Genomic DNA, 53,529 nt, shown 5'->3' on the forward strand with positions numbered 1-53,529 from the left:
GAGTTGGAAAAAAGTAAACAAAAAATGACAACATTTAAAATACCGGAAGTAGAAGCAGTGTTAATGTTTCATTTAGATGTATGTAGCTATGAATTTTGATGATCTATATCTATTCTCCCTTACAGCGTTCGCTTGATTCCGTTTAAGATAACCAGGTAGTTTGGTAACATTCTGTTAAAGGAGTAAATTCATAGGTCTCTCTGGTTCTTGCATTACAAGCTATACCCGAAATTGCTGAATTTAGGTATTGCAATAACTAAGCTAACTAGATAATTTACCAATGATTGTGATACTCAACACATCGTTTTGTAAAGGCCGGGGGACATTGTCCGTACTCGCTAGTGTAATTTGCCATTTTCACTAGCGCATCAGGCGGCGGCTGACCGAACCTTTTTTTGGTCGTCGAGGGAATGGTCGTGCCGGATCTCAAATTTAAGTTGTTTTTTAAACCTTTTTTATGCGAAAATGGCTGAAATACTTGCACAACATATGTATCTGTCAATTGCATAGCTTTCCCAGTCCAGTTTAAGTAAAAAACATAAAAAAATAACATATTTTCTGAATCGGCAACGAATTGTTTGGCAAAATGCTTCAGTCAGCCGCCGCCATATGCGCTAGTGAAAATCGAAAGAACACTACGGAGTACGGACAATGTCCTCCGACCTTTACAACATGGTACTAAAACAACACATAAATCCCAGTTATTTAGGCTACAGTGGATGTAACCATCTTTTAATGAATAAGTAAAGTCTGAACGTTAGTAACAAAGAATTGATCTTCTCCTGTTGTTGGCACGAAAACGACCTCGTGCATTTGGGCAGGTTGTATACGATAGCAGTCTAATAGTTGTAACTAAAAACACCAGATGGCGCCACCTGTTAGATAAGGACAGAACGATATCTCCAAATGCGAGAGAGGGATTATTAAAATTAGGACCAAGGAGGGCGTACTTTTGCTACGATCACCAACAAGGACAAACAGGGTCAAGGAGATCAGCTGATCGAGTAGAGGGTGTCATCAAAAAGAATTAAATCAGTATCAGCAGAAAGCACAGACTAGTTTTTTAACTGTACAGCAAATATTAAATACACACGAAAGTCAGTTCTAAAAACGGCTATCAAAGCTACTCAACTACAATGTTTTACCAGGCGTAGCTGCGTTAAAGGGAGAACATTGGACGTACTTTCTGCTGCCTATCCTGACAGTCCGAACGAATCTGACCTGCAATGATCGGAATTGGTTTTATTTATACTCAAAATAATTCAAAGTTCCTGCTTATGTTGTACGTTTCAGTTGGTTCTGTTAAATGCGTCACAATTGTTTTTATATGAACGGTGTGGCCTGAATTCTTCTGGTTGCGTTGCTATGGTATGATCTGATTTTTCTTTACAATGTGACTATAGCTGATAGTGTGTATTATAATAAGTTATGTATAGCAGATATGCTACACAGCCATCGAGTTCGCTGTGCTCCCCTGCGCCTTATGCCCTACTGGGGATCGCTGTTCGAACACCTTCTTGGTGGGGCATGAGTCCGGCAATCTCATGACATGCCCCAGCCATCGTATCCTACCTTATCCAGAGACCTTAATAGCATAAAGATGTAAGCGAGAAGGTATGATCAGTAAGATGATCTTCCACAGTTTGTTTAGCTTTGAGGCTAAGATCGGGATTCTTGAAAGGGATCGTTTATATTGCATGATCCAAAACCCACTTAGTCACATTGCATGTAATACTACGAGTGATCTTAATTGTAGCATCTTTTTAAAAGATAAAATCAGCAGACCAACTCCTGTAAGAAATAAAATTACTTCATTACCTTCAATTACTTCACACTTCCTCCTATCGGTCTGTTTGATCTGTGATGGTGTGCTACACCATTATTTTATACCCTTTCTTTTCCCTCGCTTCTTTATCCTCCTCTAAATCATTGCAGCTTTTATTTTACAGCGAAATAAAAATTCGCAACAGCTGTAACTGCTTTTACAACCGCTACCGATTTCCGAAGCGCTACCACATTGACCGTTATCGATCCTTGTCTTTCAGCGTGTACGAAGGAAGATACGTAACTTCAGGAAAGGAAGACAGTGAGCAGAAGCCCCACTAATGGACCGTTTTATTGGTGCATTTTTTTTTTGGTCATCGTACCTCTATCGGAAGATGACATAAATGGCTGGATAGTACCCTCGCGCGTGAAACAAATAAACTAGTTTCAGGGAGCGGAAACAAAGCGGGAAGAGAGAGAGAAAGAGTGCTTTATGTTAAGGTGATGTTCCCAGTTATGTCAACGGCAAGAGCCAACGCATCGCTCACTGTCACGATTGGGAATAATTGGTTCATAAAAGCTATCATAACCAGCAGCAGCAGCAGCAGCAGCCCGTTGCCTTACGGATCGATCATGCAAACGAGATGCAAGGAAATAGCGGTGTGTGGCAGGGGAAGGCAAGATCGCGCATATAAAAACACCAAGCAGGGAAGTAAATGATAGAAAATTGGGATTGCATAACAACGGAACTGAACGAACGGTGGTTTGAGGCTGTATGTGTGTTTTTATGAATAAATGGCGTAACAATTCCAGCGCCAATTAATAAGGGCGGCAACACAATATGCACCGATTAAGGTACATTGATGTTTGAGGTGTGATCATCACCATCATCATCATCATCATCATCATCGTGAGCTGTGATCGGTTTACAAGTGATCAATTTCATTGGAGACTGTTGGAATGATCGACTGCGGGAGAAAAACGCAATGACAAAACTGATCGCAATCCCTATATTATGAAATGACCATCGATGGGATCAAGGGCAAATGATGATTAGTACAACAACTTCAACTACAAACAGTGCACTCGATCGCGCGATCGTATGGCTGCGCGTTCCTAGTGACGCAGAAATTAGCATCACAAGCGAAGCGGGAATGGTTGAGCAGCTGTTTCCGTGGATGGTGTGATTTAATACGGGCATATCGAAACACGTCAAACGGCAGTTCTGTGGGTTTATTAAAACATGCGACAGCACTCGTTCCCGGATCAAGCGCTCAATTAAATTCTAATCGAATGCAACGATCCCAACAAAATAGGGCACCACCGGTGTGAACCCTTGCCAGTTGGGACACCTGAAGCAGCCCAGCAGATGTTAAGGGAACAGGTGTAGTGTGCCTTGTAGCTGTTGTGTGCAACTTAATGGATAGGGGATTAGTTGAAGTGGAATTCTTCAGCTAATTGCGGCGGCTTGCGGAATAGTAGTCGTTAAGCGCGTGCGGTTCGGTTCGAAACCCGTCCAGAACGTTCTATTCCAATTCCCATCATTCACCGACCCTACCGATGGTTGGATTAGTTGGCGCCTACTGTAGCCGCCGTACAGCGTTTTCAATGTCGCCCGAATGGTGGCAAGGTGTGGGTAGGTTTTATTGTTTTGTTTGCTGTGAGTGTGTGTGTTTTTTTTGTTGATTTCTTCTCTTCTTTCCCGCCGCGAATGCAGCATGGTGCAGCATGGAATGGGGTTGCATTTGTGTCGACTGCAAGAAATTGTACTTGTGGAATGGGCGAGGGGGTGCGGATCCATTAGTTGAGCGTTTAATTCAATACGCACGCTTCCATGATGTGTGTGGTGTGGTCGCGGAGTGTTTGTGTTGAATTAAAATTCTTTAAAGGTGTTGGAGGCAATTTTGTGCTTTTTCCGCATTATTTGTTTGATTTGGATGTGTTAATTTGTTTATGAGCTGTAGATATTATGCTAGAAATCAAAATTATGAAATAGTTTGTTTTTATACATCCAAAGTAACAACTCAACTCTAATCTTGATCTTAATCTTGAAATCTAATAATACTTTGGTGGCATAATTTGGTTTAATATTGTATGCAATATTGATTGATAATGGAAGATACTGCTTTGGATGTTAACTTAGAAACTCGTTAAATGCTCTAATGCTCTCAAAATTTCAACCAACCGTAAATTACGAAAAAAAAACCTGTATCTACAATGTTAGTATATCCATTAACTGTAGCTAAAACAAGCCTCTTGTATTTAATATGCTATTGAAAGTTCGTATTGCACTGCCCCAAAGTTAGAAAGCTCTTAAGGCAGTGCTCTTCAACCTTTGTAGTACCTTGAATTTCATCACCAATCTAGTTTGCGACCAATCATTTGGCAACGAAGAACTTGCGACGAAACATTTTGTGACCGAGAACTTTGCCAGATCCAGATTTTTGCAACCAAGAGTTTTGCACCCAAGAAGTTTACGAGCAAAGATTTTGCGAACAAGAACTTTGTGACCCAGAATTCTGTGACCAAGCATTTGCGACCAAGAACTTTGTGAACAAGGATGCTAAGACCAACAACTTTGTGACCAAGGATTTTGCACCCAAGAACTTATTACCCAAGAACTTTGTGACCAAGGATCTTACGACCGATCATTTGGCACCAATAGTTACTTTACCTTACCTGTACTTCATCTACTGAAAATGTATATTTGTCCACTAGATTTGTACAGTAAATAGGTGTTTGGTTGAGTGCAAATGTTTATTTTTTTATTAAATAACATAAAGCATCACGGTACATTGTAACATCAGCACAAAGTAAATAACAAAGACTATCACAGCAATATACACAGGTTAACATAGGGAAAATAGTCCAGTCAAAAGAGTCATAGTGTGCATTAAATCTGATAGCCATCGCAGTCATAGGTTCATGATCGCTACATGCACATCTAGTTTGGACAACTCTTAGTATCTTATAGTTTCGTAAATTACGAGCAGGTACGGGGAAATTAACTCTAAAAGGGCTAAAAGGTCCGGTGAATCTATTACACCTAGGATGATTTTTTTCATAAACATGATTTGCGCCGTTTCGCGACGAGTAGCGAGAGACTCGAGTCTAAAAATTAAACACTGGGTGTGGTAACTAGGTCTCACTACCACGTTACGCCAGGGTGTGAACCGTAAGACCAAACGGGTGATTTTTTTCTGCACTGACTCAATCTTATTCGACCACAACGATGACGATGGGCATCAAACTAGGAGGATTTGTGTGATTTGTAGAGTGCGACAAGACAATGTGGGTCGGAGAATTCTCTCGACTGCCTGCGTATAAATCCTAGCATCATTGTTCGCTCTATAAATAATTTCGTTATGGTGCACATGAAAGTCAAGTTTACGGTCAAGAGTATCTCCTGAGTATCTCCTAAGTCTTTTACTGCCTAAGTCTTTTACTGTGTCGTTGTAATAGTGTACCGGAGATGCAGCAATTAAACGCTATTGGAAAATTAGAACGGTGAAACGACATGGACGAACATTTATCAACATAAATTTGTAGGTTGTTGTTCAGGCACCAGTCGGAAAAAGAGTCGATCGATGCGTGCAGGACAAGATAATCACCAAAACCCCTCACTGGAAGAAAAAGTCTAAGATCGTCCGCATACAATAAACATTCAGATTCCCTTACTACAGTAGTAACGTCATTGAAAAATAGAGAAATAAGATAAACGAATAAATCCAATTGGAATGTGCTTGGAAGTGGTCCTTCGAACCGGATTTTTCGGAGCACAAATGCAACAAAGCGAACGCAAAATCGAACTTTCTTCACGTTAAACACCAAACGAGAGTTGTTGGCTTTGTTTATTAAAATTAGCGAAGCATTTACAATGCACTGTCCTTTGAAGCAGTCGGTTAGTGTTGTTGGTCATACGCGTACGGACCTAACTTTACTGTTTTCTTCCCATGCCATTGGCCCTTTCGCTGTAACTTTAGCTAACCCGTTCCCATCATCACCGTAAGCAGTCAATTAGTTGTCCAAGCGGGCAAGACAAACTTCCCAATTAACGCGACACTTGCACGTCGAAACGCCTACCGCAGTTGCGCAATCGACACAATTGACCGTTAAATCTGTCCCTTTTCTGTGTGGGAATTCGTGGGCCCCGAGACGTTCGCCGTTCGTGTCGATGCACTTTCTCATCCATCTTCTGGAACACACCTGTGGTGCACGAGCTTCCGTCAGCTTTGCGTCGATCGGTTTGTTTACTACCCTGTCTTTCACAGCTCACAGCGGCGATTACGCCCCAGGAAAGTGCATTCGGAAATGTAGGTGGATGCTATTAATACTCCCGCACACGTGTGTGTTCACTTTCAATTAATCGACAACGGGGCAAACGGTCGGCCGAGGATTATAGCGGGCGCGGGTGAAATCTTGCCTCTCTTTAATTAGTGAAGCGATGTGTGCCGCGTGTGTATTCGTGTTTTTTCTCACTTTAACTCGTTTTTTTCGCTCTTTCTCTCTCGCTGTGAGCATTAGTGTTTCTTTTTTCATCAAACAAAATTCAATTGATTTTTTTGTGTGTGTGTGCCTACATTCACGCGTTTGCAATTAAAACGAAAATTACAACTCTCTACCGGCACCTTCGTCTTTGTCTTCTCCAGCTTTTCCCACTTCCGGTGCTGCGCTTGTTTTTTCCCGTGTGTGTCTCCTCCTTAATAACCCGCATTTTTTTGTTTGTGATGCTCTCTTTAACGTTAACTCGAGAGCTGAGAGTTCTTTTGCATCTTATGACGCCCCGGCGCTCGATGGGTTTAGGCCCGCAGGCTGCCATCCTTCAATGCTCACTTTTACTACCAGCTACTTCGATTGCAACGAGACCGACTGTCACTTTCCGTGCTGCCGAAGAAAGTGGCTGTCAATTGTAACACTTTGACCACAGCCCATCCCAGGCAGCAGCGCCATCTATCTGCCACCGCAAAGCGAAACCATTTTTAAAGGAACTGAAACTGATCTCCTGTGACTGGCTGCGCGTAACTAAAGGTACGATAATAGCAAATAAATAACACTACAATAATTACTAAAAAAACAACAAACAATTCTCTACCCCCTACCCACTTCAGGTGTAAAACACGAGCACCTTCTTGCGCGTCACCGTGGGCCTCCGCGGTTTGCGCATCTTCACCGGCGAACGTTTCGCCTTGCCCACGTCGAGCCGGTTGCGCTCCAGTGGCGCAATGCGCTGCTTCAGGATGCTTTGCGCGACCGGCGGTTCCAGGGCGAGGGCCGCATACGGTGGGCCGGATTTGTTGAACGTCGGCTCCGGTGGTCCACTGGCGTCCTGCTCCACCACACTGTACGGCTTGATCGGGGGCAGTGGGGCCGGCGGTTGGTTCGGCTTTGTCAGCACGTCGTCAAACGCATCGGCAATGTCGTCCCGCACCGTACCGGTCGGGGTGTGCTGTGTCGTCAGCAGGATCTTCTCCACGCCTTCCTCCACCTCAACCGCCCCTTCGGCTAGCTGTTCCGCCGTGCGGACCAGCGTTTGCAGCCTCACCTTGGGACTGCTCAGCCGTGGCACCGGTGTCGTTGTTGGCACAGTAACCGCGGGCAGCAAATCCTCACCGTACAGATCGTCGTTCGGGCGCATCATAAACCGTGGCACAAACTTGCTAATGTCAAAGATCGGCACGCTGATGTGGTTCGAGAGGGGCAGTGGGTTCGCTTGCGGGAACACCAGCCGTGCCTCACGCTTCAGATGCACCCCGGACGATGCCGGTTGGGCATCGTTGCGGTCGAGTCGGAGGACGCGCGGCACCGCTATCATTAGCGTGTCCTGCTCCGTGTCGGATTTGGAGTTTTTGCGCCGCTGCTGGCTCGCCAGATGCTTCTTGATGTGCCGGATGACATCGTTGTAGACGGCGACGGCTGGGTTCGGTTGCGTTTGCTGCTGCTGCTGAGGTACGGCCGGCGTAGTGCCTTTGGGGACGTACATCTTCCGCGGCACACCGACAAACTCCTCCCGAAACAGTGGATTATCGAGCGGCTCGCTGCCAAAGTGTTTCCGCTTCAGGCAATCGATCTTATCGCCCAGTCCCTTCAGTCGCCGGATCGGTTTGAAACCTTCCGCGCCTTCTTCGATCGGTTCCGGTTCTTCCTCCAGCTCCACATCCACCTCGTTACACTCAATCCCTTCCGATGTTTTCGATCCATAAAGCCCGTTGCTAAAGCTGGTGAGGTTTTCCGCGTACCGCAATGCCGAATCCACATCGATCTCGCTTGCCGGGCGGGTGTAGTACGGGAACTTGACCACGTTGCTCGGGGGCGACACGATGCTGATGACGTGCGTCCGCTCGTCCGACCGCTTGTCGGGCAGGTACTGGGTCGTGTTTTGGATCGCTTCGTCCAGAAAGCGGATCAATTCTTCGCCGTGCAGTTCGCGCGGATCGGTTAGTGCTTCGGCGTGCGGTGAGAGAGTGTCATTGCCGAGGATCATCATCGCCAGCACGTCTACCAGTGAGGTCCTATTGGATTCTTGGTGGTCTGGGAGCATCTCAGGCTCCTCCCGATCGTCCAGAGATCTTTTTATACGGTTGCGACGCTTTGGCTTTGCCTTCTCGTTCTCTTCAAACTCACCGAACGACTCCTCGGAACCATGATCGAACTTGTGATCCTGGCGTCCCTTCTCGGAGTACACGATGTTCTTGCGCTGGAGGTTAATGCGCTCCCGGATTGGACGTCGCTCGGTGTGACGTTCCTGGTGATCTTCATCCTCCTCTTCCTCATCATCTTCATCATCTGATTGCTTGGGATCTTCCTGCTCATCTTGATCTTCTTGATCCTCATCCTGATCCTCCTCTTCATCCTCCTTTTCAGGTTCTTTCGACCGTGGGACATGTCGTACGACCTCCCGATGTCGCACCTGCGTGTACACCTTCTTCGGCTCAAAGGCTGCCACTCGGTCCGCCTCGTCCCGCGAATCTTCAAAATCATCGTCCCGGTACTGCTTGCCCTCCGAGTCGTAAAAGTCCTCCTCACCGTCCTCCTCTTCCTCTTCCTCTTTCACTTCGTGCGCCTTCCCCCGCCGATCGTACTTCCGATCGTTCTGCCCAAAGTCATGCTCGGACAGTGTGTTCCGCTCGCTGTCCCGATCCGGATCACCATTGTGCACCGACGACCCACCGCCATGCTCGCCGTAGTACGCCAGCTCCTCGGGTGCCACCGAACCACCTCCCGCCAGCCCAAACTCACGGCCCTGCCCCTCGAAGAACGCCGCCTGCTTCTGCTTCAGATAGCGCACGTGGTTGCGCACCGTGTCGAAGGAGGGCGACTCCAGCGGCAGTATGCTGATCGGCTCGAACGCAATCTCCGGCGGGGCCGGCTCGACCGGCAGTGGATTAACGGGGCTAGGTTTCATGACCGGCACGAAGGGTGTATCGTACGGGCCCGGGTTGGCGAGAAACTCGTTCGGCAGGATCGGTTTCGCCTTGAACGGGGCTTCCCGGAACGGGCCTCCAAAAGGAGGAGCAGGCCCTGGATGGTGAAGTTGCTGCTGCAACGGAGCGAAATGGTGATGAGGTGGTCCACCACCGGAGGACGCAAACCGCTGGTTGCGGGGTGGTAGCACCCAGGGCTGGAACTTTTTCGGCCGCTGCTTGGGCCGATCCACGTAGTACGGCACCTGGATGTGGACGACTTTGGAGGTGTCGGGCTGCAGATCGGCACTGATCTTGTGCAGCATCCGCGGGTTGACCGAACCGATCATCTGCAGCGTACGCGGTGGCTCTCGGCGACCCAGGAACGGGGGACGTCCTGCACTCTGCACCCCCGGGGACACGATCGCAAGCACCAGCAATAGCAACATCGCACAGCAAACACTCTCACAGGCCATTCTTGTTTATTGCATAATATCCTTTCTCCACGGCAATTTGCAAAAAGCGCACCACGTTTCACTGCCCTTCAATGACTCTTCAGACACTCTCCACTCTCTGGGGATGACTTGTACACTTTTCTTTTGCACGACGGGCACGACGGGACGTTCGATCGCGTACGCGCCACAAACCACACTACACTACGGATCGTTTCACTTTCGCCTCGCAAGGCCAACGGGAAAAGTGTGCTGCATTTCGCCGAAACCGGGCGAGTTTTATAGATTTTCTCCGCGTGCGCCCGGAGAAGTTTCGTTTCGTGTGTCCCCTTCTTCGCCGGCGCCGGCCCGACCGACCCGGGGTGGGAAAACTCGCTCTGCTCCAGTTGACTCTCTTTCGCTGCAGCAGCAGCAGCAACACTCGTCGGTCTCATCCGGTCGGTTTCGGGCTGGATCTTTCGGCCTCACGCTGGCAGAGGAGGTGGAAGGCAATTTTTCTCTCGCTTGATTTACCAGTTACAAGCCCGCTCAAGCGGGGGGCTCAGAAAGGAGTTCAGGGTAGTACATTTTGCTAGTTTTGTTTGTCCTACACCCATGTCGTACAACTGGCGCGCCAGCGGATTTAATCTACGTAAAACCGCCACCCGAAAAACGTCACCAAGCAACACACACACACACACACACACACAAACATGCGATCTTCCGATCATGGCACCGTATGAAAGCGGATGCAGCGAACAGTGTTGCTGCGGACACTTTCGTTTTCGTTCCTCCAGCCCGGGATCGATCCTCCCGATGGGTTGTGTTGAACGTGTTGAGATGGTTGGGACGAGCGGAGGGGGCGGGCGGGTTGCCATGAGTGATGGTGACAAGTGTTGAGTGTTGTTGTTTTGCTGTACCCAACTCGGTTGATTGTCTTTTGTTGTTTGTTGGGAGGTTGTTTTTTGCTGTTGTTGTTGCATTTCTTCCGTTGCGTCTATTTTGCATACCGCTGAGGGCGCCTGGCTGTGCCAGTTTATGCAATCGGAGGCGGGAATATGGTGCGAGATTTGCGTTTTTTTCTCTGCTGTTGTTGCCAAAATGGATTAGATTCCGTACTGGATTAGTGTGATTGCAATAGGGACCGGTTGTTGGGAGGGTTAGGATTGTCTTGGCGCACGAGATTGAATAAGTTAGATTAGCTAATGTATTTCTGCCAGAAAGTAGTGTGGAGGAGTGCTGAATGTTTCTAGCAGATCATTTCACGATCGTTTATAGGAAGAGAGAATTCATACCATTGTGTTTTTTTCCTGACATGACAACTTAATATCATTCAAAGAGCTCACAGTAGACAGTAGTGATCTAGTGAAAGTGAACGTAAATTTTTGCTTTTTTGATGATATCTCATACATTTCGATGACAGGATATTCGAATTTCACAGGTATTGATTCTAGTTATGTTACTTAATGTTCAACAATATATTGACTTGACTTGGCTTTTTTGTAATGAATTCAAGATTTTATCGAACTTCTATTTTAAGTAATTCAGTGTAAATAATTATCCTTTCATTAGTTATAATACGATACATTACGATAATGTTATACTATAATACGAAACTTCCGATACGAAATATTATGATAAAAATTCTAAAAATATATCTCCTGTTTCTTTCAATGAATAGAGTGTTAAAGAGTGATATTAATTGACATTTCCCTCGAAATCATCAAAACAAGTTTTAACTTATATCTTCTTACCTCGGATTTCCAAATAATTTTTGTGCATGTTTGAGCACTTTGACCAAAAAGCTCCTCTCTTGGAGCTTCGTATTGTATTTTACTGACAGAGCTTGAACTTGATATATGCAGGTTGATTAGATAGAAGAATGTTAAGTCACTCAATATAATTCCGTTTACTATCACCAAATTGCTTTGAATAAGGCTGTATCTGGGCTTCTGTTCTGATCAATTATAAAAACAAGGATCATTACTTCAAACTATAACAGGAGATGGTAAGATACGAATGCAGTGGCGGATCTAACGGTAGGCGGACTAGGCGGTCGCCTGGGGCCCCGTCGATGTAGGGGCCCTGTAGATCGCCATTCTATAGTATGTCGTATGGACAGAGTACTAGCGACAAGGGTCCCCGGAAGGATGGCCGTTGGGGCCCCAATGCTGGCGAATAATTTGCACCCCCCCCCCCCCCCCCGGTCAGCAAAAATTGTAGAGCCTGTGACTGATGATCGAAGGGGCCCCCGACTGTTCAATCTCGCAACAGCAAGTTTAGCGCCGCTACCCCCCCCCCCCTCCCCGCCACAACAACATTTATCATTTACAGGGGGCCTCAACTCGTCTTTCCGCCTAGGGCCCCCGATACCCTTAATCCGCCACTGTACGAATGCCGTCCTAATGGCTCAAAGACTCCTTGATAAACTAACAAAAAAAAAACGATGTCTCGCCAATATCAAACAGAGATCCTCGCATTGTATTGGCAGAAACTACAATTATTTATTTGCTTGGATGAACGCCGGACATAACTTCCGTCTGAATCATAAAGAACCAGAGCATTGGAAGAGTTCAGCTGCATAGTGCAGGATGCATGACACAAAAAGGCATCTTCTTGGTGAAGTTTTGGTATTAGTCGTTAAAGCTTCAGCTGGAGTTGGAGTGGCGCGTATTTTGGCATCGAAGCTCCGAGCTTCTATACGATATTGCTAAAGATTATAAAATAATATTTTTGAATGCTCCCAGAGATTGTAAAGATTCGATTTGGAAGTAATTTTTGGTGCAATTGAAACAAACACGTGAACTTGAATTAAAGGAGTAAATGAGTGAAGAAGTCCTTTTTAATGATTTTAAAATAGTCTTTATCGAATCATTTCGAATTAAACGTTACAATGTAAGAGCCAGTTCAGTAAACCCTAAGAGACCCAGAGAACCTTCTTCATGCAATAAAATCCATCTACGATACAGGGAACCGGAATCATTCCACACACCTAACCGTTGCACATTTCGACCGTAACGTCCCAAAGCACTGAACTCTCAACCGGAAATCATCGTGCGCCCCCGCCTTTCTCTCGATCATTCTTACACCTTCGACATACGACAGGGGGGGGGGGGGGGGGGATAGGGGAGGGAAAACAAACAAACCACTCTTCACCCGCGAGTGCTTAATCATCATCTACCACCCTAACCGGACAGACTGTTGCCGGTCAGCCCTTGCCAAAGCAGGTTCGTGATTCGAGAGAGAGAGCGAGAGGCCCACGGGCCAGGAAAAAGGAAACTCATCGCCCAATGAGCCGTGGATCGTGTATGCGCGGCAGCCAGCCGCGTTAGTCCGTCTCCTAAGCCCGATGTAATACACATATATTCCCGAGCTCGTTTGCTTGCTCTGGGACGATTAAACGATCCACACGGCACCCTTTCCTGTCGCGGAGCGTAACGCCGAGCCACAGCTTGACCACCGTGCCGGACCGCTCGCTAACGATCAATCCGAACGGCTAGTGAAATGATCATTTGAATGAAGCGATTCGACGGATCATTGGTGAAATTAATGCACAAACTGTTCCGTTCCGTGCGGTGGATTGGTTTTGCGCCAAACAAGAAATGACGCGATCGTCAGTGTGTTTGTGACTGTTTTTTCGTCGTTTTTTTTGTACCACGGGCATGAAGCTTTATGTCACACATAATAAATTGGCAAGCACAGGTTGCTTCCGATTTCGGGTCTTTCTTTTTGGAGCCCGTTTGGGGCCCAGCCCGTATGGTCAATAAGCATTATAAAGCTTATCCTTTCGATTGATGGTTATTGTGATGTGTTATGTGTGATGAAGTGGTTAGGGGTGGTTTGCTTTTGGGAAGGTATTGGGAGCCGTATTTTTTATGGTTGTTATCGGACCGTGGTCACAATTGGCAATGGTTCGAAAGCCTGTCTTTGTGCTAAGACTACTTTCGGAAGTGTTTGGCGTGTAAGTCTGCAATGTGAACAAACTACGATCGTAACAGTCTAGTTAGATGGATTTAAACCCCAAAAAAAGGAAAGATCTAATAGATAACATTGAAAAATAGTGAAATCCTGTTATTGGAGGCAACAAGGGATTAATTTTTAAACAAGGGACATGAAAATAAGTAAATCTTTCATACCAATCACTTACCTAGGAGGACAGTAAGATGTCATTTTGTAAAAAAAATGTATCAACATAGATGACTTCAAGGTACAATTTAAGTTACTTTTTATAACCAAAATAAAATCAAGAAACAGCTTTTCTTATATGAAAATTTGTAAACTAGAAAAATAACTGCCAAATGTTTTGAATAAATTGAATTTACCCCGACACAAAGGGAAGAAGGTTACGATCATTCGCTTTCTTTCCAGCTGCACAGAAAATGCACCGCGATGGCGCGATAAATTGTCAAAAAATATTAATAATTCTTTTGTCTAACAAACGAATCTTAAATTTTACAAATTTTATGCACCAAAAAAATAAATAAAAAGAACAACGCGAAGAGAAATGTAACACGCCTCCCTCGAAAACGTCTTCATCTTTCCCCTATCTTTCTAAACAACTCTCACGGCGGTCGGTGACTCCGGGCTTATTAATGACTAATTTCAAATCAGTGATGAAGCAAATTTAGGCAAAAAACAAAACCCCGTTCAACCCCCGTTTTAACCAACCAAGCCCCGCGATGACGAAACGAAAACCGAAACGACGGAGGAAACAAGATCGCGGGTCGCAGATAGATAATAGTTCATTATGCATTTTCACAGCGTCCGACCAGCTGGGTCCGCTGGGAAAACAGCATAGGGGAGCGATACGATAACAAACGGCCAGATAAACTGGACCGCAGCGCTTCGCATCGCTTCGTTTTCACTATCGGCTCACAATCGGTCAGCCGGTCGGTCAGCTGGCTTTCGTTTTTCCGGCTCACTGCAGCATAATGCGTGCGCAAAGAAAGGGAAGATAAAATGCATCAAACGAAAAGGAAAACATGTGGAGGGAGGGGGCGAAAGGTTTGTTTTCTCACCCGCTTCCCGGTGCTGCAGTAGCTCAGATGATCCCTTTTTCCTCCGCCACAGGCCACTGCTGATCCCCCAGGCAGGCATGGCAAATTGAAGTGACGTGTGATTGATAGTTGTGAAATGGTTTGATAATATAATTAATTATTAGACTGTTTGTATGGGACGGTGAGGGAGAAATAGAGTTAGCAAATGTCATCTTGAGGTAACTGTGCTGGGCATCGGGAAAGACCACACGTGAATCCGTTAGTCGGAGCAAGAATTGACTATCCGGTTCAGGAGGTAAAAGCATCGTCTCAACTAACCTGTACATTACTGCTTGGCCGATACTACGGCTGCACGGAACCAGTTTCTTACCAGAAGGGAATGGAGCGGATAACGCTAGTTCGTTGAACCTACTTTCATTGCCAAGTTTGCCAATCGCTGCTGTTTGATACGATTTGTAGGATTGTATTATGATTATTCAATATTGTGAATTCGATTGTAAAACTTTTGGATTTTCAGTTTTTTTCATACGTAAATTACTATCGGATGTTTTGTAATATTTTTCAGATTTATCTTTTTTTGTCTAATTTGCTATTTGTTCATTTCTACTTTTACTTTATTCCTTTACTTTTCCTATTATTGTATTTGGCTGTCCCTCTTCTTAATGTTTAAGGTGTGTTACGACGTTGGCAACAGGACGTTTTCTTTCGCCCAAAGCTACTGAAAATTAAACTATTGCAAGTGTTTTTTAAGCAGTCGGTTTTATTATTTATTGTGCTAAAAAATCCGTCGCTTGTCGTGGGATATTGTTGAAAGAGTGACCTTTTATTTTTCACCTAGCCTCGATCGGGATCCTTCGGGACTGCTCGTCCCCATCAGTGGTAGACGCTGACCACACTAAACCTTCTCTGTGTCGCCCTCTTTTGGGAAGTACAGGAACTTAACGCGATGCCAGCGAGTCGACCGTTAATGATTATTAACAAGGTGTGTTGTGATAAATATGATGGAAAAGCATGGCAAAGCATTGAATTCAGGTTAGTCCTCTTGGCAAAATAAATAAACCTTTCAAAAGACAATATGTCATAGTAGTTGAAAGACGGGCAACTGGAGACTCGCGAAAGACTCATTTTTTGAAACAGAATAATATTGACAATACTTTCTGTTTGCTTCATTGATTCTATATAAATTAATGCTAATTAAATCATTGCCTTCTTCTATAATTTAAGTCCGAAAGCTGAAAGTTTTGTCCGTAAGTGGAATAATATTCTTCATCCCGGTTGTATCCATTTTACAGTGACGTTCAGTCATATTGGATTTCACCATTTGTGTACAGGTAGAAACACATTTTCTAATCGCTTTATTTAATTTTGTTTTGTATTTGAAATGGGTTAAAGTATTTAAAGTAAATTTAAAAGTATCGAATCAAATGATTTTTAGTATTTCTTGAAAAGATATTTATGCTTCCGCAAAAAAAAAATCAAGCATTTATGAGCTAAACTGATTCTACCTACAACGAATCAGCATATTTTTGCTGGCTGAATTAATCTAGCCTGAAAATCTGAGGCTTATTTTGCGTCTGGTTTTGCATGGAGTTTGGACATGATTTAAGCCACCAAGCGTTAAACTCCATACTAAAAGCTGGCTCGAATTGTAAAAACCCCCAGAGTTAGTTTTTTTACTATTTTACATTTAATTTAGAAATATTTGATTTATTTCAACATAAGTTTTAATCATAATTGTCAGTTTTTATATAAAATAGAGTTTAATAGAGTTAATTTCGACAATGTATGCATTTCACCTACCACACAAGCGCAAACCACACGTTTGACACGCCTGCTCGTTTAACGATGCGCACTTCCTTTCGCCTTCCGCGCACCGGGTGCCGAGCACGTGCGCCGTCCTGCCGCCATCATCATACGCGGCTTAGTTTCGCTCGCTTGCCTCGTCTGCGATGTCTGCGCAATGTTACCGACTGCAGCTCTAGCTCTAGCGCAGCCATCTCTGCAGCCGTCTCTGCATTAATTTGATTGCCAATTGAATGGAGCTCCCTTTAACGCGCGCCAGCCTGTCAGACATCGAAGGAGGCTCGTGGCGGTGATGGAAAAAAACACATGCTGGAAGGAGCTTGAAGAGCAAAAAAGAAAAAAAAAGGTTCACGAACGCTATTATGCAACAATTGGAAATAGTCGCAGTCGATCGCTGTGCGCTTTTGTTTTGGTTTTACGCACGGGCTTCTGCTTCTCTCCGTGCGTGTGTAGCTGTGTTTCTTTGTCGCTTTGATTCGCTTTCTTCAAAATTTCCTCCAAATCTTTCCCCCCCCCCGTTTATTTTGGTTTGTTGTTGTTTATTGGATTTTTCCTATGCCTCGCCTCGGGGGAGAGGCTGTCAATTTTCTCCCGCGGATGAAGAGAGCGCATGGCCTACTGCCTACTGCGCTCGTTTGCGGGGTTTGCTTCTTCCGTTAATATGGGGCCGGATTTTTCTCGGATCTCATTTTAGGATCGTCCGTAGGCTTTAGTTTATTGCTTTGCGTTTAATTTGTTCACACTTCCCCGATCGGAAACGAGGCGCTTGTGGAGGGTGTTGATGAGAAAGGGTGTTGAAAAGCTTTAAAGCTTTTCGCGATACGAGCGGGCCCGGTTTCACACAGTATAACTTTTGTTTTTCACGCTTCCGATCGGCCCGTCGACGGTGACTTGGTGGAACGCGAGAGCGGCGAACCTGTCGATGCTGGCAGCAGCAGGGGCTGGTTCGTCCGATTATGAACCTGTTCACACGCTTTCAAATGTGGTAATAAGTGGCGGAGGCTTGGCTGATGGGATTAAGTTTTTGCGTGACTTTAAATAATTTGATTTATTTAATCGGCTCAATGTGTTTCGGCTGGAGAATAGCTGCTTCGAGACTAACTTTTTAAAACAAAATCATAAAAAAACAACTAAAGGCCTTTCTTTGCTGGCACTAAATAAGTTTGTCTGCTTAGCTAACCATGTGCTTCTTTATCCAACAAGTTTGCTCAAATTTTCCTCACGATCTAACCCTATCGAAATAGATCGGCTCCTTGCACCGGCCAAACTTGGACCCGTACGAGTTGATCAGGTCCAGCTTTTCCATCGAGCTTGGCTTCACGCGCCCCACCAGCTTCCCATCGGCGATCCGCCCAATCGTTCGCAGCGTAATGAGATAGTATTCTCTCCCATCCACCACCTGCTTAACGAAGCTGCCCCGCTCCAGGTGCCGCAGCGTACCGTACGCCGCTCGTAAGTCCTCCTCCGAGTGGACACTGCCCGCCCGTATCACCACCAGCGTGCCGTCGTAGATGCGAAACAATTTCCCACTGCCGAGGTTTACCGCATCGAAGGATACCCCAGGGCACAGCTCGATCGATAGCTGACATAAGCGCCGATCGGTGCGCTCCCAAAATTCGATCGCCATCCGGTGCAGCTGATCGACCTGCACCCAGTTGGGCGTTCGCTTCCGGCGCGGCAAATTGCTGTCCACCGTTGCCTTCCGGCGCAGCAGCCGATTGAGCAGGGCTTGATTTTGACGCTCGATCGCGCGGGCCCTCCGCCCGCGGGCCGTCGAATGGAGGCTCTGGTGCACGCGATAGTTGTAGTTCACGTTTAGGAAGCCCTGGAAAATGTGGGGAGGGTTTAGTTTTACCTTTTGTTCCAGCACATGGCATAGGAATTTGGAAACGAACCTTGGTGCGATAGATTTGATTGATGCGTTTCATCAGCTCCTTGTTTTCCCGTACGATCGTCCACTGGCGCTCCACGTCCCGCACCATCTTGGCCGTTTTGAGCACATTTTCTACGAACATCAGCGGTGGCCGGTTGTCAATGCGGGGCGTGCCCACTGGCGGGGCCATTGTGACGAAGAGGGCGCGTGTTTTGGCTACAAATTTGGAAACGATTTGGGACACACTGAACCTTTGTGGAATGACGTTTGGCAGGATTTGGGGTTCGTAGCTTACTGTGATTAGGTTGTTTAGGGCGTAGCGGAACAGCTGGCTGCTAAAGCTGTGTTTATATCGTGCGAGAATGTTTGATGGGATAGTTGAGGAACATACGTCACAATTATATTTTCGTATTTTTTAGTTTTGTTTTGCTTTATTTAGGTTCGAAATTTATGACAATCAAAATATGATGCAGCGGAATAATGGAATTGTAATATTATGTTTTTTTTTAGTTTATCTTCTTTACTTTTATGCTTTCTTGTTCTTTCTCGTTCTTTTGACTACAATTTATACATTTGATGCTATCTATTAGTTTAGTTTTTTCTTCATCTCAAGTTATGTTCATTCTTTTTTCTTAGTTGTCTTGTTTTTTTATATTAGTTGATTTATTTCTAGGTTTCTGATAATTTATTCTTTTCTTTAACTCTTTGTATTTTATGTTTAATTTTTTATAGTGAAGTATTCTATTAATGTTTCTAATTTTCTTTTACTTTCGTGTTTTCTTCATTTGAAATTATGTTTTTTTTCTTTTTTTTCAGATTGTTTTGTTTGTTTGTTTGTTTTGATGTTTTGTGATTTGGTTTGATTGATCACTCTTTTCCTTATTTTTAATTATTTTTGTGAACATTTTCTTTTTCTATTGATTTTTATTAGAATATTAAACAAGAAGGTATTTGCTGTCTAATTGTATCTAATGATAATAGAACAAATAACAATTAGGAATAGATATACTGTAAGCATTACATAATCGTCTTTTTGTTACGTATTATTAAATACAATTTTAAACGAAAACAAATGAAGCCGTTATATGTAAACAGTTAATCGAGCTGACTAGCCTATTTGTTTTCTTTTCATGTTCAAAAGTGGGGAATGTATGCCCCTCTTCCTAACCGACAATCATTTTCCGCTGGTTACATAAAGCAAACTTCGAAAAGAAATGGACGAAATATCTAACCCGCGCGTTACATCAACTAACTGCACAGTTGGTAAAAATTGCTGTTGCACCTGCCCGATGTCACGCCGGAAGACAAACCTAACTAACGATCGGGCCGGTACAATCGCGCCAAAAATCGATTAACGACCGAGCTTCAATTCGGGGAGACCCATCCGTATGGAGACGAATTTGAAGACGAAAAAGAAGGGGAGGGGGGTGCAAAGCGGGTGGTAAAATTCGATACGACACAAACGCACTGTGCCAGAGGAAAGTTCATCGTCAAACAGTTGCTGGGCTCATCGTCAAACAATTGGGTGTAATTAGCAAATTGTCGTGACTGGATGGCAGGGTGTGGCTTGAAGAAAGCATCGCACACAGCATGGTAAAAAAGAAATGTGTTAAAACAAGCAGCAGCAGCGGCAGCCGGTAGTAGCATCACGCCAAGCAGGAAGCAGGAAGTGTGATTTCGGGTGCGTTTAACTTCTTTAAATGTCCATAACGAGCGCAGCAGCACTCTGACTCTCTTCAATAAAGCAAGAAAGTATATAAACGATGTAACTATAGATTGAAATCTCCTGGCTCTGGGCAACCAATTCAACAAACCAACAAATGACAAAATAATGGTAATACACACAGACACAGCATACACGTATTACGTCTACCGACAACTGACATGCAAATTGTACGTCGATTTTACGTCAAAGCGCTCCTTCCCCATTCGGCACGCAACGGCTGGCTGCAAACCCTCCCGGGAACGAATCGGAACGAATCGGTACGCAAATGATTTGACAAATTTGTAATTCTGTTAGATAATGGAGCCCGTTCTGTAAACAACAGTAAAACCAACCGTGGGTACCGTTTCGCGTCACCTGATTGCAGTGTTGTGGCATTATATTATATAAGTGCACTTTTGGTGTTTTTTTTTGCTGTCGTTGTTGCTTTATTCGTGATACGCTTGATCGGGCTCATTATTCAGCGTCCGCTCAATGACGCGGAGTGTGCCCGCGTGTTCTGGACTTACTGGTTACGAATGGAGTATCGGTAACGATTACCGAGAGGCTAAGGAAATTGGTGACAAATCGAATGTGGGTTAGTAATGGTGTTGAGTTGTCTTGGTTTGGTTTGATATAATGCTTTTGTTATGAGGTTTTAATTGGGAAATTATTTAAATAATTACATTAGCATCAAGATTAGGCAGTAGTTTCGTTGATTTTGTTATTTTAGCATTATTGTAACGTTATTTTAAAATATTCAAATTTAACAAGTGTGTCTTATTTTCTGTGTATGTTTTTTGTCTTCTTATAGTTGTACATGCTTTAACTACTTTTTGTCAATGTTTGCTATGTTTGTCTCTCTTATACTATGTTTTTCTCTCCATTTTCTATATTTCTATATTTATGTTTTTTTAGTCGTTAGAGTTTATTTTTTCATTTTTATTTTTATTATAGTTTTATGTTTTTTAATGTTAATGTGTGTAATATTCTTTTATAAACTTATACGTTTTTATTTTTCTTTTGGTTTCTTTTATGTTCTATTGTCTTGTTTCAGTTTTACATGATTTATCATGTCTTCATTTCATTTCATTTCATTTTATTTCATTTCATTTATTAATCCAATATCCGCCATCAAGGATAAATAAAACAGACTTAAAACTAATTAAACACAAACAAATATTACAAAATAATTCATGAAAGACTAAACCTAACTAAACTAGTCTTGACCTAGCAAAAAAATAAAAAGAAAAAAAAAACATAGGTAGAGCGTAGAGACTATCATAAACTTAAAGAAAAAAGAAAGTAAATGAAAACTAAGAAGAATAATTAAAGAGAATTAGAAGAAAAAATCCGGTTACGGAAAGAGTTAAGAGAGGAATCGAAATCAAAGAGATAGTAAAAGTGGTTAAACAACCTGAAACAGGATAGGAGAGGATCATTGAAAGTATAAAGAGTATTGCGTGTTTCAATTGACAGAGGATCACGAGGACGAAGAGAACGAGAGGGAACATGCAGCGAGATGGACGAGAGTAAATCAGGAGCATCAGTAGCAGAAAGTAATAAGCCACCAATAAAACATGCCTGAGACACTTGGCGGCGGAAGCTTAATTGCTTCAATTCTCGAACAGCCATCAATAGTAGGAGCATTCCAGATGAAACTAGCAAATTCAAGAAGAGGCCTTACCAGAGCACAATAAAGGTTTCTTAGGATGCTTTGATCTGTAAAAATAGAGGTAAAACGTAAAATAAACCCAAGGGTTCGATTAGCTTTTAGTAGAACCTCATCAAGCTGCAGTTTAAAGTTAAGACGACTGTCGAGTATAATACCAAGGTCACGGATGGACATAACACGAGAAAGGGACGAGTAAGAGAGAGTATAGTTAAATAAAATAGGTGAAAGAGAGTGAGAGAAAGAAATACCTTCATATCTTTATCCCTTTTATTACAAATTTTCAAATTATTGTATATCTTAGTGCGTTACATATTTTAAAGATAAAATGTATTATTAGGCGAGTATTTTCTGGAATTCCTCTGAGGAATATGCAAAGCACCAACCATAGTGTAAAATATCACAATAATAGTAATGCTCGTCGATCGATCGGTCACTTTTGCCGCTGATTTATGAACCGTTCCCATGATCGGCATTGTTCTGATGCACCCATAAATCTTGCGCCCGACTGTAGTGAGCTGTTATTACCACCGCACACTCGTTAGCTCTTGCGGACGTGATAGCAAATGTGCTATCGATCCATCAACTAACCCCAACCCTGCGAATGCCGCTATCGATTGAAGCTCACACTCAACACTTTGTTTAATTTATTTCACTCACGATTCCACACTATCTCCCCCGTTCGGGTGACTGCACAGATCAATGCACATCCACAGCCACTACAATGCCGATGGGACGATGCTCCAATAACTAACACCACAAGCAACAGGCAACGGGCAAGCAGAAGGCGTGGGCAGTGAAGAAGAAAATTCGAACGTGCCGAACCCCGTTCGCCGGCGGCTGATGATCGCACCCGCCGCTGTTCGATCGCTCGGGAAGGGCACGGTGCGTTTGGCAAAACTATTTGACCGCCACGGCATGTTGACCTTGCCCATGGGTGACACACTAATCGCGGGCCAGGCTACAGGGTAGATGAATGAATTGTTTCCCCCGTTTACAGTGCCCGGGCACGATACCTTGGGTTTCCGCCGAACCGCCGCAGAGGAGAGTCCACGTCCCGTTCGATGGCCGTACGGGGCGATATCAATTGACACCGGGCGGCAGCGCAGTGTTTCGGTGTGGACTTTTGTGTGGCAGGCCAATGTCTTTTCCGCTACGGGAGTAGCAGGTACAAGGTGAAGGTTTCGATTGTTTGGTGAGAGGAGTGACAGGGGCTTAGTTTTCGCAGGAGTGCTGCATCGCTGAAGGTTCTTTGTGGAGATCATGGTGGTTCTTTGTAACAGGTCAGTTTGATTTTCCTTTTACATTCGTTGGATGAAAACGGAAATGAATGAATAGCTGCATGACACATTTTCGCCAAACGACAAATGATAAAAATACAGCAAAATATAGTAAGAACAAGTAACAACTTCCTCACTACAAGTAGTTTGTGGGAAAACTTACACAGTGAAAGTGTAAAATTAGAACAAAGTGAACTGAATCTAAAACACATTTAAACTTGTACGAATGAAAACGTTTTTTTTTTATTTATATTTTTTTATTCGAAAATAAATCGATATCGATAATCGAAGAAAGTTTGAAGGAAAATGACACATATAATTTGTTATCAAAATTCTTCTCTTTCAAGTATCTTCCTAGCAACACATGATAAATGAGCAAAATTTGTCATAATTAATCAATCAAAGGGTTAGTGAGACCTAGCTGTACTGTAATTCAACACGAAACGGTACATTTAAACTAAAACATCGCATGCTGGGGGGTTAGCAGCAGCCCTGAAACATCGCCCAAGCGGTTGGTATGACACATCAAACTTCAAACTTCAAATGAACGGTTTTAGATGAAAAATTTAAAAAGGCAGTTGAGCCACCGTAAACCTTTCGGCAAAACACCCAAATCAATTTTAGTTCAATATTGTCTAGAGAATGAGAATGGTTATGCAAAAATACAAGATGACAATTTATTGTTGAAAATTAGAAATGGCTAAAAATGAGCGATTTTTTTCTCATTTTTTCACTGGTACAACTTTTGCAAACGCTCTTAACATTATGTGTGCTAAGGAATTTATTACAGGGTTTTTCAGGGGTTCTCATAGTAGTGGGACACTTCCTTGACTCTTTCTTATTGGAAGTGAACTGCATTTGCTGGAAATTGGACTCTATGGCATCCTTTTTGGCCAGGTTCCTTGGGAATTCCTATTGCATTTGTCCAACAAGGGTGCTATAGAGTCCAATTCCCATTACATTAAGTTCATTTCACATAGCAAAGAGTCAATAAAGTGTTCCACAGCTATGAGAACTCCTGGAAAACCCTGTATTCCACTTACCACCAAATTGTTTGGCAAAATGTATTGTGTTAAGAGAAAAGGGTCCTCTGTATTTTGAGTCAGAATCGCGTGGAAACAGTTGGGTTTTGAAAAGATGTACAAAAAATCAGAGTCGCATGACAAATTTCATAATAAAATTCGAAACATTAAAGATTTTTCAAGCTATGGCTATAAACTAAACTCCCTTGTTTCTTCATTGTGTCTAATACTATTGGAGTGTATCTCACTTATATGAATCTAATAGGCTGAATTCTTCAATGTAAATAAATTTTCTTTCGCTCAACCAACATCAAAGACCAGTTTTTCTCATAATCACAGCGATACCTTTATTTGCTTCCAAATTTGGTCAAAAGTAACGCAATTTCCCCATCTAAATCCGCATCTTTCACCGAAAGAAAGATGTATCATTGTCCCGTTCACTGGTACGAATACATTTGTCTACATTTCGATACCGAAAATGCGCTTGGCAAGGTAGCGCGTCGCTTTGTCAGCTCGGCTCATTTTTCTCCACTCTTCCTCGTTCGGGTCAAAAGCGACGAAAAAAAAAACAAAAGCGTGATCTGGATTTTCTCCGGAGTGAACTCTTTCCTACAATTAATAGCTGCACTTAACACTTAACACTTAAACGCGGTAGGGTTGTTTGTTTTGTTGTTGTTGTTATAAATTAGCTAGCTCTCTAAAAGGGTTTCGGGCATGAAATCGTGTGAGTATTATGCTCCCCATGGTGTGTGTGTGTGTGTGATGGTCAGTGAAACCGTGGCCGACCGGTAATGACCGGCTTCCAGCTGTTCAGTGACGAGTGACTGTTCAGCCCAATCCGATCGATCTGCTCCTGCGTCACATCGGGCACTTCCTCCTCCTCGAAGAAATCGATGATCGGATGGTAGTTGTAGTTGATGCGCTGGTGCCCATTGGTCGACGTGACCGTGGTCGTGCTCGTACCGGCCGTGCTCGGTGGCTGTGGCTGGGTAGACAGCGGAACCGTCGGATTAACGGCCATCGAAGGTGTCGAAGGTTGTGATATACGGAATATGTGGGTCTGCTGTTGCTGCTGTTGCTGCTGCTGCTGCAACGTAGTAAGCGGCGGCTGGGCAGTAGTCTGCTGTCGACGGCGATGTTTTTCGATGATATTTTGCGCTTGCGTTTGGGGCAGCAGGTCCATCTTGCCCGGCGGCAGTACGGCAACCTGGTTGAGGCGCGAGTCCGTCTCGGCAATGCTCTGGTCGGCGTGATGCTGTACGGTGGCCGTCTTGCGCAACGGTCGCCGATTAGGTCCGGCGACGTTTCCCGCCCGCTTGAGCGTATTCTCGTTGGTGTAGTGAGGACCACGCTTGAACGGGATGCCGTACGCCAGATCGTTCGGTGGTGGGCTCAGATACGTGTCCAGGGTTGGTGGTGCGATAAAGTGTGGATGCTTCGGTTTGGAGATGGCCGGATGTTTCGGGGGCCGTTCGAATCGGGTTTTGCCCAGCCCGGCCCCAACCGGTCCTTGGGGTGGTGGTGGCTGCGGTGGAGGCACTGCAGGGAGATGTAGCGCACCCTCGTACTTTGGTGGTTTGATGCGCTGGAACCCGTTCGAGAACTGGTAGGCGATGTTATCTTCCGGCTCCTCCTCGTCGACCTGATCGAACTGGAGCGTCGAGTAGTGGCTGTGGTGGTGCTGCTGGTGGTGGTTGCTGTGCGTGTTGCGGATCAGGGTCGAGGCGGACTCGCTCGGGTCCTCGTGGATCTTCGACTTGAAGTCGCTGTTGTAGCTGGTGAGCGGTGGGAACGTTTCCCGGTAGCCGTCGATGTGGCAGGAGCAGCAGGTCGGCACTTTGAAGATGTCCACGTGCAGTCCCCGGGCGGCGTCCCAGCTCAGCAGGCGATGGTAGTTGTAGATCTGCACGCACCGCGACCGGAAGTTGTCCGTCAGGTAGGTGCACGAGTCTTGTGGTGTGCTGGAAGAAAACAACAACGATAACAAAAAAAACCGGAAACCAAGTGAGAGTGAATGAAGAGTTCGTACGCGTGTGGTCGTCACCATCGCTCTCGATTTACCTGCACTTCTCCAGCCGCAGCGTCTGCGTGTGTTCGCCCGTGTTGACGATGTACTTCCACTCCCCAGTTGCCGAGCGGGCCTTTTGCGGTCGGGCGTACCGGATGATGCTGGGGCACATGCTGCCACCGGACTTGGATGGGTCATCTTCTCGCTTTCTGTAACGTGCCACGCGCATAATTTGGCAGGTCAATAATGAAATCGAAATCGAAATCTTCTATACGGTAGTAGCAGCTTCGGCTGCTTTCTACTCGAAAGTCGGCTTACCTCAGCTTGGTGTTGATGCCCTGCGCTATCTCGTCCGGCTCGTACACGGTGCGGTCCTGGGCGTTCGCCTTGTCAATGTACTCGGCCAGCAGGGCCCCGATGGCGTGCCGGTGGCGCGTGATGCTGTACAAGATCTCGGAGCTGCAAAAGAACGGTTTGAGGAGGAAGAAGAAGAAGATGTCGCTCGATTAGCTGCGGGTGAAAGTTGTCCAGCAAAGCCTCGAAAGGGGTAAGCCGAGATCAAATTTTTCATTTTCCATTTGCATTTCCAAAATGGTTTTGACATTTGTTTACTTCGCTCGCAGATGCAGCAGGGAAATCAAGGGCTACTTAAATTGGTGACATTCTGTGACACCTGGCAGACGGTAAGTGTCATCTAGTCGACGATTGCTTCGATGGAATGGGTACGCGATTGCGAATGGAGCGCCGCCTGAAATCGCCATCGCCCAGAAGCTCGCCATACAGGAAGTGAGAGTTATTTTATTACAGTTGGTGCGAAAAACACGGGTGAAGGAATTAAAATTTCCACCGTAACGATCGCACTACACCCCATCCCGCCATGTAACATAAAACCAATCGAAAGCATCTCAATCAGGCAGGCAGCGCTGGACTTGTGCGAGCACATTCGCAACGGTGTTGGCGCATTTACAACCTCGTCGGGAGGATGTCGGTGCCGCTGCTGTTTGTGCCGGTAAGCAATTCTGTAATGCACCCACCATCATCAGAGCGTGCCGACACCATCGTCGAAGTGTGTTGCCTTCTATTTGTTTTAAATTTTTTACACTACCGCGCAATCTTTGCTGTACAGCAGCAGCGGCATGCGTGCAGGAGTCGAACGCGCAGATGTAAAACAATTATATTGGAACGAAGTGTAGCAACTGCCCAGCGTGGGGGCGGGTAAACAAAATGTTGTTAAAATAAACGGTGCTCGGTCGGTTTCTAATGTTGTTCCCAACCGACACACACACACACACACACACACATGTGGTATCCAATTCCGCATACGTTTCATCGCCCAAGCGGCGGCCCGATTGCGATCGAGGCTGGCTGGCTGTCATCATTATTATGCGTGTGCGTGATCGTCCATGTACGGTGGTTGGTAATGGGTTCGCATTGAGGGGGGTTTTTCCCCCCCTTCTTTGCGCCTGCAGAGGAACTACGAGAAAGTCCAGCAGTCGGAAGTAGTGGTGGGCCCTTTTTTGTTTTGTATTTTTACACTCACGCTCTTGGGAGGTGGAGGGTTCGATGTCACGTTTAAAATGCAACGAATCGTTAGATCATACGCTGATACGTTTCAGGGGGTGTTTGAAGGCATTTTGATGTTGGGATGTTGGGAAGGGTGAAAGAGGGAAATAGTGCCTTAAAGAGCATTTGGTGTTCAGTTTTTGTTTTGTTTTCTACGTTCGAGCCTATTCCTAGGTTTATGGGCTCTTTCCGATGTGCAACATACTTCCAATACAAAAATATATTCTGTAAACTCTGAGTTATAGAGTTAATACGTTCCCAAGATGTCGGAGTACCTAGAATATCTGCTTAGGTTGAATTACTTTAGTAGGAGATGATGGTTGTATATCATGCTTAATCTATTCACCATAATTTATGCACCGTAAACCTGCATGTTTTAGTTTAATATAATAATATTCAAGTTACATTTAAAAGGGAATTCATTCAAGGTCTCAAATTGGAGCTATATGGTTCAACAGCTGAAAAATTCAAATAAGAAACGCCGCGTATCTTCGAATTCGCGTAAGTCGAGAACCAGATTCTAACACGGGAACTGATGAAATAAAGCAAATTTACCGTTAATAGTAACGACAATGCATTTAAATTTTTAGATACTTTATCATAAATCTGCTTAATTCTAATTTAATGGTTTCAAATCTCCAACAACCAAGAATCTCAAAAAAATGAATGGTGTTTTATGATCCTCCAAGCGTGTGAATTAGTGGTGTTAAAAACGGGTCTTTTTGAAGATCAGCTCAGCTACGGTTCATTCATAAAGGTGATCCGGATCATTTGAGCGGATCAATCATTCAATCGTTCGTTCTCTGCTATACCTGTCAGTTGATGCCAAATCGGCAGTTATAGAGAAAGTGAACATCTCAGGGCTCTTCCAAGGTTTTTCGGTTGTTTCCCAATTTTTTTCTGGATGGTTCCCATAGTTTTTAGCTCGTTCTTATAATTTATTGAGCGTTACCCACATTATTTTAAATTGAATTGTATTGATGTCCAATAGGACGATACCAAAATTATGCGGAAACTATACAACAATATATGGAAAACGGTGAATACATCTACACGATTAGCGCAAATTGTATATGGAATTGACACCTTGCACGCAGATTTCTCTATATGATTGCACATTGTGAACAAATGTGCTATTCGTGTATAAATGCCTTAAAAGTCATGGGTGGTCTAATTTAAAGCATGAGTCAGATCGGAGCGGTGTGGCCAGGCATTCCAGTTTTGGTATAAAGAATCACATACGTGTAAGATATGTCTGATCTGCTATTTGAAGAGAGAAGAATGGTGATCCGAAAATGATACCGGCTCACTTGCTGATTTGGCGCATGCGAGCAATCGCCTTTGTTTCTCTAAGGGAACTAGAGATCCGGATCTTAAAAAACTGATGCATGTTTCACTCGCTCCGGATCTGATCTTACTCCGGAATCCGGATCTGATCTTACATCACTAGTGTGAACTAATGTACTAGTACTTTCTGAGCACAATTTAACGCCAAATATGAATTAAAGACATGGATATACAGTTCAAATTTACTAGAACAGGGTTAATTCTATGTTTTTCTGAAAGAAAGCCTATCTGAATGAGTATGTAATTACAAAGAGCACATTAAAGTGTACATGGCATTACTCTAAATGTTTGTGCAGGTTTGTTGTTTGGTTTGCTTATACAGATACTGAGTATTGGAACTGAACATTCATCTGTTGTTTAAAAGGTGCCATATTTTTAATTCTTCTGAAACACAGCAGGAACAGGGTTGTTAACCAAATGAAACTTCATGTTTTTTTTTAAAGGATGAATCGTTCAGTATCGGGGCATTTCCCAAGCTTTGCTTTAATTGGATCAACCCCATGATATAACTCAAATCGCACAAACACTACGTTAGCGATCATTATCAAACATCAGGTTACATCAGGTAGAATATTCCAGAATCATTCATCTGATCTTATGATTCATTCAATCTTCCCGTACATTCTACAAAGATTCGCACTGGAAAGAAGAAACTCACACGCACGCACTCAAACCCCCAGGATGACGTACGTGCATTCCGAGATGAAAAATTCCAACCGTTTGACGTGCTGGCAGTAGCAGCAGTCTAATATGTTGAGACGCATCTCCAACACGCAGCTAAGCGCTTATGCAATAAAATGCAGTGCAATCGGCTGTTTTCGTTATTTCCGTTGCGCGGTTACTCATCATCTCCCATCTATCTAGCCCTAATTGATCCGATGGGGTTGCTTCTTCGAAGTAAATCAAGATCGATCGAATTAATCAGCGTGTTTTCCGTTTCATTTTCCACAAAAAAGCGCTATGTCCGTTCATCATTAGTTCGTACGAAGAAGGGATAACTTACACCAAGATGGAGAAAGTTAAGAAAAAAAGCGTAAACTAACGGCAGTCCGTGTGCTACAACATCATGGCCCTGCTTCTGCCAATGGGTATAAATGACCTCCCATCATCAACGCAAAACAACAAAGCTGCGCTTGCGGAAATTATCGCTCACTCGCGGCCAAACGTTCGGTTGCGTACCCGCGTACGATAACGCTAATACCACAGCGGCGCATCGATGGCTTAGGCGCAACGGCTTTTGCGCAACAAACAACGAACATTCCGCTGCAAAGCGTACCACCCCACCAGACATGGTGCAAACAATCGATCGCTTCTTGGTGCGGATCACACATATCAGATCAAGGAGGGAGAGCATCCGAGTAACTCCATGATCGATCGGTTTCGGGAGGTTTTCGGTTACGCATCGTCGCGCCGTAATGGCGCATCAAGCGAGATCTGTCGACGTTTCCGGTCGATCAAACCGTTAATATGCGAATGCTCGTCACGTTCGTCGTACCTCAGAATGCCGTGCCGCGTGTCTGTGTGTGTGTGCATTCAACACCTTGTTTCGTGGCGGGGGGGATGGGAGAAATGAGATCAAAGGCAAACCAATGTTCACGTTCGATTGGGTGAGATGCGCTTGGCTTCGGCTATTAAAGACTTTCTCCTATCATTCGATTGTTTTACAACTGTTTCACCCTCGCCGGGCAGAGCGCCGCGATCTCGCGTGCTGGTGTGATCGAGTTTCTACTACACGTGATCTTTAAAGCTTGTGCAGATGAGGCGGGGTGTAGTTGAAGCGACAGCTCAGGTTCACTTACGTGGGATAGTTGGCGACCCGGATGCAAACACCGCCCGAGAAGTGCTCACACTTTTCACTCGGCTGCAGCGTGTGCAGTGCCGGCGGCCGCTGCCGGCCTCCGATGAGCTTCTCCGCCACTGGGCCACCACCGTCAGCCGATGTGCCATTGCCAGGCAGGGTGGATGCCGCACCACCGTACGCATCCACCTCCGTTCCGTTCAGCCCGGCGAAGGCTAGATCTTCGATTTCCTCCAGCGTTAGTTTGTGCTCCTCGGTGACGCTGGTGGGCGCTGCTTCCGGGCGGGCCGTACTCGCAGGGAGTACGCTGACCGCGTTCGAGGACACTGGGCGCGACTGTTTGGGTGACACTTTGGGCAGGGTGACTGGGATTGGACCGTCCGATGCCATCGCGAGCTGATCCCGCTGGCTGCCGGTTGCGTTGAACGCGGTCATGTTGAGCTTACGCTCGTGGTACGTCATACGATCGTCTGAACGTTTGTCGTGCGTTTGCTGTACGTTGAAGCGGGGCAGTGCTTGGACGAGCTTCTCGAAGAAGGGCTGTGGTTCACTACGGGCTGAACGGCCGACTGTCTCTTCCTGGGTGGCGTTGTTGGCTGTCGATTCTGTGGCGATGATCTTAACTTCAGCCGTATCCTGATCGTCAACCATCAACCGTCCATCCTTGAGGTCGGCGGCGGGCGGTGCAGCATCATTCATACGAAACCCATGGGGCTCGGAGCGAATGCTGAAGCTACGGCGAAGCAGATGATTGGACAGGACACCTTCATCCTCCACCAGCGCCTTATCGGCCTGGTCCAGCTGCTCTTGCTGATCGTGCAGCAGGCTCTCCTTCTTTGCCACCGTGCGGATCATGTTGGCAATGTCGTAGACGAGCGGTAGAATCAGCTCTGGCCGGTTACCGAACATCGATTTGACCTGCAAAAACAAAAAAGTGGAAAAGAAATGGACGGTAAAACAGCAGCCGGTAATGGTTTCGACCCACATCCCCGAGCGACTCCCGTAAACGCACGCAGCCGTGTTCTAGGTTGTAGAATGTAGGCTGCAGTTGTTATTTCCAATCAACGGAATTTACCGAATTTGAGCACTAGGCCAGAGCAGTTAATAATAAACAAAAAAATATTGTGGAAGAAACCCCCGGTGAAGAAAGAACATCCCGATTCCGGTTCTTTTATGTGTGGCACAAGCGTGGAATTCCGCACAAATACTGAGGTGCCGGTTTTACCGTTGGAGCAGGTGGAGCCGCGCGCGTGCGCCTTTTTTGTGTGTGGTTTGCCTGTTGCCTACTCGCCTCTATCGGTGCCTGTGGTTTGTTAATTTGCAAAACCATCAGCCTTCATTCCGTTCGTTCCGTTTATGCCATTTTTTGTAGCCCTCACTCTACTGTGGCTTCAGCGAATGAATATTCAACGTACGGAGTAGCTCCTCGCGGGAGCTTCACAGAACATTAATGATGCGCGCTTGTACCTCTGCCGCTTCCCTGGTGGGCGTGCGCTTTTGAATGTTTTTATTTGGGAGGAATTTGCTACGGTGGGCGATGAATGTTTGATTTTTCGGAGGCTATTATTTGTGGATGAGTTTTCGTATTACAAACTCGAATTCAATTACGAGGTGTGTCAATGGCGATGAATTGAATGATCGGTTTGGCTAAATTGTGAAGAAGTACAGTTAGGATCCGAGCAAGATGGTTAAGGTCACGCAGCTTTAGTAGTTAGAATGCATGTTAAGTTATGCTTAAGATTCTCCTTAAACGAGTTGGGTCTGTTTGCGTAAGTTTGAAATAAAGATTTTGTCAGTAAATGCTCCAATCCGGACTTATACACAGTACCTGAATGATGTTAGTCACATTAAAAAGTCTATAAAGAGACCATCGTTTCCGCATAGGTCGTAGACAATGAAATTAGGGAGACTTTGTCCGTAATCAGTTGATGGAAATAACTTTGGAAAAAATGAAAACTTCACGAGAGTTTAAAATGAAGTAAGAATTGCTCATCTTAATTGTCCCAGGCAACTTAACTTGGTGCATATTTAAATATATCAGGAAGTATAAAAGACATTGCAGGCTTCTCCAGCTAGTCAACAAATGAATGACATCAACTGTAAATATCTATTAGAAACGTTCTCAAATGTACTTGTCAACATTTAGATTTGCATTTATATTATCATATGAAATATAGAGGTCGAAGAACGACTTCCAACCAGCAAACTTCACTTGTATATTGAAGTTCGTTTCTATATGTTCATCTCTTTATTCTTCTCAGTGTCATATTTATGCTTAGATATTCCATCCAATATTTGATCTTACTAGAAACGGTGTAATTAGCTTGATAACACTGACAATGGCATCCTTTTTTTTCCTTGCATCTAGCTAAAGCACAGTTTAAGACTAAATAAAATATAGATTTTATAATTTATTCATTGTTCATAGCAAAAACTTCCATATTTGTTCTACATAACGTATATTACTGGATAGTTAAGAGTAGAATTTCCAGAATCAAGAGGATAGGTTAAGTCATGAGGATAACAACACAGCATTAGTTGAACAAACATAAACAAATATTCTTAAAATTGGTAAGATCAGAAGATCGTGCAGAAGATCATGTAGCATATTCTACGAGTAATAAACGAGTAAAACCAAGATTAGATCTTCGTAGAGGCACGCAAATGGATGAACAATATCTTATTTACAAGCTACCAATACGTCCAATTGAAGGGTAATTTAGTATACTTCTACTTGTCCTGTTTGAGGACCAAATCTGCCAAGAAATGGGGAAATGAATAGGGAAGAAATCGACAGCTTCTACAGCGCCTATATTCTCTCCGTGTGGCCAAATGCCTTGCCAAAGATCTCATATCATAACCTCCGTCGCTAAGAGCAACTTCGATCATCGATCAAAATACGAGTTAATTCACGTCGTCGGCGCGCTGTGAGCTGATTAATATTGGCATGTAATTTCCTGTACCATATGCAGTCCGGTACAATAAACAATGCTTCTCCCAAAATACTATTGCGTAAGGAAATGTATTACGGTGCATTCGCAACCACAACATACTCAAGCACACGCGCTGATAGCATTCTTATCCTTATCATGCCGGTCTATTAATCTACTGCCACAAATTACCGCCGCTACCGGTATATCTAATCAGCCGAAGCTACGGTCTGGTGTGGTGCAATACCGACCCGCCAAAAACAATCAGTGCATCCTCCTGTGTTGGGTTGTGTCGTATCCCCCCCTTACAAAACAACAGGAAGGACGGACGTTTCGTAACCAGCGTGCGTGATTTAAGCACAATCACTGCCGACTGCTATCAACGGTTGACAGACGGAAGGAGATTTGCAAGATAAAAGGAATGTAATCCGTTTCCTTCGTTGATTGGTATTGGTTGGTATGGGTTATCAAAAGAGGAAAAAAGCCGGGCAGCAAACGATAAGACGACGTCCCGATCGAATGCTGGCAGGTTTCGCGCTTTAGTATCAATCTAGCGTTCGGTAGCAATGCAGTGGACAGCGTTTGTACTTTGTTTGGCAGTTGGTAAGTTCCTCGGGCAGTACTCTAAACGATCCGCATGATGTGACCTTTCATTTGAATGTCTTTTCTTCCCCTCTCGCTCTGCCAGCCCTCCCGTGCATTCGGGGAGATAATGTCGAGTCGGAGGATCGCTCACCTCGACTGATCGGCGGTACGAACGCACCCTGGGGCCAGTTTCCGTCGGCCGTCTCGATTAACACCACCTTCAATGTACACTGCGGCGGTGCAGTTGTCGACCGCCAGCACGTCCTTACCGCGGCTCAGTGCGTGTTCAATGCCAACCTGCGGCTGGTCGACCCGTACTGGATCACAGTCCGAGCCGGTGACATTGCGCTGGCCCCGGTCGGTGCCCGCCGTCAGACGCGCAAGGTGTCGCACATCTTCGTCCACCCGCAGTTTAACATTCGCACGCTCGAGCACGATGTGGCGGTGCTGAGGTTGGACCGTCCGTACGACCTACCGTCCAACACGATCAATCTGGCTAATAGGACGCGCCGGATCGTACCGAACGGTGCCATCTGTCAGTTTGCTGGGTGGGGTGCAACGACGGCTGCCCTTAATGCGCCGGTCAACGTGCTGCAACGCTTCCTGCCGATGACGGTGAACGATCGCGATATGTGCAATCAGGCCAACATGCATGCCGGTCGGATGCTGGAAAGCCATCTCTGTGCAGGCAACACGGGCGGATCGAACAATGCTGCCCCGTGCAACGGAAATGCCGGTACTGGGCTGTACTGTGAGCGGGCGCTGGTTGGTACGCTGTCGTTTGGATTGAACTGTGGTGCTGCCAACAATCCGCCCGTGTTTACGCAGGTGCGATTCTACAACGATTGGATTGAACGGCAGTTTAACCAGACGCAGGGACAGCCGGCCGGATGGACACCGGCAGTGTTGTAATGGGTGGGGACTCAAGAGATTAATAAAGAGGCAAACAGGCTGAAGATCGTTTGTGTAGCGTTTTTTTCATGGGAGATCTCTGTTGGAGTTGGAGATGCAAAGTGATCTTCAAGAGAAATCATTAAACGATTGTCAACGAAAGAGATGACCTTAACAATGATCCTAGGTCCTAGACCTTAGATCTTTTTTGGAATAATTTAGGTCCTTAGCTCCAAAGTTATTGTGTGGAAACCGATTGTTTAAAGCCAAAACACATGGAAGTCTCTCAGCGAAGAACCTCAAAGGAGTGTGCAGCTTAGAGAGGCATTATTCGTTGGTAAAGCAGCAAAACGTGTTGCTATGGAGTATCCAAGAGATCAAATGATGAAATATGAGCTGCTTTGATCGGTTCTCGTAACATATTTGTTTGATCCTTCATCTAAGAAACTTTGGCTAGTCAAATCGCAAATACTACGTGGGAAACTGCACCGTTGGAAGATATTCAAATTGAAGAGACGTGTGAACGTCAGAGAAACCGTTAATCTTCCAGAGACTTTTAGTTGAGGAGGCACAATCTATGTCTACTCCTAAGCTGAATTTTTGATCTTGTGTCAAATATAAGACTTATTACAAGATCTTTCCCTAATGCAGAGTAATTCCCAACAAGATTGCTTTACAGTTTAAACTCTTTCGCTTTATTCTCCAAAATGCTTTCCAAAATCACAAACACTTACATCACCGGAATCGGCGAAGTTCCCCCGAGCGGAATATCCTGCCGCGAGAACTGCTCCCGAATCCAGGGCAGATAGTACCGGATCTGCGTGTACACGCCCGGATTGTTCGCCTGTCCGCAGCCCAGCCCCGTCGACAGAATGCCGGCGAGACGACCCTCGCAGAACAGTCCCGTACCGAGATTGCTGGCACAAACGCCCGGCCCCGCATTCGTCGCCCCGGCACACACCATCGACTCGCGAATGTTGCCCAAATGTACCGCCAGCCCATTGCACGTGTCACGGTTCAGGATGGGAGCGTTGATGAACTGCTGCACCGGTGTGGCCGTTCCGTTGTTCCAGCCCACCACCTGGCACGGTTGGCCGTCGAATGCGATCTCCTCGTAGAACTGGGCAAAGTCCACGTTCGGCACCGGCACGACCGGGAAGAAGAAGTTGGAGCTCGTGCGCAGCACCGCAATGTTGTGCTCGAACGTGAACGGATTGTACTGCGGGTGGACGTACACGGCAGTGATGCCGATGCGCGGTGCGCCGAAGTTGAGCTGCAGCATACCGGACAGGATGTTGAGCTGGTTCGCGAAGAGCAGCGTGTTCTGGGGCGTAAGTACGCAGCGAGCGGCGGTAAGCACGTGGTTCTCGTTCAGGATAACGCCACCGCAGAAGGCGTTGTTTGGTGGGGCTGGTAGCCCCACGGCAACGATCGAGGGAAACTGTCCATTGACGGCATTGGTGCCACCGGCAATGAACGGTAGGAAGGGTTCGTAGCCTTCCTCTTGTTCGGCAAGCGTGTACCGCTGGCCGCTGACGGTGGTGGTGAGCAGAAGGGCTTAAACAAGAGAGACAATTCGTTGGAGATCGATGCGCGTTTGATACTGAAAGCGTTGGACGAGAACCTACCTAGCGCCAATAGGGAGTACACGGTGGTATGTTTCATGATTGCGATGCGCTGCGAACGGACACTTGCAAGACACTGGGCTAGAAAGCCTTCCAACGTTACTGTAAACTCCCGATTGCAATCGTACTATCACAAGATATCGATCCCCGCGTGGTGAACTTCAGGGAAATGAAATTCTGAGGAGGAGTCTGTCGGAAGTCGCCGGGAATTGAGATTAAGGTGTCTATTATCTCGCCGCCGCTTGCAGACTTCGCTCGAGCAGCCCAAATACCTCGATAAGATAACCTGATTTATGTGTCAGTGTAATCAGTGATTCATGGACCTGTGTCATTGCCTACGTCCGTTGGCTTGCTTAAACGTAGAACTCCCCGTCCAGCGGTCAGTAAACGTTCAGCATCGGCACCGAACGGACCAAAAGACGAAATGGCAAAGTTTGCACTAGTGTTAGCGTTCTTGGCGCTGCTCGGCAGCACCCAGGCCCTGCCCGCGGACGAGGCGGGCCCACGCGTCACGGGCGGTACGGCCACCCTGCTCGGCCAGTACCCGTCGGCGGTCATCATCGAGACGCCGTACATCCCCCAGAACTGCATGGGTACGGTGGTGAACCGGCAGCACGTGCTGACCGCGGCCAGCTGCGTCATGAACCCGACCACCTTCGTGATGATCAACCCGTTCTGGCTGCGCGTCATCGCCGGCGACATTAACATCGTGCCGGTGTCGACGAGGCGCGAGGTGCGCCAGGTGATCCGCAGCTACGTCCACCCGAACTACAACCGGCTGACGGACGGGAACAATCTGGCGGTGCTGCGCGTGGATGTGCCGTTCCCCGAGTTCCACAACACGATCGAGCCGGCGCTGCTGAATGCGCGCATCCTGGCGGACAACACGCAGTGTGTGTTTGCGGGCTGGGGCGCCACCCAGAACCAGGTGACGGCGGTCGTGCGTCCGAATCAGTTTGTCGTTACGCAGCCCATCCTGGCGACGGTTTCGTGCAATGCGGCGAACGTGCACAACAACCGGGTGCAGCAGACGATGATCTGTGCCGGTGCACTTGCCCAGAGCCAGAATGCGGTGTGTCGCGGTAATATGGGCGGTGGGCTGTACTGCAATGGGCGGCTGACCGGTGTGCTGGCGTTCGGCATGGGATGCGGTGTCGCCAATCAGCCGGGCGTGTACATGGACGTGCGGCAGTACACTCAGTGGATCGAGACGCAGTTTACGCGCACGGACAATCCGCCACCGGGCTGGACTCCGCCGCAGCCATTGTAAAGCGGGGGGGATGGGGATTTGATGTTCGAATAAAACTGTTGCTCGTTTGATCGTTGGAAAAGGGTATTTTGGGGTGTATGTGTTTTCATGAGCATAAAGTAGCGGATAGTAATCTAGCATTGGGGTCCTTTCCGTTTTAAGTTGGTAGGCTGAAATTTCAGCCTGTCAGCTGTTTGCATTGCATAGCAGTTTTCGAGCAGCCATCTAAGTGTGTATAATATACAGGTGGGCTTATCCCAAGGTGTATGAATTTAGATGACTAATTTTCATCACTTCTGTTTCTGAATTAAGATTTTAAGAGTGTTTTGTGTATTTGTCAAGCCTCCAGGAAGCTTGTTTGAACAAAAAAAATCACTCATCTTGTACAAAAGTGTTATTCAAATTAAGTTACAAAAAACATGCTATGAGATCACCTGGACTCTATACACTTTGATTCTGGATTCCATCATCGGATTTTTTGAATGCACCTTGAGACAAATGTAAACACCACCTTGTTTTGCCATTTTTCGAGCATGTAGTCGAATCTAATTCTAGCTTTGAGCCTAGAATAATCTAGACTGAAAATTGTTGGCTAGTTTTGTATGTGGTGTTTTATGGAGTGTTTGCATGATTTCAGCCTCTAACTGTCAATCTCCATACAAAAAACTGACTAGAATCGTGAAGGGCCCCGGTGATATTCTCAGTGCATTATACGCTTGCTGTACGGGGTTGTTAGTTAAAGCCATCCTTACAACATCCCACTGATGTCCTTGCGGAACGATGCGCATGCGAATGGGAGCCTCCTCAATGGAGTTCTTCCAAGCAACTACGTTCTGAAGGGGTTCGGTTAGTTGTGAAGATCGAATGCATTGAAAATCAAAATATTATCGAAATCAAAATAGCAATTGAAAATCTATTGATTGATTGATTTGATTTTGCTTGCTACTTACGCGGACGTTAGCGACATTGTTAGCGTTTGGAAAACGTCGGTAATTTTAATGACCAAAGATATGCGCTGCAGTGCGAGTCTGTCCAGTGATGACTGGATTGATAGTGGAAAGATCGCCTCCAACGTCTTGCACTAAACAGGCCGGATAAATACTAGCCGCTCCATCGGTCAACACGCGTCAAAACGTGCTTCGCGTTGATCACCGTGCCAATGCATTGTAGAAGGCGCCGAGTACTCACAAACACTACCGAAGGATATTCACCAAATTCTACGTTCCGAACAACGCTTTGAGCCAAACTACCTACACTATCCAAATATGGCTTCCCTAGCACGAACTGCTTCAGCAATGAGGGTGCGCTTTCAAATCAAATTGACACATTCAGTAATTTGTATAGTTATTTATTATTCAACGTTATCTAAACGCCATTTGGACTCCATCCTTCCGGCATCGGTTGAGTACGAATAAGCTGCTGTTGTATCCAGTGCGTGAAAAACCGTACTTGGTTGAAATGAAATTCTCGTGTTTGATCATTAGAAACAACGGTGGCCGCAATAGCCGTCAACTCTCCATCGCAGAACATCGAATCACCTTGCAACAGGCTGTCACTGATGGTGATGGGTTCAGTGCATATGTTGCTTTCTTCTCGAAATATATCTAAACAACAACTATCGCAAAGATTTCGGTTGCGAATCTGCACATTGTAGGCTTGCAGAACGGGGCTGCCAGTTAAAGTCGTTCTCACAACATCACACTGATGCCCTTGCGGTACGATGCGCATCCGAATGTGTGCCTCCTCAATGCCGTTGCTCGGCAGGTGAAAGGGCTCGGCAAGCTGTGAAGATGGGGCATAGATTGTTCAACATAATCTCACTTGCACACTTCTGTTTGCTTGGTACTTACACGAATGATAGCCACATTGTTATCGTTGGTACGAGGGCGGAAGTGTTCGTGCACGAAAATGTGCTGCGCCACGCGAGTCTGCTGAGTGACGACCGGATTGGGAACGGACAGATCTCCTCCAACGACTTGCACTAAAAGGGCCGGATAAATTCTAGCCGCTCCGTCGGTCATGACGCAGGTACCGGACGTCAAGACGTGATTGGCGTTGATCACCGTGCCCATGCATCGCTGATGGCGCGGAGTACTGACAAACACTACCGAAGGGTATTCACCAAATCCTACGTTCCGAACTACGGTCTCGGTTTGAGCTTGGCAGCCAAGTATGGCTCCAAGCAGAACAATCGATGTGATCACTGCTTTTCCCATGATGTCGACACTGTTTGACTACGGTCGTCGGACTGAAGTGAATTCGGACAATCGAGCGTTTCTTTAACTGCTTGAACGCACATAACTGTAGCCAAAAAGTGAAACACTTTATCATAAATGTTCCATGTCAGGTGCGCTAATCCCAACTGTTCGGTTGTATCGAGCGATAAGGTTAGACGTAGTTCATAGTCTGATATCGTATTCTAACGAATAGGAACAACAAAGTTTGAGGAACGAAACACAAAAAAATGTCTGACTTTGTGCATTTCGAGTCAGATATCATCTAATCACTAAAACATCACACGATAATGTTACTTTTCCCCTTTGGCATATGGAACTCGAGCACGAACGCGGAGCCAAAGCACTTGATCAATGTGGGACAATTTTGCTAGTAAACCGTGCAAGGCAAAAAACAGCTTTATTGTATCTAAAACTTCATCCTCTGCTCCTGCTAGTACTCTACCGGATTCCACCCGCCCGGCATCGGTTGGGTACGATTCAGCTGCATGTGTATCCAGTGCAGGTAGAACCGCACCTGGGTGGATACCAGATTCGGTTGACTCTGCGGCTGCGGCTGCGGCTGCCCGGTCACCGGAGGAAGAAACACGTACGACTGAATCGATGTCAGCTCACCGTCACAGAACATCGGATCGCCCTGCACGACACCGATCGTGGTGGTTGTGTACGTGCAGAGCGAGTTTTCCTCGAGCGTGAACTCGGTGCGCCGTTCCGCCGCACACACATCCCGGTTGCGGATGTTCACGTTGAACGCCTGCTGGCGCGGTATTTCCTGGCTGGGGTTACCCTCCGTGCCGGGTGCCCTGTACCAGGTCACCACATCGCACGGATGTTGCTCGGGCACGATGCGCATCCGTATCACGGCCTCCTCGATCGCATTGCTCGGCAGGTGGAAGGGTTCGGCAAGCTGTGCGGCGAGAAGAGCGACAGAGAGCTACATTGATCGACGCCGATCACACTCACTGCCTGGCACTACTTACACGAATAATGGCAAGATTGTTCTCGTACGTATGCGGTCGGTAGTCTTCGTGCACAAAGATGTGTTGCCCGGTGCGCGTCTGCCGGGTGATCGCGGCCGGCGTCACACTAATGTCACCGCCAATCACGCGCACCAGCCGGGCCGGAAAGATGCGCATCCGATCGTAGCTAAGCACGCAGAAGGCGGACGTCAGCACGTGGTTGCTGTTGATGACCGTGCCGAGGCAGAACTGATTTTCGCGCGGCGTTTTCACCCGCACCACCGAGGGAAACTCGCCCCAGATAGTGTCGCGGAGCAGGGTTGGCGTTTGGGCCTGGCTGCCAATGAGGCCCACCAGCAGGCAGAGAAGCACACACTTTGCCATGTTGGACGCGGTCGACGGTCACGGACAAACTGAAACGTTCCGCACCAATCGACTGCCCTTGGAAGGTGAGCTGTGCCGGGAAGACTACGACTACCTTGGGCATGCCAAGGGTGAAAAAATCGGCGTACATTACTTTCATTACCAGCTGATAAGCTACACCGACAAACACATGTGTAATGCACTGGGGACTGCCGGGTGCTCCTTCCACTGCACCGAAAATCCCGATTAAGCATGCGGTATTAGCGAATATTTCACCACACCACAATGTGTGGCAAATGAATCAGAAAGGTGATGTGTGTATTTTTTTGAGTGTGCATTACGGTAGAAATACGGCATCATGTCAGACAGATAATAGATTGTAAATCTTCAGAGAAGCAGAAGGATTTTGAGACTTAAAATTTGGTAAATTGATAAGTACATAAAGTATTGTGATGTTTTAAATATTAAACAAAATTGATTCTTTATTAATATAAAGGAATCAACAGAAAGATAGAGCACAATGCAGAGTCATCGGCTAGAATTAAACAGTAAAATGATTCAAATACAATCGTATCGCTTGGAGGAAGTTCGTAGACTTTAATTTCGACGAGTCTTCTTGGACAAAAAAGCATCCTACTGACAAGGAGAGGAAGTTCGTTAAAAGAACCATATTTATGGTTCTTCGATTGCAAAATATGTATATAATGGTTTGTTTCCTATCCGATTCTAAGGTTGAGTAGCTATTTGATCACTTTTGCGTACCAAAATTAATGCAAATCTAACATCTCCTCAAGCAATTCAAAGCATTTATTATTTGGAAATAATGGAAATTGCATCCCAATCGACGTAATAAACGAATAATATATAACCTTATTCGATAAGGCATTTAACGAAGGTAACATTTTGGAAAGGACACCAGAATAATGAAGAGTGGCGTTCGGAAATCATTCTTATTAGACGATGAGGACAAGTGCATTAACCGATTGGGATCATGTGGCCACAATCCAGTGTAGTTTAGACCCGATGCTGAGATGTAACATCAATGTCTCGTTTGAACCTTGTCGCATGGTGGCGAAATAAGTGCAAATGATTGCAGGAAGAGTGGTCAATTTCCGTTAGTTGACGGTGCTAATCATTGCCAAACGCATTTACACACATTGATGAATAATTTAAGCTCTATACAATTTCCATCCATTCCCAAACGAACGAATGACACGGATTGTTCGTAAATTTCATTTTTGTCTAAAAGCCAAGCGCTTACTTATTGCATCAAACTAAAGGTAGGAATACTAGTCCTGCAATGTACACCTCTTTTTCCTAGCCTTCTGCTCCACTAAAAATACCGTCAGTGCAAAGCCCCTCAATGATTCATTCTTAGTTATCACAAAAAGCAAAGATAACATCCCATTCCCACCATTACGCTGCAAAACTTTGCGGTTCATCCCTTTTGACTCACCTGCTCCAGCGACAGTGTGTGGCCGTCGCGCGAGTTGACCTGCGCCGTTATCAGCGCGGCCAGTGTCGACTTTTGCGTCTTGGACATCACCTTCAGCAGCGGCAGCACCTCGCCAAACTTCCGCTGGAACTCCCGGTTGGCGAACGCTTTCAGCATGATGCGCTTCATCCGCTCCGCCTTCCGCTGGAAGTCCATGGCCGGACCCTGCTCGACAAAGTCGACATCGTCTATCACCTCGAAGCTCGTATCGTCGTCCTCCATCAGGAACGGTTCGCTCGCATCCAGCGGGCCGGCGTCCGGCGCAGACGGTGGTGGTGGTTTAGCGTAGCTGATGATTTTGTGCGACGGTTGCATCTGCTGATCGGTCCCGTCGTTCACGTAGTAGTACTCGTCGTCCGCCTCGTCCTTGCCATCGTCCAGCTCGAAGTCGGGCAGGCCGGAGTCGGTGGACGCGAGTGCGGCACGGTTGTGATGGAGCAGTACACTTGCCCAAAGGACAACGACCACCAGCGTTAGCTTAACGCGAGATTGCATGATGTGGTGATGGTGGTACGTGGTTTTCACTAGCACTGCACTGCAGTTTCCGTATGTTCTGTCTAATTGTTGTTTGCTGTTGGCTCACTTATCGATGCACCGAACGGTCACGCGAGGTGTTTGAACAGCCGACACATGCTCGCAAACGAGCGGTTCACGAAACTTTATGTTCACTTTTGCGGTGTGCTGTATCAGGATGCTTAAAGAGATGTTTATGTTAAGCAGGTGAGTGTAGATCTTCTACAAGAAGGTCTTTAATATTTAATTTACCGCAGAAAATATTCAACAAGCTTTACCAGTGAACACCGATAGGTGTAGATAGACGGAACATACAACAAATAACTTAGATAGATTCGAGGCGGAGTACACTTCGAAAGACGAACTAATGCAGTTAACTGTCGGCAACAAAAGCTCATTGACTTCTTGTCGTCAAAGGTGAAATGTATCTCTATTAACAAATATTACATTCACTAGGCAAAACTAACAGCACTTTTAGATGATATGCAATTTCTGGAAAAAAAACGTCAGAAAAACCCACAACAATCCTAGCCGTAATTCATTTGCTGTCAGATATTCGCAGTACTTCAGATAGTTGTTAACCAATATTAAAAACAATCCTTTACGTCCTTAGAAACCAAAGATCACAACAAAAAGGCCTGGTTCTGGCAATTATTCTTTGTTGAGTGTTGAAGAATAAGTTCAAGATAACCTGGCTGGGCCAATGAGTGACCTAGAAGAAGGAGCAACCGATCATCCGATCACAAGGTACTCCAATAAGTTGAACATTGGACATATTCAAAAGGGGCATACATACAATAGCGTTTGAGCACCAAATGATGTTAAAATATCTTAAAGGATTCCGCACAACATACAAAAAACATTATATTATCCTGAAAAATGCTTTAAGTATTTTGGACAAAATTGTAGAATCTGATTATTTGTCATAGTTGGTGTCGTAGGATAAAGTCATATGTTTTGTTCAATCAGTTAAATCTGCGAGGAAGTACAGGTCATAGAGAACTATTCCATTAAGTAGATGCTAAACAAATTTAGAACAATTACTGTTGTTGTGTCGTAATAGGATATTATCAAGTAACTCAAATTTGTCCAATCATATCCTTAAGTTCTTATCATGTTTTCTAACATCGTTTGCAACGGACACGAGGGCAATGGATGTTTTGAAACAGTGATGGGGCTTTTACCTAAGTTACACAGGCAACACACGTCGTTGATCAAAGACTGTCTTGCTCTTCTTTTTCTTATTATTATTATTAATATTCATCCCATTAATCTTACTTGGTCTAGGCCTACACTAGTTGCACTAATGGGCTCAAGGCTATCAGTGACTTAATCACTTTACCCATACAGTAGAGTAGTCCGTCCTGTCTTTATCTCCTGTAATGGTCTTGATTACAGATTGGAAAGCAGCAGGATACGATATTAATAACACGATTAGTTGCAAGTGAGATATGGCAAGATCAAAATAGTCACTTCATAAACGCACTTTCCGTGTATGATCCCACCTGCTATCAACCTGTAAAAGCCCCCAATAGATAAAAGTGTTTTCACGTTCGTTGCTTCTGTGGCGTTATTTACTTTGTGTGAAGCATGACTGAAGTTTTCTCCACTATCGTTGGAGCTCCAATTATTCATACCCAGGTCCTGGCTAGAGTCAACTTTCATCACCTCGCAAGACCCAGTTCCGTCGGTAGGCGGAATTGGTTCACCGTAATCCCACTCCCAATTAGCCCCCCGCTCTGAGCAACAAACTCAATCAAGTTCGATCAACGGAGCAGTCTGCCAGCGGAAGCAGTCACACTTTCGATTCCAGTATCGTGGCACAGTGATTTGTCACACGCATCCTATTACCCGAGATACCGCGAGATGGTTGGCAAAAACGTAGACGAAGCAGGTTGGGCGTACTGTCATGACACTACGTTGTTGCTGGCCGTTACAAACTGTGGCCAAGCTTAACAGTTTTCCCGCAGTTCTCCCCCCCCCCCCCCAGGAGATCAAGCGAAACCTAACCTACCCCACACGAAACCACACCCGTCCGTTGCGTTCCCCTTGCCCGCCGACGGCAATCGTATCGTTGACATTTGCCTGTGCCTTTTGGTGGCTTTCTAATTGACGCACGCAAAGTCTGCCGGGCGTTGGTTTGGTTTTGCCTGGTACATGTGTTTTGCGGTTCCAGTCGGTTGATTTATTTTACAGGAAGTTATCTACCGCTGGAAAGCAGGCCCAGGATCGGTGCGAAAAACTGGATCGATGATTGGAAAGCGAACCCTGCGGGCAGTGCGGTGGAAGGCAGGTTTGGTACGGCCCGTGCGTACCACTTTAATGTTTGTGTTGGGGTTTTTTTTTTAGTACGATCGTAAAATGAAAATTACTCGCACTCAAATGGATAGTAAGGGCACATTTTCTGTAACATGCTGACAACAACAATTTTCTGGACGCACTGGATCTAGTTTGAAGATACTAGGGGCGACACCGTCGGTCCGCTATCATCACCCGCCGCCAGAAGCGCGCGTTACACAAACGTCGAATACACTCTTCCGGGCATGCCGGTTTTTCTTCTTCTTCTTCTCTTCCTCTCTATTTGCTTTCTGCACACGTCTCGGGTAAAGGGGAGGTTTTTGGGGCCTCCTACCGAAATTGAAGCGCCCGGAATGGAATCGAAAATTATGCGCCCGGCCAGTGTTGGTTGCGCAGTTTACGAGCGCCACAAGGTGCGCCAACCGTACGTGCAGTGGTGCAGAAGTACTTCCTGCTACTCTTGCCAGTGTTGGTGCTTTGCCGAGGCACCCAGTACACGCGGGCAGGTAATTCCCGCATTAGGATTGGGTAATTTCACGTTGGCTCAGTTCTGATCGTGAGCGGTGAAGGAGCAGCAGCGCACAAAGATACGGCGACCGCGCTTGATATGCAAGTGCTTCCTTTACGTGAGCACGTTACGTACGGTTTTTAAGGTGCCTGTCGGGCGGACGGTGTACGCTGGCAACGCAGGCTCGACAGCGCTTGGGTAACGGGGAGAGACAAGTGGGATTTGTTAAACGCACCGGCCTTCTTCCTGCATCCTCTCGAGCGGGTCCGTTACGCGCTGGTTGGCTTGGGCCCGTTTTGCCCCGGTGAAAACTCGCCCTGGCTGTCGATTGCAGGTCAGGGTGCATTGGGTGAGGTTGTTTTTTGCCGAAGAAGGTTAAACCTTGGGCGGGTGTACCGAGAAAGAAAGGTGTTGCTCAAGATTTTAGCGTTTTGGAAGAGCGATAGCGGCGAAACACTGAAGTACTGATGCGATTGAAATGTGTTATGTGAGCGCTCTTTAACTGATGTTTTGTTTTTGTTTTGTTTTTGAATGTTTTATCATGATCATGATGCTCTGCTGAGATTGGAACTAAAATTTGGACAGCTGGTGTTTGTTTGCCAATTTCTGAGGTTTCAATTTAGCCTAGTGCTTTCTGTGTTTTATCGAAAAGAGTTAGAAAATGTGTTGTAAGCTAGTGACTTGATTTGAGGTGAACTTAATTTTCGATCTATTTTAATGCAGTTGGAATTCAGTCCACTTGACCACTTACTGCTTAAAAAGGTTTTCAACAAGCAGGAATGTAAAAAAGTTGGTTTTTCAATCCAATCTAAGCATATGTTTGTATAAAAGTCCCAACAAAAATTGTCAAAAATCTTATCCAAAGACTGTCTGTGAATTCAGATTGTGATGTCTCGTTAATTAACAATGTCTTCAAGATTAATTGTTTCTTTAAGCTCAACACTTTAACGGTCCCATCAAAGCTACACATGCGATTTGGCTACATAGGTCAATCAAGCATACATGGTTCCTGGTTTAGACCCAGCAACATGTTTAATTACATTTTCTGAGTTGAATTTTTCTTTAAGCTGTATGCCCCATGTGATCATTTTTGTGAGACTTCTCTGTAAAGGATGCATTTTCATTAAAGTTTGAAAATGTTCAACGAGCGTTAAGATTTCAATTTTATTATATTACAATGATTGTTGAACTGATCAATAATCATTATGAGTAATGAACAGTAATGCATTAACGTTTTTCGATAAAATGCATCATGAAATTCAATAGCTACCTAAGTCTTAGTACATTGTGTGCTATTTTCTTCCCAAAAAATGTATTTATTTAAAATAAAAATGGTCTTACAAATCTTTCTGTATCATCTGTAGCATCATCATCATCCAAATTTGCCGTCAAAACATTATCATCAACGCAAACATGGGCGCCGATCCGGATCCAACATCTCACTCTCCGTACCGTCCACCATCGCTTATCATCATCATCATCATCATTAGTTGCAGAATGTTAGCCATCAGTGAGCCTTTTTATTTAACAACCCTTGCGCGCAACAAATGGCGCCTCTTGCACGTTGCAATTTGTCATGAGAATTAAACACACAAACCGAGAGAGAGAGAGAGAAAAAAGATCAACCCCTTTAGCACGGGCATTAGAAATGGTTTGCTCGGGGGAAACAGAAAAGGGAAAAGCTCACCATGATCACCATGATGTACGAGAAGGGTTAGAGTAAGGGGGTTTCCGTCCCCCCTGCACCGTGTTGTGCGGCTTCTACCACGGGAAATAGCGCCATTTGCCCTCCGCACAGCATGGATGAACTAGCAGCACACGCATAATAGCATCCGAACCGAAGAAAGGTTGGAGAAAAAAACAACAACACCCTTTTCAATCCAATGGCAATAAACGCGAAGTGCAATGAACTTGAAAAATGCTAACCACCGGTTCAGTTCACCTGTTGCCTGCCCCCTCCCCCCCACTCTCCTGTCTCCCACGGACGGTACCAAGTCGAGTGCAAGGTGAATCGTGCTGACAGTGGCCACAATCACACACACACACATAAACCGTTCCCAGGAAGGTGAAAAAGTGGTGAAAGAAACATGCGCGGTCGCCTCAAGACGAAACGCAAGATTTGAACGGGAAATTAAGACACGAACCGACACAAAACACGGCAGTTTACTAGCTGGCTGGCGAGTACGGTTGGGCGATCGCGGCTGGCTGTTTGACCGGCTCTGCTTCGCTCGCGTGGTTCCTAGCGCGGGCGCGTACGAAGGGTTTTTTTTGGCAGGCAATCAGATTAAATGATATTTACGTTTGCTAGCCTGCACCACGAAAAAAATATGTTCGCATCGGTGTTTGAAACGATAATGAACGGGTTGTTTTGTGTGTGTACTAATATGTAGTGCTTCCGCTGCCTTCAAATCAAACGCTTGTTGAGGCTGATGGGTGAACGATGTAATGTAATTATTTAACGATTTGTTGTAAGATGATTGCCACCCAAGGTTTGTAATATAGTTGAATCAATCAATTAGCAAATCAACAGTTTGATATTCTGCTGGAAACGATATTAAACGTTTGAAAAGATCATTGAAATCAATTTGGAAATGCGTCGTTTGAAAGCTTTTTGATCAAATAATGTTCAGTTCATTTCAAAATTATTGTTACTAATAATTCTCGGTCCCAAAGATAAATAATAAACTACACCAAATAAGCAGTTGTGTGCAATGTCCCATCTTGATCATCCTTTTCCATGTGTAACGCTTGCATCGCAGTAACATCTAACGGCCAAACCTTCGTGCTTGACCCACCCGCCCATTGACACATTTCCCAGCCCGAAATTTTCCGATCCGATCGTCATCCGGTCCATTTCGTCCGGTGGCTCAAACGTGGTGAATTACGGGTTTTTGCTGCTAACGTGCACGTGTCTTTCGCTCGTTGCTTCCGGCCCGGTCCACCACAAGTGCCACCGCACCTTCACTTTGCCATATTGCCGGGAGTGGAAAAACAAACGAACGGGTGTTGGAGAAGCAACGAAATGAAGGAAAGCAAAAAAAAAAACAACCACAGCTCCCTTCCAACGACTCCAAATTGGCACAGTTTTGCTTTGATTAACCTCATTTCATTGCCTGCACCTGTGGGTGACCGTGACGTTGTTTGAGGGGGAATAGCAGGAAGACGGGAAGAATGAGAGGCGATCACTATTGGTGAATTGTCGTAAAGGAAAGAGGCATCACTGTTTGATTTGTTTTTCGTAGCAAGATGGAGGAACAGGGGGAAAAAAGCTCCTGCTTGATTCGTTTTTGTACAGAAGCTGATCAACTGATCGTACGATGCACTTGCTCACACACAGACACATGCAGATACTGAAACGCAATCGAACAAAACACAGCACTAACAAGCAACTTGCAACGGGAAATCTGGGAAGCGTTAAAACACCTGCCAGCTGGTGCGCATCCCTTATGCACCTCCAATTACGCGGCCGTCCCCATTCGGGCGTGAAATATTAACGAGTCGTTCTTAAGCCTCGGCGAAGTAATACACTACAATGCCTGGTGCTAGGTGAATATCTCGATTGTTTGACGTAAATGTTGGTTGGCTTGTTGAACAAAGCAATGAAACAATATTTAACCTCTTTATGCGTTTTAAAACAACCAATCACTGTCACAACACAAGAAAAGAAACTAAGCTTCAACCACACAGAAAGCGCAAAGGAAAGCGCACACGAAACTACGCACGCAACGCGACCGTACGGTTGAAAGTCTCGCACCAGATTAACCCTCGCGGCCAACTGATCCTTGGCACCGTGGCACCACTCCAGAAGCGGTGGGGATCTACCTGCGAGCAAGAGAGCGAGAGACGATCGCGAGAGCTGATCGCCGCGGTGCATTTCTCCAACAATCGGCGCTCTCACGCACGCCACTTTTACGGCATCTTTCTCTCACAACCATGGCACACACCACGAGAAAGTGCGCTTTGGTGGCCGCTCCGACTCGGAATGTGCGTGGCGGCCAACCACTTCCACCGCGCACCGTATGATCCGTGACGTCCGTGACCTAGAGAAAACGAGCATCTCGGTAACAGTAACGGCAGACAACAAAACGCGCGCTGAAACCGACAGAATCGGATTTCTTTCGGAGCGTCTTGCGTTGCGTCCCAGAGCAGTGACACGCTTTGGATGATAAAAGGGGGGAATAAAAGCACAGCAAAGGGATGGGACTGTGAAGATGCTCCCTACTGGCGGGACTGGCTGGTTTTGGAGTTGAAATGAAGAGACACAACAACACAACACCCAATCGCTCGTGCCTTTTGGTAGGTTGTACAATTAGTTGGACACGGGTTTTTCGGGGATAGAAACGTTTCTAACGAGCAGCATTTGGATGCTAATAGCTTGTTCTTTACGATACGAAGGGAGTTTTACGGTGGTTTGTGTTGAATCACTCACAAACGAGCTTTATCTTCATTTGGAGGGATTCATCGAGGGTGTTTCCTTTACTTTCTCTTGTATCTTGATGAGTCGAATATCAAGTGGAGTGTTCTTTGTCACTCGTAACAACTACTTTCATAGTTGATGACATAGTTTTTGATTATCTTTATATGCGCAAAGGAAATGACCTTGCTATGGATAAAAAAATGATATTTTCTTGATTTTGTGACATTATTTTCTATAAAAAGAGTCGTAAGGTACATTACTAAATAGTTGAAAGTTGAAGAAGTTTCTATTTGCATTTTTTTTTTCATTACATAAATGATATTCTGGTTCATCCAGAAATCTGCACATCGATCGTTCAAGTTTGGTTTGAGGCAATTTCCTTGAGAACCAGCACTTCAGTATTGATATTTTGCAATAATTTCCTCCATTTAACATTATCTAGCTTGAAAACATGTAATTCTAATAAGACCCGCCTCTATATTATATCAAAGAATGACAAAATCCTCTTACTTTCAAGAGACTTTCTGAACAACCTAATGCACATGATGTACCAACGTGTAATCCGATGCACACTGACATTGGTCAAATTGCAAAGTTTCTTCATAATTTTCGCTTCAAAAAGCATCAGTAATGTTCCTCAAATTCACAAAACACTACAGCCGAAACTCACACTTCCGCCAATGGGCACCACTATCGATCGCTTGATGACGCGTCGTATGACATTTGTAGGTCAACTTTGCCTAGACCGTCGGCGGTCTTGGGAGACTTCAACGCCGGCTTGAATTTGCAATAGGATAGCAACGGATTTGAAGCAATTCGTTCAAGCGGTACCGGTCCGATTGGCGGCGAGCAAGTTTCTAAGCACTCTCCATAAACACGCACCAAGCCTTTCATCTTAGGCAGGAATTAATTATGAACTACTTGGCCGTTCGGTTTCGGGGGCCTTTATTCCCCCCCCCCCCGAGTGACCCTTTCGATAACCTAACGGGGGAAGTCAAGTTTAGACTTTCTCGGTTTCAGTGGGAGGATTTGGGTATGATTTCATGAATCAAGCATTTCGGTAAGTACCTCGGTGGGTAGTTTTGAGAAATCGAAAAGTGAGCCCTGATCGGTCTGACATTGAAATTTAGCGCTGTGAATTTAGCGGGATTTTTGATGGGAGAAAAATGGTCGGCTCCCGTCTAGATGATTGATGAGCTTGATTGAATTATGAGCATATTTTAACACACATAAGCAGCGAGTAAAGTTATTGCGAGAGATTTTTCAGCTTTGGTTAGCTTATCTTAATAGAAAGATAAACAGTCGATCATGCACTATGCATCAGTGCATCAGTCATCTTATCGAGAAGCTGATAAAGTTCACCCCGATAGCATTGATCAACCGTTGATTTATGGTTTGGAAAGCGTCATAAAACTAATGGAATGATATCCCCGAAAACATAAATTACCTACATCACTCTCACGTACAACTTAATGTAATCCTACATTACTTCTCCACTGCCTTTAAGTGAACTTAATTTTATTGAGCATTGTGCAACCCTTTTTTGGGCAGCGAAATGTATTTCCCAAATCAACCAAATGTGCAATATATTTCATAAGATAAAACCGTATGGTGACTGCGTTTTTCCGCCCCACTTGGGTGTTTTTGCACCGAAACCGCAACCGCTTCTGCAACATCACACGGCTTCATGTTTTAATCATAAATACAAGATCCTCTACTATCGACTTCCACCGCTTAAAGCGAATGGTTTCGGCAACCGCTGTTGAGTTGTTGTGGAGCGACCAAAGACACGAACAAGAAAAAAAAACACACATACGCTCGCGCCCTCCCATTCAACGTACAGCTCCCACGGCAAAGGGAAGCATTTTTGGGTGATTTTGAAACGGTTTTCGTACCGGTTTGACGGTCACACTAACGAACCTGCGCGAGAGGCGGCTTTTGGGGATCATTACCGCTCCCGCTTGGAACCGAGTTTTTGAGCAGGGGAGTGGAAAAGACACCATTCAAGACGAAAAAAAAAATATACACTCACACAGATGCACAGCAAGCCATCGGTTTTTGGATTAGAGAAAGATAATTTAAATATCAGTCAAGGTTATTCGATGGCAAAGAGAGCGTTCGTCGCTGTGTTGGGAAATAGTTCGAAGTCGTCGGGCGGGCTAGCCAAATCAGATGCTGAACGCACGTGTGAAAGAGCAGAGCTAAGGCCACATAGATAGTTCGTTGAACTAGAAACAAAAATAAGGTCTTGTTGTGGTTCTAAGCGTTACGAAAAGTCTCCCATTTTGAACACGGTTGATGCTGACGATGCTCACGACGGGAAGATGTTCTCAACAAAAATTCAGCTCCTCAAAAAACCGGCTCCAGTGTTAAAGGACCAACCGGTCTGAAGGGTCACGAGCCATCTTCCCTTGCTTTCATCCTCCTCCTTCGCACGCTCACCTGCATCTGTTTCAAAATAAGGAAAAGTGACAGACCGACTCACCTACATACGGAACACGAAGAACTGGTATCTTTTCCTTTTCACTCGGTCATTGACACAGTTTCAGGCACGCTTCGACCATCTCCAGGGTCTTCCTGTTTTGCTGCCTACGAGCCTTGCGGGCGGGCGGTTCCAATCGGTCATCGCCACAACGCCGTCGGTAGGGAAAGATTAAGGGAGATTGAGGATGGAAAGCAGTAGGGCGATGGAAAGCCTAGGGCAGCAGAGAATAAAAAGCTGAATACATTGACACTGAGAACGGGTGGTGGTGGGAGATTCGTTGATGTTCCATGTTCGTGGAGGGTACGGGTTGTTTGAAA

The 53,529-nt window shown here is 45.5% G+C and overlaps 8 protein-coding genes across 8 annotated transcripts; 2 read left to right on the forward strand and 6 right to left on the reverse strand.

Annotated features, from left to right (window-relative positions):
* Nucleotides 1-5,571: 5,571 nt before the first annotated feature.
* LOC5667305 (uncharacterized) lies at nucleotides 5,572-9,879 on the reverse strand. Its single transcript, XM_001688831.2, has one exon. It carries the CDS (start codon nucleotides 9,638-9,640, stop codon nucleotides 6,869-6,871), a length of 2,772 nt encoding a protein of 923 aa, XP_001688883.2. The 5' UTR covers nucleotides 9,641-9,879; the 3' UTR covers nucleotides 5,572-6,868.
* Nucleotides 9,880-17,406: 7,527 nt separating this feature from the next.
* On the reverse strand, nucleotides 17,407-18,575 carry LOC1277088 (uncharacterized). Its single transcript, XM_316521.5, has 2 exons — nucleotides 18,291-18,575; nucleotides 17,407-18,220 (listed from the first exon to the last, which is right to left on the reverse strand). Exons 1-2 carry the CDS (start codon nucleotides 18,456-18,458, stop codon nucleotides 17,615-17,617), a joined length of 774 nt encoding a protein of 257 aa, XP_316521.5. The 5' UTR covers nucleotides 18,459-18,575; the 3' UTR covers nucleotides 17,407-17,614.
* Nucleotides 18,576-24,265: 5,690 nt separating this feature from the next.
* LOC3290180 (neurotrophin 1) lies at nucleotides 24,266-50,079 on the reverse strand. Its single transcript, XM_557166.5, has 6 exons — nucleotides 49,927-50,079; nucleotides 42,953-43,672; nucleotides 30,662-31,578; nucleotides 26,271-26,411; nucleotides 26,006-26,161; nucleotides 24,266-25,905 (listed from the first exon to the last, which is right to left on the reverse strand). Exons 2-6 carry the CDS (start codon nucleotides 43,484-43,486, stop codon nucleotides 24,711-24,713), a joined length of 2,943 nt encoding a protein of 980 aa, XP_557166.4. The 5' UTR covers nucleotides 43,487-43,672; nucleotides 49,927-50,079; the 3' UTR covers nucleotides 24,266-24,710.
* On the forward strand, nucleotides 34,081-35,131 carry LOC5667297 (transmembrane protease serine 11D). Its single transcript, XM_001688833.2, has 2 exons — nucleotides 34,081-34,193; nucleotides 34,279-35,131. The coding sequence occupies exons 1-2, from the start codon at nucleotides 34,157-34,159 to the stop codon at nucleotides 35,085-35,087; spliced, it is 846 nt and encodes a 281-aa protein (XP_001688885.2). The 5' UTR covers nucleotides 34,081-34,156; the 3' UTR covers nucleotides 35,088-35,131.
* LOC1277090 (trypsin) lies at nucleotides 35,739-36,824 on the reverse strand. Its single transcript, XM_316523.5, has 2 exons — nucleotides 36,695-36,824; nucleotides 35,739-36,623 (listed from the first exon to the last, which is right to left on the reverse strand). Exons 1-2 carry the CDS (start codon nucleotides 36,729-36,731, stop codon nucleotides 35,797-35,799), a joined length of 864 nt encoding a protein of 287 aa, XP_316523.5. The 5' UTR covers nucleotides 36,732-36,824; the 3' UTR covers nucleotides 35,739-35,796.
* Nucleotides 37,064-38,022, forward strand: LOC1277089 (serine protease 1). Its single transcript, XM_316522.5, has one exon. The coding sequence runs from the start codon at nucleotides 37,116-37,118 to the stop codon at nucleotides 37,959-37,961; it is 846 nt and encodes a 281-aa protein (XP_316522.5). The 5' UTR covers nucleotides 37,064-37,115; the 3' UTR covers nucleotides 37,962-38,022.
* On the reverse strand, nucleotides 39,273-40,364 carry LOC5667298 (uncharacterized). Its single transcript, XM_001688834.2, has 2 exons — nucleotides 39,791-40,364; nucleotides 39,273-39,722 (listed from the first exon to the last, which is right to left on the reverse strand). Exons 1-2 carry the CDS (start codon nucleotides 40,154-40,156, stop codon nucleotides 39,306-39,308), a joined length of 783 nt encoding a protein of 260 aa, XP_001688886.1. The 5' UTR covers nucleotides 40,157-40,364; the 3' UTR covers nucleotides 39,273-39,305.
* Nucleotides 40,540-41,603, reverse strand: LOC3290176 (coagulation factor X). Its single transcript, XM_557171.3, has 2 exons — nucleotides 41,155-41,603; nucleotides 40,540-41,081 (listed from the first exon to the last, which is right to left on the reverse strand). The coding sequence occupies exons 1-2, from the start codon at nucleotides 41,515-41,517 to the stop codon at nucleotides 40,608-40,610; spliced, it is 837 nt and encodes a 278-aa protein (XP_557171.3). The 5' UTR covers nucleotides 41,518-41,603; the 3' UTR covers nucleotides 40,540-40,607.
* Nucleotides 50,080-53,529: the final 3,450 nt, after the last annotated feature.

Source organism: Anopheles gambiae, chromosome 2 (genome assembly GCF_943734735.2).
Source record: "Anopheles gambiae chromosome 2, idAnoGambNW_F1_1, whole genome shotgun sequence".
NCBI classification, from domain to species: Eukaryota; Metazoa; Arthropoda; class Insecta; order Diptera; family Culicidae; genus Anopheles; species Anopheles gambiae.

Bases quoted from the DNA above. Each gene is read 5' to 3' on its own strand.
- LOC5667305 (XM_001688831.2), bottom strand. From the start codon at position 9,640: ATGGCCTGTGAGAGTGTTTGCTGTGCGATGTTGCTATTGCTGGTGCTT.
- LOC1277088 (XM_316521.5), bottom strand. From the start codon at position 18,458: ATGGCCCCGCCAGTGGGCACGCCCCGCATTGACAACCGGCCACCGCTG. The intron at 18,221-18,290 runs GTTCGTTTCCAA...CACATTTTCCAG, and splicing joins ATCAAATCTATCGCACCAAG to GGCTTCCTAAACGTGAACTA.
- LOC5667297 (XM_001688833.2), top strand. From the start codon at position 34,157: ATGCAGTGGACAGCGTTTGTACTTTGTTTGGCAGTTG. The intron at 34,194-34,278 runs GTAAGTTCCTCG...TCGCTCTGCCAG, and splicing joins TGTACTTTGTTTGGCAGTTG to CCCTCCCGTGCATTCGGGGA.
- LOC1277090 (XM_316523.5), bottom strand. From the start codon at position 36,731: ATGAAACATACCACCGTGTACTCCCTATTGGCGCTAG. The intron at 36,624-36,694 runs GTAGGTTCTCGT...CTCTTGTTTAAG, and splicing joins GTACTCCCTATTGGCGCTAG to CCCTTCTGCTCACCACCACC.
- LOC1277089 (XM_316522.5), top strand. From the start codon at position 37,116: ATGGCAAAGTTTGCACTAGTGTTAGCGTTCTTGGCGCTGCTCGGCAGC.
- LOC5667298 (XM_001688834.2), bottom strand. From the start codon at position 40,156: ATGGGAAAAGCAGTGATCACATCGATTGTTCTGCTTGGAGCCATACTT. The intron at 39,723-39,790 runs GTAAGTACCAAG...CCATCTTCACAG, and splicing joins ACAATGTGGCTATCATTCGT to CTTGCCGAGCCCTTTCACCT.
- LOC3290176 (XM_557171.3), bottom strand. From the start codon at position 41,517: ATGGCAAAGTGTGTGCTTCTCTGCCTGCTGGTGGGCCTCATTGGCAGC. The intron at 41,082-41,154 runs GTAAGTAGTGCC...CTCGCCGCACAG, and splicing joins ACAATCTTGCCATTATTCGT to CTTGCCGAACCCTTCCACCT.
- LOC3290180 (XM_557166.5), bottom strand. From the start codon at position 43,486: ATGCAATCTCGCGTTAAGCTAACGCTGGTGGTCGTTGTCCTTTGGGCA. The intron at 26,162-26,270 runs GTAAGCCGACTT...GGCACGTTACAG, and splicing joins GGCATCAACACCAAGCTGAG to AAAGCGAGAAGATGACCCAT. The intron at 25,906-26,005 runs GTAAATCGAGAG...GTTTTCTTCCAG, and splicing joins CTGCGGCTGGAGAAGTGCAG to CACACCACAAGACTCGTGCA.